Raw genomic sequence first — 53943 nt, forward strand, 5'->3', positions numbered from 1 at the left:
TCTGGTCAATGTTAATAATCCTAATGGGCTTTAATAACACATGAAAGATTATGAATATTTACAGTTTAAAAATAACGTATGTATTCTGACAGCTACGAGTACAGCATTCTGTTCTTTTGCTTATGTCAATTTATTAATTATATTGTCTAGATTTTCTATATATTCACTGATTTTTTTTTCTTGTTCAATTTACTCATTAGTGAGAGAAATATGTTTAAAATTCCCCGCTGTGATATTGTATTTCTCTTTGTAGTTCCATCAATTTTTTTGTGTGTTTGGGGTGCCACTATGCAGTGCATACCCACTGAGATTTTGTGGTGCTGGGAATTGAGCCCAGGGCCTCCTGCATGCCAGGCAAGCACTCTCCCCCTGAGCTACCTCCGTGGCCCTGGTGTGACCTCTTTTCGGTCTACGTCGCTGACATTATGGCCACCCAGCTCTCTTTCTGGTTGCCACTCCCAACACTGTTTATTTTTTCCATCTGACATTCCTGTACCCTTACATTTTAGATGTGTCTTGTAGAAATCATAGTTAAATTTTCGGGGATTCAGCCTGGAAAATGGATTTTAACAGAACCCTTGTGCTACATTTAATGCAAATAGTAACATATTTGGGAAAATACACCATTTTTGTGTGTTCTTTATGTTCTGCCTATTCAATGATTCCCTTTTTATTCGCTCTCCCTTTTTGGCCTAAGTTTGGACAGCCGGGCTAATAATTTTCCTTCCTTGTTGATTTCTCTTCTACTAGTTCAGAACGTTTATACTCTTAAGTTTATTCGTTATCCTAAATAATCCACATACTTCATAGTCTGCAGTAGGTTTATTTAAACTTCTCCAAGACAGGACATTAGAACATTTTAATTCCATTTGTGCATCACCAATATATGACTGTTTTATTTCATACCCAACTGTGGGTTAGCCCCTAGTCATTGTCATTGTGTTGTGACTGCTCAGATTATTACCCATGGAATACGATGGAGGGCGGGTGGAGGGCAAGGCACAGGGAGATTAAGTGGCACTTAGCCACCTTGGTGACAACAGCCACAATGAAGACCATGGGGTCAACATTCTGCCTCTGACCAACTTGGAGACCAAACAAAAAGAGAAAGACAAACCTGGGCCTCGCATTCCCATCTCAGAACACAGGGAGATGTCAGAGAGCCTTTATGGCGAACTTGGAAGAATCCCTTATATTTACCATGATGTCAGCTGAAGGAGGAGCCCAATGGGTCCCACACGCTAAATCAGAAATGAACGTGAGGACAGGGACGTGAAATTATGTCCCATCACCTGGAGGCTGAGGCCGAGGACGCGATGTCGTGGGGGAAGGACTTACGAAGGCTCAGCTGCGGTGCCGTCAAGGGGGACACGTGGGGGGGCAGGGCGGGGTCCACAGAACAGCACTTGCCCTAAACCACCACCAAGGCATGGCAGCATTTCCATGTCCCGACCAAGAAGTGGAAGTGGCTTATTCCACCTGCGAAGTAAAATGTAGAGGAGGCCATTGGTTTGACTCGGCTCCCACACCTGACCCAACAGACCAGACCAAAATGGCTGTCACTTATGTTAAAGTTCCACATCACCAAGCCAAAATCAAATTGTCTATCTGACCTCCTGAGCAATCAGAAGAGACATAATAGCCAAATCCCCAACAGGCCAGTTCTAGCTGGCATGATTAGGAAGTCACTCCTATTTTAACCTTTATGAGTTAAGTAACCTGAAGCAACAAAATCGCTTTTTTCTGTTTCTGCTTTCCTCATCCCTTCTGTGTCTATAAAACCCACCTCCTGTGCAGCTCATTGGATCACTCATTCTATTTTGTAGAATAAAGTGTTGCCCGATTCTAGAAGTGCAAATGGAGCCAATTGAGAATTTTAAATTTGTTAAGATCTTTTAAATTTCTTGCAGCTCTGTTTTGAGACACCTAATCACATGCTTGGAGTGGATGGGTTTGGAAGTCCTCGTGCCTGAAGGAGAAACACTTGTCCCAGTGGACACAATCCTGGTTCCACTGAAGAGGAGGCCGAGAGAGCCTCTGGGCCAGTTGGGGCAAGTCGTTGATGTGATGCTGAACCAAAGGTAGACAGAGGGGTCTCACTACCGGGCGAGGGTGACTGATCCAGTTACTAAGAGGAAATCAGGTTGCTGCTATACCAGGGGATAAAGGAGAATTAGAAGCGGAACCCAGAATAATTCACTGGGAAATCTCTTCACATTCCAAAGAACGGTCAACGGGTCACTGCGGCAAGACAGTAAGGAGGAAGCACTTCTGGCTGGGATCCTCTGGGCGCCCTGACTCTTTCATCTCGCGGTCTCACCTGGAGAGCGCGGTGGTGGTTTAGCTAGGCATGTAACCTGAGTGGCCTCCCCCACTGTGCCAGGAGAGCTTCTGGGGCTGGGCCCTCTGTGTTGGGGACCTGAGCTTGTCCATCTGGACAAAGGACAAGGATGGTGCTGAACGGCAAGGAGGGACGGACCTCTGGTCCGCTAGTCACTCTTCTCTGCTCGGCTCTGTGCTGGCCTCTCAGGACTGTGTCTTGGCCTCCCCTTGCCCTCTGGGATTAGCAGGAGGTGGCACTGGAGCTTGGAGAAAGGGAGGGAAAGAAGGCAGGGTGTTTACTCCTCCTGTTTCCTCCCCGCAGTCCTGGCCACAGCCGCGCTGTCCTGTGTCCACAAGCCAACCAGGTGCCCACCCTCTTCTCCTGCCCCAGGTCCCGTCCTCCCTCCCTGTCCAGGTGATCACAGCTGCCCACCACTGCCTGTCTCAGAGGCCTTTCTGTCCCCTTTATGCCACCTGCACACGGTTTCTAGTCCCTTCTTTGATCTATATGCAGTTAGTCCCTGGCGTTCACTGGTTTCCTGTGGAGATCCTGACTCCAGCGCTAGCACCTCCCTTGGTCCTTGTACCTGAGGCCGTCTCCCTGGAATCCTTTTCCTTCTGTGACTCAAGAATCTTCTTCAGAGGCTCCGTGTGCCTTGTTGCCGGCTTGGTGCCTTTTATCCTCATCGCTTGTTCCAGGAGACTGTTGAAAACTGCAAGTCATTTTTTGTCATCAGAAGGAGCGAATGCGCCTAGGTCTAAGCAGCCTCGAATGCTGTTTGCTTCTCACTTTGTAAATCTCAGCCGGGAAATTCCTCACTAGAGGAATCTCTCGAGATTTAAAGGTTCCCTTAAAAGGTCAAAGTTCTTTCGTTTTTTGTGAAGATCCTCTCAGTACTTTAACCAGTACTTTGAGTTGTTTTCAGCAGAAGGGTTGATTCACCTGGTCCACCACCATCAGAAACGGGCAAGTCCCCCAGCTCATTTTTTTCCCCTAAGATTTTCGCACACACTGGACACGTCACATAATCTCTTGGGTGGAATCTGTCCTTAAATCTTGGATGAGAAATAGGACAATGGAACAATCCAATTGACCTTCAAGATCTCAAAATCATATGAGCTCTCCCGTGTTACATAACAAATCACCCCAGCATTAAGCAGCTTACAACGGCACACATCCACCATCCTATAGTTCCGTGGGTCAGGAATCTGGGCGTAGCTTAGTTTGATCCTCTGCTCACAGTTTTTCTCACCGGTCGGCCAGGGAGGTGCTGACTCAGGGTCCCCCGTCTTCAGATGGTGCTGGGGAATGATGCATTTCCAAGCTCACACATTGGTTTGTGGCAGCATTTGGTGCCTCGTCAGGGACTGGAACGAGAACCTCGGTTCCTCGCTGGCTGTTGGCCAAGGGCTTCCCTCAGCGTCTTGCCACATAGGCATTTCCAAAATGGCAACTCACAATATAACCACTTACTTCATTAATCATTAATATGTGAAAAACCAAGAAGGCCAACGCATTTGCCAGCAAGACAGAAGTCACAGTCCTTTGTAATCCAAGCTTGGAAATAACATCCCTTCCCTTGCCATGTTACATGGTTATAATCCAGTCAGCAAGTCCAGCGTGAACTCAGGGGGAGATTGCCTGAGAGAATGAATGAACAGCAGGAAGTGGAGATCACTGGGAACATTCTGGAAGGCTGACAACACCATGAAAATGATGCCTGTTTCCGTACCTGTCTCAGCTTTCAAGAGCTGCACACCTGTTTCAGCACCTTAGCGGAAGCAAATGAACAGCAAAACTTCCACAGCATGGGTCACATGTGAAATACTTCCACTGCATGCTTCCTCAGGAGATTCACCAAAGAAACCACCTTTTCCATAAGCAACTCTGGCCATCAGTAAGTCCTGTCAGGTGGGGACTGTCATCTGCAGAGTGTACCATCTCCTTTTTGTTCCAGTAGCTCTTTGAACATGGGAGAGTGGCTTTGTCACGCTGCTCAGATGGCCTTGGGGGAAGGCAGTGCCCAAATCTCCCACAGGTCGTGAGCTGAAGAATGATTTTGGTTGAAGGATGATCAGACGTGACCAGACCATCTTTCTGCTAATGACCAGCAATAATTCTGCCTGATGTTGACCTCTACTTCTGGACAAACTGAAGAGAGAAAAAAAACCATCATATGCTTGTAATTTCTAATTCACTCAGAGCCTCTTTCTTGTTCCATCGTCACTGACTGATTTTCCCTTCCATGTTGATCCATGATTCATATATGCTGTGTTGTCAGCTAGGTGGAGGACCCAGAAATAGCTCAGCAACAAGCAGAGTTACAGTTAAAGTAGTAGTCATAAATCAAGTAAAAAGGCATCTCACTGTTTAATGCCCAAACATTTCACACATAGGATGCTGAGGTAGTACCATACAATAATTCTATGTACAGTCTAAATAGTTCAGAATAATTTTTCAAAACATGTTTTCCAGAAGGAACTCTTAAGAATCATAGCTTGTGCAAATTTTGAAAATTCCTCATCTTCCACTTCTGAAAATAGTTGACAGTGGTGTGCGATTTGACAGTTTTTGATTTAAGATTTTAACTTCAATGGACTCAAAACTATAAAGAATTTATGTTTTAAAAGTATTCTTTTAAAAATCTGTTGTTTTGAAGTTTGATTAGGGAGAACAAAATGTGTTTGGGGCACCTTGTTTCTAACACTTTCCTATTACTTTCATGCTCTTTGCATTCATTATGGTGTCTGGATCAAAGATGATTTATCATAGAAGCTGCTGCACATGATTTTAGAGGGTTTTATTTCCACTTCAAGAAATTTAAGCCAACAAAGTCATCCACCTTTTTAAAATTCATCTTCACAAACGTGAAGAACTTTCAAATAATACCTTTTCTTAAAAGATGTATGACCTGGAAGGAATTAAATAACTAAAAAATCAAATACAATTATTAAAGAGTATTTCCTTTAGTAATATGAAAGTTGGAATACCAAACAATTGTACAAAGGCTGCCTAGCAGAAAATGAGGTCTGCGTTTCCATCTTATATATCTTTGTTGTTCTGCTTTGTGTTATCATTTACAGCTTTGCAACCTCTTGTTGGTTCCAAGAGGAGAAAATATTCTTCCTAATTATATTATCTAATTAAAACACCCTTACTATTCATATCAGTATCAATATATATATTGATATATCAATTCACGCCTCTCTCTCTGTCTCTCTCTCTCTTTCTCTACACACACACACACACACACACACACACACCACGGATTTATTTCTGGAGTTGTACAATTATGTGGAAGTTGTCAATAATTGTTCCTGGGTGTCAAAGACATGACGTGGAGAGTGGACGACCCCCTCTGGACTGGAGTACTGTCCATCCAGTTGCTGGGAGTATTGGTGACTGGGAGCCTGCAGTTGAGTCCTCCCTCCCAGAGATTGCCTTCAAAGCAAGGGAGCTACCTTACTGAGCTTCCTTACAGCCCCTTCCTGTCAGCCCACATCCAGTGATGGGTCTTCTGAACGAAAATTAGCAGGAGGACATGAGCCTAAGACAGTCTGTACTTTGAGTTCTCTAACAAACCACAACCTGACTTAGTATGCAAACAAGATAAAAAACAACAGTCTTAGTCCATTTAGTGCTGCCTAAACAGAATACCACAGACTGGGTCATTTATTTTGTTTAAAAAAAAAAAAAAAAAGACTTTGTTTCTCCTAGTTCTGGAGTCTGAAAAGTCCAATAACAGGGTGCCAGCATCTGGCAAGGGCCTTTTTCCATCATCCCATGGAGCAAGGTAAGAAAGACAAGAAAAACTGAACCTGTGATATGAAGGCCTTTTATAATCAGCATAAACTCACCCAGGAGGGTGGATCCCTCATGACCTAAACACCTCCCATCAGGCCCCACCTATCAGCTCTGTTGCATTGGGGATTAACTTTGCAAAACATGGTTTTGTTGGGGACACACTCAACATAGCACTAACTTGGTAGTAATTTTATGACAAATAACCAGGCTTCAAGCAGTCACAGACAGCCAAGTTTCAGGGGATCACAGGCCGACAGCGGATCAGACTGTGCCCAACCAATGAAAATGCTTAATCACACCGTGCCCAAGCAAGGCAGAAACCCAGCTGTAGCCAATCAAGTGATTTCTGTGTTTTGCTTCTGTGTTCAGGCTATGAGATTTCTCTGCTCACACTGCTGGGCAGAGCTCTCTGAACCTCTTCTGGTTCTGAGTGCTGCCCAACTCATGAATCATTCTTTGTTCATATTAACTCTGCTAAGTTTGATGGTCCTAAGGAATTTTGTTTAACGGGTCAATGAGCAGTTAAGGCCTAGTCACAGTGTTCCAATTCAGGATGCTCTGTGGAGCCATCCAGCTCCCCAGGTCCCTGTGAGATTGGTTGAGGCCTTTACTATAAGTGCACATGGTTCAACCTCTCCATGGCTCTCCCGTTTGCTCCCAGACACAAGTGAATTCTGAGGGCTCCCCAATTAATTTGCTGAACTCTAATCTACTTCAGAGTCATTCTCCTGAAGAACCACCTGCAGACTGCTGGCTTTCACAATCATCATTAATTATTACAGCCTCTTACTCCTGTAATTATATAATTACACACACACACACACACACACACACACACACACACTTCAACTGAATGATAACATTTGACCTTGAACACACAAAGATATCCTCTCCCAGTTATATGACAATACTTACATTTGAAAGTGACTCTTAATACCTTGACAGGAGACAGGAACAACATGACTCGTTCTTATCTCTAATGTTATAGTACAATGGAAATGACAGCTTCCATTTAGAGTTCCTTACAGTCGTGGAGGCTGGAAGTTGAAAACCAAGGTTTTGGGAGGGCTACGCTTTTTCTGAAGTCTCCTTCCTTGTCCAGCTTCTGGTGGCTGGTAGGCATCCTTTCTGTCCTCAAGTGACGTGGCAGGTAGACACGTCACTGCAGTCTCTGCCTCCATCCTCACGTGGGCTTCTTTCCAGTATCTCCTCTGTATCCTCAAACATAGTAGACGTCCTCATCCATCCAGAATACATGCCAAGGCTCCCGGTGGATGCCTGAAACCATAGATAGTCCTGAATCCTATGTAGATTCTTTTTCCCTATACAGTTATTATAAAGTTTAACTTGTAAATTAGACACAGCAGGAGATCAACAATAATAAAAAAACAGAACAACTGCAACAATATACTATATTAAAAGTCTTGTGAATGTGGGATTTCTCTCCAAATTAGTAGAAGGTATGGTTCATTGAAAAGAGGAAGGTTGAGGGGAGACCCTCGCCAAATAACCACACCCATCTCCCCAGACCCCTTGACCAGAAGATATAACAGGAATGAGATTCGTCATTCACCAACACAAACATGTTGCCCCTATCTCCAATTCTTACAAGTCAATCAGGGGCAAGTTGCCATTTTGGAAGCATCTGTTGCCTTTGGATCATCTGTGTTTTTATGTTCTGCCAGTCTGAGGATTATCCCACCTGTAAGGATCATTTGTTACTTGAGGATTATCCTGGGCTTGGGCTTGATCCTTCCTAGGAGGAGGATTCTCTGTTACTTTGATGTTCTTCATGACCCAGTGCCTCCCGTTTCATGGTATTAACATGAGCGTCCTAAACTCAGACCTGGTTTGGAACAGGTTCAGGGTTAAGTGTCATCCAGGCTAGCTCTTTCCATTTCAGAAACTTGGGGATGGCCCTTTTCCATCGGAGTGCAGTTCCAACCAGTAACAAGAACGGTGGCAAGTGAGTGTCAAGAGGGTGGCAGCCTCTATGTGTAAGGGCTGTGGGAGTCACGGCCATAGGGTGGCAGAGACTGACGAGGATGCCTGAGTGATGGGAATGAGGAGTCCCTGAGTCCCCAGGGCTGATGGGAATCTCAGAATCTGTGGGAATTGTTACACCTGAGTGTTAGATGCCGAAGGATTTGGAACTGGATATCAGAGAATGATGGCAAAGGTAGTCTCCATGACTTGCCAACCCATGGGAATGGAGGCCTGTGTTTCAGGAAATAATGGGAATTATGTTCTCTTATCCCAGGGACTTCAGCAAGTCCCCGCACAGTCCATGAGCCTCTTGATATTCACCCATTCCCCGATTCATTCACTTAACATTTTCCTGAGCCCCTGCTCTGAGCCACGCCTATGCTGGGTGATATTGAGGACACAGAGATGACTCAGACCTAGATTGTGCCCTTGGTGTATTCCCAGAGACAGACCCAGACACCGAAGTCACAACACAACGGGGTCAGGACAGGGCAAGGTCAGCATGGTTGTACAGTTGCTTTCCTGACCAGTTCACAGGCATCCGAGGTGCAAGCGGAGGGGCAGTAATTCAAGGTGCCAAAGTACAGGGTCTGACAAAGGGTCCTTTGACGTCACATGTGAATTGGCGTGTATGACAAGTCTACACGCACCCAACATCCATCCCTAGGAGTAGCACATTTTCACAGAGGAAGAGCCCTGACCACAAATCATGGTACTTACAGTCACAGAGGCTTGGGTTCAAGTCCCTGGGCTCTGTTACTGACTTTGTGAGTTTGGGCAACTCACTATTCAGAACCTCAAGTCCCTTGTCCTTACAAAGGAATAATAACTATTTCTAATAACCAGGTGGCTGTGTGGAAAACACCTGGTGCCCCAAGTAGTCACTCAATAAAGGGTATGTGTTCTCACATTATTATTCCTATCATTCCAGTATTCCCCCCTTACCACTGGGGGGACACAATGTTCCAAGACCCTCAGTAAATGTCTGAAGCCTTGGATAGAACCAAATGCTCTATTTGTTCTATACATGCATGCCCATGATAAAGTTTAATTTACAAATTAGGCACATTAAGAGCTTAGCAACAACTATAAGAACAATTGTAACAACATATTGTAATAAATCACTGGCATCACTATTCCTGTATTTGGGGATCATTATGAAGTACCAAAAGGATTGTGTAAAACACAACCCTGCAGAATGGCAAGAGTCGATCTGCTAAATCAGTCTGAACCAGCTACTGCAAGGCTGAATGGGCATGTAGCATGCACAGGGCGATACACCTGACCAAGGGATGACCGAGGTCATGGGCAGGATGGTGCAATATTTCATTACACTGCCTGGATTAATGCACAATTTAGAACTTGCGAATTATTTCTGGAATTTTCTGTGTAATGTTTCAAATTGTAGTTCACTGTGGGTACCTTGGACAATGAAACTATAGAGAAGGGGGGGCACTACTGTAGTAATTATAAAAAAAAATTAAAAGACCTAGAGGCATTTATCAAATAGCTGGGTTCAGAGGCTTGAAAACACTGAATGAAATAATTTTTTTAAAAAAACACACAAACCAGAAGATTTGAATAGGCAATATCCATTAGTTTCAACTCCCAATCTCTCAACTGATTGTATGAATTATGGATAAATAAACGGAATACTATAGAGCCATTTAAACAAACAAGGCAGGTCTAATAGCATGGATGTGAGGGAATCTTTGGGGCACAGTGTTTAAAAAAAGCAAGGTGCAGGATAATGTGATCCCATCCTGGACAAGAAAGAGGATGGTGGTATAACGTATTGCATAGGTGTATAGAATTCCTCTGGAAAAACGCACAGGAAATTTATAAGCATACGTTGTTCCCAGAGAAGAGAATTGGGTGGCTGGGGGCAGGGTGGGAGGGAGTCCCAGAACCATGAATCTACCACTGCCTGAATGTCCTCCCTAAATGTGCCCAGCCCCTAACGACCCCTAGGTTCTAAGCTGCCCACAGTGCCTTCTCTCTTCTCCCCGCTTCTTCCTCCTGGTTCCCCACTGGGAACAACTCCACGCCCTCGGCGCCTCACCTCACCCTTCTGCTTCGCCCCCACATCCCGGCAGTGCCCAGTCCCTCGGCTCCTGCCCTACCCCTTCCTCTCTGCCCCGCTGGTCCTACCTCCATCCATCTCTCCCCTTCGGTCCACCCTTGCCACGGCCCCGGAGAGCTCTGACATTCAGACCCGACCCTGTCCCTCCCCTTGCTCACAACCCTCCGCGGCTCCCTGTCACTCTCGCAAGACTAAGTTCCCAGCCTGGCCTTCGACACGCCGAGAAGGGCCCCGCCCACTCACCCCAGCTTCTTCTACGCTCCTTGGCTCCCGGCCCCTACCGCTCTAGTCAGACTTGACTGCTTTGTTGTTCTCCGGAATCACCTTGGTTTCCTGCCTTTGGGCCTTTGCTTAAGCAGTGCCCTCGGCCTGGAACGCCCTTAGTGCTGCCCCTCTCAACAATTCGGGTCTAACTTCTGGTTCTTGGAGGTCACGCCACAACCACGCCTTCTCTGGAGGTCCTCCCGGTGGACCTGCTGCGAGGATTCCTTCCGCCCTGGCTCTCACAGCCTCTGGTCTCGCCCTCGGTCACACCCCATCACCCCGGAATGGGACTGTCTGCGGCTGGGTCTGTCTCCTCCACCACACCGTGAGCTCCCGCTGCAAGGGCAGATTTGGGTCTGATTCACCTTTGAGTCCCCAGTGGGGGGCGGGGGGTACCAAACCTCAGCGAGGGGAGGGAGGCTGGGAGAGCGCAGAGAGGGAGCGGGAACGGCAGACCCAGCCTGGGGAAGGCGTGCGGAGAAAGGGGAGAGAGCGAAGGAGAAAGCCGAGGGAGGGAGAAGGACGGAGCCCCGGCGCAGCAAGGGGAACGCAGAGGGAGGAGACAGGCAGAAAGAAAAAGCAAAGAATTCAACGGGAAGACCCGAAGCCACGGCGCAAAGGATGAAGACGTGCCGGCAGTGCAAGGACAGACGTACCGAGACAGGAGCGAGGACGGAAAGAAAGAATGACACAATGACACGAGCAAAGAGAGGCAGCGAGAGATCGCACAGGGCCAGGAGGGAGGCTGACAAGAAGAGGGAGGAGGCCCGGGAAGGGAAGGAGGAGAGGCGGAGGGGACCGAGGGAAAGCCGCCGAGAGAGAACGGGGACTGGCCAGGGAGGAGGGAGGGAGCGGTGGGCGCGCCGGCCGCCCGCCGCCTCCCGGCCTCTCTTTTGTCCCTTCCCTCCTCCCTGCGTCATGCTCCCCTGGCCCGGCCTCCCCTCCCGCTCCCTCCTCCGCCCCGCTCCTCCTCCCCGGGGCTGGATGGAATTTTTTCCCCTGGACCGGGGCCAGCTCCGGGGCAGGGGGGAAGCCAGGCCGGACTGGGCTGGGCAGCGGGGAGGGGCCGGGCGGGGGCCCCCCGGGGAGGGGGCTGGTCCGAGCCGCGCCGCCAGCGGGGTCCTGGGAGGGGAGCCCCGGACCGCAGAGCCGGGAGGCGCCGGCCGGAGGGAGCGGGGACTGGGAGGAGGATGGCGGCGGGAGGAAGGGGAGAGGCCGCGGGCGGCGGAGGCGGGAGAGGATGGAGAGGACTCGCGGTGGCCGGCCTCCCGCCGGGCCCCGGGCTGGCGGAGGAGACCCCTTCCCCCGACGCGGGAGCCGCGGGAGCCGTGAGTCTGCGGAACCGGAGGGGGATGGGGCTTGGGCCGGACTCCAGGGTCCCCAAGGGAGGAGGCTGCCGGGACTGGATTTCAGGGTTTTCGGGGATGGGGGGCTGGGAATCACTGAAGGAGGGGGCTAGGGATCTGGATTCCGGGGTCCAGAGGCTGCAAAAGCTCGAAACACCTCCTAGATTCAAGAGGGAGGAGAGAGGTGGGCTGGGATAGGTAGGATCGGAGGGTGGAAGGGACTGAGGGCGAGATGCCCGAGACCTCTGGGGAGGTGGAGGAAGATAGTCTGGCGTTGGAGGTGCCTCCGGCAGCGGAACGGTTAACGTCTGGCTGGAGGGAGGGAGGGGGGAGGGGGAGAGGGAGGGATGGGGCTGCGGGGCTTTGAGGGGTCAAGGGTGAGCCGTGCAAGTGGGAGGGGGCTGAGGAGGAGGGGGAGGTTGTCTGGGCTGCCAGACAGGCCCGGGTCAGCGCCGGGGGCAGGGGATGTCTGGCGGAGAAGAGGCCCAGCGTCCAGGCTCCCTTGGGGACCCGGGATTCCAGGCCTCAGCCCCCTCCTCCCTCAGACCTGGGAGTCCACCACCCTGCCCCTTACCCGAATTCCAGAATCCGAATCCCTAGCCAACGTTTCCGCAGGACCCAGGAGTCCGGTCCCCCCACCCCCACCTTCTTCGTTCAGACCTTCGTTCAGTTCACACTATAACCCCCACCCACTTTGGAAACCCGAGTTCAGAACCCCGGTTCCTCCTCCCTAGGAGCGGAACCTGAACCCCTCCTCCTCTAGAACCCGAGTCCAGGTCCCCAGCAAGATCTTTCTATCTTGCAGCCTGGACTGGGGCGGGGGTGTGGGGGTCCTGCCCCGGAACCCAGGAGTCCCCACCTCCTCTTTCGCCCCAGCTGGAGTCCAGCCCTCCAGGGGTTAAGGGGGCGGGGCCATGTGGTTGCTATGGTGCCAGACTGTTTGGGTCTGCTCTCTGACCCTTTGGGGGCTCCCCAGGGTCCGCAAAGAGGGGGAGGGGGACCCAGGCCGGAGGAAGTACAGTGCCGACCCTTTCCCAAAGCAGACCTATGGGCCCAGGGAGCTCCTCTAAGGCCTTGTCCAGTGACCTTGAACGAGTCCTGACCCGTCTCTCCCGGCCTCAGTTTCCCCAAGGAGAAACTGGTTGGGGAGTGGGGGAGATGCTCAGGTCCCAGGAATCTTTAAGATTCTCGCTTCCCGGCTCCCTCACCCCCCTCCTCAGGCCCCAGGCAGCCCCGGGGCATGCTGGGAACCCAGGCCCGGGCTCCGGGCCAGGTTGGTGGGGGGGGGAGCCTCCTCCCTTCCCCTTCCTCCCCACCTTGGCCTGACTCTCGCCCCCGCCGGAGGGTCTGGGAGGCTGGGAAGGAGGGAAGGGGGAAGAGAGCCGGGACCGCAGGCCCGTCTCCGGCCCCCGCCTCCCCCTTCCCTTCTCCGCCCCCTTCCCGCCTCTCCTCCCCCTCCTCAGCAGGTCGCTACCCCAGCCCGGGGCCCCTTCTCGAACCACCCCCACCCCACCCCCAGCTCCAGACCTGGCTCCGAGCTGCGAGGGGGAGGGAGAGAGGGAAGGAGAAAGAGAGGGGAGACAGAAAGAGAGAAGATGGGGGAGGGGAGGGAGGGGAGACCCGGGAGGGAGGGAAGGAGAGAGAGAGACAGACGGAGGAGAGGGAGGTGGGAGAGGGGAGCAGGCGGGAGGAGGCCGGCCGAAAAGAGGGGAGGAAAGGGTGAGAGAGGAGAGGGAAACTGAAATCGTGGGAGAAGGGCGGAGAGGGTCAGGGAGAAGGAGAGACAAAGCCAGGAAGGGAGGGAGGATGAAGGACAGGAGAAGGGGTAGAAAAGGAATGAGAAAGAGGGAGAGAGGGAGGGACAAGGCAGGGGCGGCGAGTGGCAGGACAGGGAGCTCTGCGGAGGAGGGAGACTCAGACGGGAGCCAGGTAAGGTAGGAGCTGAGAAGGCGGGATGGAAAGGGCAGGGGAGACAGGGCAGAGGGACAGGAGCTGACGGGAGTGAGCCAGGGAGGCCCAGAGCTGGGCAGGCAGACTCCAGGTAGAGCCTCTGATGCTGGGAGGGTGGGTGCCGCCTGCCAGGGCCCCCCCCACCTGCAGCAGGCAGACCTGCAAGGGCTCTTCCTCTCCCCAGGCTCAGCCTCCTCCCTGCTCACCTGCAAAATGGGGGTAGAGGTAGCACCTCCTTCCCTGGGCTGGGAGGCGGCAGAGAAGACGGGTTGGGGCTGTGCAGTGTCAGGGGTGGGGGATCATGGCTGTCATCACTGTGAATGCCAAGAGGTCACCAGAAGGGACGAAATGCCCAGGTTGAAGGTTTTATATCTCCAGCCCCGGTGTCTAGGCAACCTGACTGGGAGGGAGGGAGCAGAGGTGGTCAACAGGCTGAATTCCCAGACTGGTGGGGTTCCCACTGGCACCTAGGAAGTCAGGTCTCCTCTCAGTTTGTACCTCCCCTGGGTCTGAGGGAGGAGGCTGGGCCTGGACCCCTGGGTCTGGGAGAGGAGGCTGGGCCTGGACCCCTGGGTCTGAGGGAGGAGGCTGGGCCTGGATCCCTGGGTCTGAGGGAGGAGGCTGGGCCTGGACCCTGGGTCTGAGGGAGGAGGCTGGGCCTGGATCCCTGGGTCTGAGGGAGGAGGCTGGGCCTGGACCCCTGGGTCTGAGGGAGGAGGCTGGGCCTGGACCCCTGGGTCTGAGGGAGGAGGCTGGGCCTGGACCCTGGGTCTGAGGGAGGAGGCTGGGCCTGGACCCCTGGGTCTGAGGGAGGAGGCTGGGCCTGGATCCCTGGGTCTGAGGGAGGAGGCTGGGCCTGGGCTCCTGGGTCTGAGGGAGGAGGCTGGGCCTGGGCTCCTGGGTCTGAGGGAGGAGGCTGGGGCCCTAGACTCCTAGGTTCCTTGGGGAGGAGGGGGCCGGGGGCCCGGACTCCTGGGTCCTGGCACCCACCCGTAGAACCGACCTTGCGGGGCCTTCGCCACACACAAGCTCGTGTCTGTGGGTCTGTGTCGGGGGCTCACCATCACGGCTGGGACCTCCCCGGCCCTCCCCACCCTCCCTGTCCCTCCTGGCCCACATCTGTCCATCTGCCCGGTCTGTCCACTGGCGCCCCCCGGGCTGAGGTAGGAGGTTGTATAGTTGAGGAGGACACCCACGGAGATCACTATACGGCCTCCTAGCTTTCCCCAGGCTGCGCCCTGCACGGGACGGGGCGGCAGGGACCCCGGCCTGTATGCTGCCCTGGGGACCTTGGAAGGAGCTGGGCCGACTGCTCTGTCCATGTCGCTGCCCCTGCCTTCACCCTTCCCTCAGAGTCTCTCTCCCCTCAGGAGGCCTGCTTGGCTGCCTGTCTGACTTGCACTCACCGCCTGGTCCCTGGAGGTGTCCGCAGCTCTCTCTGCAGGTTGTCTCTGGCTCTCACTCATTACCTCTGCCTGCCTCTGCTCTTTCGTCTTTTCCTGTCTTCTGACACTCAGTGTCCCTATATCTATCTCCATCTTTCCCCCACCCCCACCCTAGGGCCTGTTGGGGGCCACCACACTCCATATTGCCGGCCTCTGGGTCCCTGAGACCCTTTAACCTGTGAGGACGTCCAGGGTCACAGGTGAGGTTCTTGGGAGCCTGGCGTCTGGCCCAGCTACAACCTAGGGACGGCAGGCTGACCCCTGGCACCCTCCTGGCATCCTGACATTTGACCACCAACTGAAGCCCAACCTCTGGCCCCAGGCCACCACCCCTCCCCCACTGCAGTGACCTCACAAAGGTCGCCAGCTTCTCCCCAGGCCTTGAGACCCTCCTCGATGGCTCTGATGGCCCTGCTGTCCCTGGTGAGCACTGTCCCGTCTGCCCTGCTGGCCCTGCTGGTGTCCAGGGCATCCACCTGGGCCTGCCTCCTCTGCTTCACAACCTATGCTGAGCGCTTCCGCCTCTGCCAGATGTGGACCAGGGCACAGGGCCCCCGGAGGGTCGAGCAGTGCCAAGACGCCTTCACCGCTGCCTTCGAGGGCCTCTCCAACATGCAGATCAGTAAGGACACCGTCCTGCCTGGGCCGGGGCCCTGAGCAAGGAGTGAGGCCTGGAGCAGCTCAGGGAGAGGGAGAGACAGAGACGCAGGAGGGGAAGATGCCTGCCGAAGATGGCGGGCGCCGGGCTGGGGCAGGAGAAGGGAGAGAAGTCAGAGCCAGGAGGTCGCAGACTGGGGTAGAGGCAGAGACAGGGACGGGGGGCAGGGACGGGTAGAGGCGGAAGGTTCACGCCGGCGCCTGGCCTTGCTCACCCTCAGACTACGAGGAGCGAAGCCGCCTGCAAGACGCCTTCACCCAGATGACCCTCTCCCTCCAGGAGGCGGCGATGGCCCAGGGTGAGTGCCTTGTGAGGGCAGGAGGGACCCCTGGAGTCGGGCAGGGGTCTGGGAGGGGCGAGGCCGTGAACCCAAGTGACGTAGGTTATTCTTTGGGCAAAGGGAAAAGTGCAAACGCAACCCAGGCCACAGACGGTGACAAGGAACCCAAGGTGGGTAGAAAGCCCCCGGCGTGAGGCCCGGCAGTGTCCCCCTGGCCTGGCCTCTGCTTACCCGCCAGTGGGCCAGTCTCCTGCCTCCCAGGGTAGCCCTGGAAACAGGACACACAGACGTGTAGTCCTGACAGCTCGCCCAGCACGTCCACAATGGTGGTGGGTGAGGCTGACCGTGGGCAGGAAAACAGGTGGGGCAGCGGCGCAGGTCAGTGGGGTGATGGCCGTGCAGAACCAGCACACCGGCCAGCCTTGGGGTGTGTGCAGCGTGTGTGCCGCTCCCGAGCAGTGAGCAGAGCCCCGGGCAGAGGGACGTGGGGCCGAGCAGACAGGGTTTAGCAGCAGCCACACCAGGTCGCCCGCCCACATGGCCACGTTGCCCAAAGGTGCCGGAGTGGTACTGGGTGGGGTCGCAGTGCTGGGAGGCCACAGCGCCTGCCTCTGAGGCCCGCGACCCCAGGACTGGGCTCTAGCTCTAAAGTGGTGCCTTTTGTTCCCACCAAGCTTTACGTCAAGGAAGCCCCAAAAGAGGTTCCCATCCAGGCGGAGGCATGGGGGACCGGCATGGAGAGGCTCTGCTGTGGATCCCCCACCCCAAAGGGAGGCTGAGGAGCGGAGGAGGGGGAGCGGGATCCCCGGGAACACCCTTTCTCTCCACGGGGGTTTTGCGAAGGCCGGGCATGAGGGCAGCTCGGGTGTGGAAGGCCTCCCTAGGGCCATGTGTGGGGCAGAGCTAGAGGGGAGAGAGGGGAGGCTGGGGTGAGGGTCTGGGCCAGAGGGGCGGAGGCCTGAGCAGAAGGAGGGCTCAGAGTGGGGCCCGAGGGACGGGCGGGTCTGAAGGGCTGTTTGGGAAGGGGAAGGACAGTGCCTGGGGTTCAGCTCTATGCCTAGTGGGCTGCGGGCCATTCCTGAGATGAGGGGCATGAGAACATGAGCTGGAGTGGACGCAGAGATGGGCTGAGCTAGGAAGGACATGATGACCAGGGTGCAGGGGACATCCAGGAGGCAGCAAGATACCCAGATGCCAGGTTCAGCAGAAGAGTCAGGAGACAAAGACTCTGCCCTGGGGGAGCTGGGGAGCCATGGAGGGCCATGGAGCAGGGTGGACTGCGGTGTGGCCAGGCCCTCTGGGGCCCTGCGGAGGAGAGACCAGAGGGAGAGGCCAGCTGCGGGGAGAAGCGGGTGCGGTACGTCACCTGATGATTATCAACTGTGCCAGGAACGCCTCTGGAGACACAGCTGGGCCCGAAACTGCACACCACCTGCCCTCGAGTTGCTTACTACTGAGGGTCAGGGCACAGACAGTCAATAAAATAATGTCAGTTGGTGATCTGTGCTGTGGAGGAAATCAGAGAAGGGATGCAGTTATCATGTAAGATAGGTTGGTCAGAGTGGGTGCAGATGAGAGGACCCAATTGTTCAAAGACGGGGACAAGGAGAATAGTCTTAGGAGGAGAAAAGTGCAGTGCAAAGGCCCTGGGGCCAGTGGGGCTAGAGTGCAGATGAGTTCAGAGAGGTGGCAAGAAACTTGGTGGTATCAGTCCATGCAGACCAGTGGTCCTCCAGCCCTAGTATATATACATCAGAATCTCTTGGGAGTCGTTACAGTGCAGATTGCTTGACTTTCCCTCTGTTTCTGACCAACTGGTCTGAGGTAGGACCCCCAAATAGACATTTTTGTCGAGTCCGCAGGTGGTGCTGATGCTGGCTTGGACACTGTAGGGCCCTGGAACAACCCTCTCTTCTGCTTTTGAGATGGGGGAGTGACTGGAGGTGCTACTCAGAGACACAGGAGTCCCTCTGGCAGGCATGTGGACACCAGTGAGATATCGCCGCTGGTGACCTGCCAGTGACAGTGGTCCAGTGGCAGAGACGAGGACTGAGCCTCGTGGGGTGGGGCAAGAGGAAGGACAGGGAGGGTCTGACCCTGCACCAGGCCACCCTGCGCATGTGTGTGGAGGGGTGTTTATACTAATTACCGTCCCAAAGTATCTCCTTATACCGGCTCCAGGAGGTGCAGCGTTATAGCCCCTTCCGGATGGGGAAGTTGGGGCTCAACTGGCCGGGAAGGACAAACCTAGGTTTTTGGAGATGGACAGGACCAGATGCATGCGGTTGAGGGGACTGGGAAGACGCGTGGATGACTGGGCAGTCATCCCAGGGAGGACGGGAGAGATGGATGGGCCCACCCAGTGCTACCTCTTGGTGGTCATGGGGCAACGACCTGTGTGTATAAACCACGGAGTGGATAGTGTGGCGGGGTTGGCATCCCTAACCTCCCAAATCTGAAGCCCGACATGCTCCAAAATCTGAGACTTTTTGAGCACCAACTTGACTGCACATGTGACCTCATGTGACAGGTGGCAGTCAGAACGCAGGTGCACTCAACGCGCCGTATTGCCTAACCTGGGACCACTTCCCGAACTTCTTCAGGCCTCGGTTTCCCCATCTCAGATTTGGAGATGGTAAAAATAATAGCCTGCCTCCCGTCACTCTCACTAGGAACACTCTGAAGCACAGCCTCCGAGAGCTCATAGACACCATCCTCTGCGGGTGGTGCCGTGGGAGCATTGAGGTGTCCTGTGGCATTTAATCAGCCCCCTCCCTGCCCTGTAAGGCAGATACTGTCCCCATTTTATGAAGGAGGAGACTTGGGGTCAGGAAGTGAAGTCGCCTGACCAAGGCTGCACGGCGAGTCCACCAGGTGTGAGGTGGGTGCGCTCACAGACGTGCCAGGGCGCAAACCCAGATGCGCACCACAGACGGGGGCGCCTCACGCTCTGCCACTCATAACAACCCCCGCACCCTCCTCCTGGCCTGCTTGATGCAGCCTGTCCTGTCCTGTGTGGAACACGGCTCAATCCCCCCAGCACGCCACCCCACCTGCCTCCACGGCTCCTGGGGGGTCCCCCTCTCACTCACCCTGTGAGTCACTTGGTTTGTCCCGTGGATGGCTCACGATGACTCCTCCAGTGTCCTGGTCTCTTGCGAGTGCCCCGCGCTGACCATATCCTCTTGGTCATCCTGCCGCCTCAGAGCACACTCTTGCTCTGTGGCCAAGGAGAGACCTCTAAGTCCTCGACTCCTCATTTGGAAGCCACTTCTCGGCTTCAGTGGTCCCTCTCCGAGGGCATCATTGCTTCAGCCACTCTCTTGCCAAAATCCTTGGTTCCCTCCCTTCATTGAGTCACAGAGGAACCTTTCCGCCCTCCCCACAATGGCTTAAGCAAACTGGAAGTTTATTTTTCCCACATAAAATCAGTCTAGATGAAGCACTTAGGGCAAGCTCCAGTTTCTTGGGGACCTCAGTTCCTTCCGGCTTTCTACTCTGCCATTGCCCTTGTTCTCATGGCCCTGTGTGGCTGCTAGAGCTCTAGTCATCAAAACTGATTTTCAGGTAGCAGAATGGAGGAAGAGGAAGGAATCGGCAGGGTGACATTACCTCCCTTTTAAGGCTGTGACTCACATATGACACTGCCACTTCTATCTCAATGGCCACAACTTGGTCACATGACCACAGTCTTTTAGCCAGGTGGGGAAGGGAGTGCTTTCCCAGGTAAAACACAGCAATCTGCTATTAAAGAGAAATTTTAGGTATTTGGAGGCGACCACCAATGCTTACGCTCTAGTTTGCCAGGGCTGCTGAATTGAAGCACCACAGACAGACGAGCTGCTTAAACAACAGAAATTTATTTTTTCACAGTTTTGGAGGCTAGAAGTTCAAGATCAAGGTGTTCAGTGTGGACATGGTTTGGCTGTCTTCTCCTTGAGTCTCTGGTCTTCCCTCCTGAGGTCTCTGCATCCCCATTCCCTCCTCCTACAAGGACCCCACTCATTCTGGACTCGGACCCACCCTAATGGCCTCACTTGACCTCTTTGAACTCCCCAAACACAGCCCCACCTGAGGCACTGGGGACTAGGACCTCAGCAAGTGACTCTGGAGAGAGGAGGCACACTCTATCCTATGACATCCTGCCACGTTTCTGATTTCCAAAACCACCACCCCCACCAGGAGATCAGTCCAGCCACCCAGGTACCCTGCAGAGCCCCAGTGGAAAAAGCCACAAAGCCCACAGCCTGGCAGCCAGGGCAGTGGTCAAAACCTGAACACCAGGAACAGAGGAAATGAAGTCAAAAGAGGAGGAGTGGACACCAACAGGGGCCGGCTGTGGAGACGCGGCAGGGACGGGCCTCCCTACGGGAGGAGCCGCTGAGCTCCAGATACTGCTGCCTCATGGAAATGGGGCCTCTGCGTTGCAGCCTTTCCAAAAATTTTTAAAGTAATGCCAAATATTTTATGTGACTTTTCCAAATTTTATATCTTGGCAACCAGTTCATTTTTTAAAAAACACTTTCCAGGCCAAATATAACACATCGGAGGGATGGATCTGGGCCATAGGCCACTGCTTGTGGTCTCCAGTTCCAGCTGGATTCTGGAGTTCCTTGTACACATATTTATTGAGCTCTTTCTAAGACTCAGGGCCCCTCATCCCTTGGGTTCTGAGGACACAGCACTAAACAAGGGCATATTTACTTAAGAGACATATTTAAATGATCAGCATATATATATATATGTATATGCATATATGTGTGTGTATATATATGTAATTGCAAACTGGTGAGAGCAATCCATGAAATGAATGGGGTGCTGTGAGATAAAAACAGGGAACCCAAGTATACTATAGACTTGTGATAATGGAAAAAACCTTATAGAAGTGACACTTGAGGTGTAAGAAATGGAGAATGAGTAGTAGGAAAGATGTACTGGAATCAGAAGCCAGCTTGTGCAAAGGCCCTGAGGTGTTAGAAATGTGGCTCTTTTCCTGTGAAGGGAAAGAGGAGGAAGGAACTTGGCTATACCACCTAGGACCTAGTAGACCTGGGTACGGAATTTGTCATTATCCTCCCTTTTCTCCCAACAAGGTAAATGCAAATGCTTCAGGGGAGGCTTTCTTTCAGAGACAGAGAGAGAAAGAGAGAGAGACAGAGAGAAGCAGGGAGAGAGGGAGTCGAGAGACTTGCCAGGCTTCACAGTAGACAGATGAAGGAGGCAAGAAGACAGAGGATGTGATAGTAACAGAGATGAGTGCAAAAAGGTCACAGCATGACAGCGAGTCCTGTTGAGTGGGTCAGCCAAGGAAAAGGCAGTTTCTAGGAAGGCCCCTCTACCCTCCAGGGTCCTTTGAGGACGCCTTTCCTGCTGCTGCGGAAGAAATGAGGCAGGTCATTTCACAGCTTAAAGAAGGTAAAACATTCCAACCCTCCTCCCCTGTCCCGGATACGCGCAATTAGAAATCCCCACTCCCCAGAGCCCCAACCACGCAGTTCAGTCTCCTGGCGGCCTCTGAGCTGAGCCCATGGTAGATAGCTGTCCATCCTGCCTGGACCACTCCGCATCTGGCCCCACCCCTTCGACAGCAGGGGTCCTGTCCAGCTCCATCCATCTTAGCACAGTCCTGACCCAGACTTGCCTAGGCCTCCATCTGGATCTCAGTGTCTGCCCCCCCCCCCCACACACACACTCTGAAAGATGCTCTCCCCAGTTGGATTCTAGGCTGGCCTTACCTCTTTAATTGGGCCTCCTAATAATTAGGTCTTGACTTCTTCAAGGATCGCCAAGGATCCAGTCCTGCCCACTCTGTGAAATACAAAAGTGATATCCCCTCACTCCTCCAGGCACAGGTGTAGACCCCCCCTATCCCGAACAGGCCTGACCTCTTCGCGGGGCTCCGAGGACCTGGGCCCGCCCTTAGGTGGAGCTTTCTAACCTCGTCTCGCCCAGAGGACTGAGCTCTGCGGACCCGGACCCGCCCCTGGGTGGAGCATTGCAGACCTAGCCTAGAGCCTTGCAGACAGGCCTGGCTCCGGCCCTCGGGGGAAGGTGCCAGGCCTGGTAACATCCTCTAGGGGTGCTTTAGATTGGGGCCCTCCCGGGATTTCTCTTGGGTAGTAATGCTTCCCCCTCTCTCCGCAGTTCATCCCTGCGTCCCTCCCTGCGGTAAGGTCTTAATTACAAATAGGATCGCGGGGCAAAGGGGCGGTCGGGGCGAAATCTGGGATTTAAGGTGGCAGGTAATGGGTGGGCTTCAGATCCTAAGGAAGCCAATAAGAACCCTGGAGAAAAGTCTAAAAAGCTCGTGGAAGACGGGTCCTAGGGCCCCAAGTAAACCAACAGGAGGTTTAGAGGGCGGCCAGGAGTGCGAGGCACCTAACCAATGACGCTAGAAAGGCGGGTCGAGCTTCCATCTGGCCCTTGGGACCTAACAGACCCATAGCTGACCAAAGGAACAGCAGATGGAACCCAGATCCCGCGTCCTCGCCCCACAGGGGTCCAGGAGGTCGCCCGGCGTTTCCTTTGCCACAAGTGCTTCTCCACCCTCTGCGACCTCCCGCTGGACTGTCCAGGTGAGGACTGTCCAGGTGAGGGGCGGGGCCTGAAGGATCAGAACCACTAACTGGAGAAAAAGGACTGGCGCGAGAAAGGGGCGGGAACCCGCGGAGGCGGCCCGCGGGAGCGTCCCCCTTGGTCCTCAGTCCAGGACGTGACGGTGAATCGGGGGGACCAGGCTATGTTCACTTGTGTCGTGAACTTCCAGCTGCCACCGGAGGAGATCACCTATTCCTGGAAGTTCGCTGCGGGAGGTGTGAGTCAGGGCGGGACCCCCTTTAGGGTTTAGGGAGCGTCTGGCGGGGGGCGCGCCTGGAGATGCGCGGCGAGCCGCGGCGGGGCGCAACGGGGCCCGGGCGGGGGCTGCGGCGGCGCCGGGGCTGCGCGAGTGAGGCCCGGCTCAGGGGCGCCGGCCCCGCAGATGCGCACTCGGGACGTGGCCTACTTCAAAGACGTGCCCCAGGCCCGCGGGTACCTGGCGCGGATCCGGCCGGTGCAGCCCAAGCACAGCGGCACCTTCTCCTGCGTGATCAAGCACGACCAGCGCCCCCTGGCGCGGCTCTACTTCTTCCTTAACGGTGCGGGGGGCGCGGGGGCGCGGGGGCGGGGCGGGGGCGGGGCTCTGTCCGGTAACGCGCGCGCCCCGCAGTGACGGGCCCGCCCCCGCGCGACGAGACGGAGCTCCAAGTCGCGTTCCGGGAAGTGTTGCGCTGGGCGCCGCGGGACGCGGAAATGATCGAGCCCTGGAGGCCCACCCTGGGCGAGCTGCTGACCAGGCCCGAGGCTCTGACGCCGGTCAACCTCTGCCTGCTCGCCGCCGTCGCGGCCCTGGCAGCGGCGATGATGACCATGCTGACATGGTGAGTCCCAGCGTCCAGCTGCCCCTCCCCCAGACCCAGACCTAGGACTCAAGACTCCAGCCTTCCTCCCTCAGACTCAAGGAGGTCCAGGTCCTAGCTACTGGCGACCCCCGCCCCAACCCTGTCCTGCCAGAAGCCCAGGTCCCAGACCTTTCTTCAGACCCTGAACTCTAGACCCCAGTGCCTTCTCCTTAAGACTCAGGGGTCCAGACCCCAATCCTCCTCCCCCAAACCTTGGAGTCCAGTTCCCAGTTCCTTTCTTCAGACCCAGGGGTCCAGACCCCAGCCCTCGTCCTCACACCTGGGAGTCAGACCCTGTTCACCTTTGAGATCCAGAAATCAAGGCTTCAGGACCACTGTTTCTCTTACCATTTCCTCCTCCAATACATGTATCTCCTTGTGCCCCCAGGATGTTCTTTCGATGGTACCTCAGTGGCAACTAACAAAGCTATCTCTTCCTTATCCTATTTCCATTCCTAAAATAAAGAATATATTTCAGATTCTGGATTCTGTTATCTTTGTGTGGGCACAATTAACTCAGAAGTAGGAGCAGCATACCCCCAGCATGCTCAGGTGTCTGGCCCCGGTGGTGGCTGTCGAAGGCACAGCTGTCACAGTGCAAGGCCCTGGGCGAGGCAAGCTTTTGGTGCCAGCCTCAGCCCCTCCCAATGTCTGTCAATCTCCCTGACATCTCCCTGCAGAAGACAGAGTCCTAAATGTCTCCCTGACAGTCGTTGTCTCCCCACATCCTTCTAGCAGCTAAATACCCACAAGCCTCAGTGTGGGGTTTAATTCTGCTTCCACTTTGAACTCATTTCCAAGCCTTGGCTTTTTTAACTTCACCCTCACGAGCTGCTCTTTGGTGAGTCCCCACATCTCCGGATCGCCATAGCAGCCTCTGCACAGGCCTCCCTGCCTCTGCTTGACCTCATTCCACTTGGAAATTGGAATAATATTTTACTGTGTTTCAAATTGGGTCACTTCTCTGCTCCAAATCCTTCAGTGGCTCCCCGTTGCCATTGGACAAACTGCAATTCCTTGCCAAAGCCTCCAAGGCATCACAGGTTCTTGCCCTTGCTGACCTTGCTGGCCTTGTCCCCCACTGAAGATCCAGGGGGAGGCACCACTCCTCTGCCCTGCAGTTCCTCTGCCCCTTTCTCCTTCCTCTTTGTACTTCTGCACCTTCTCTGAAGTACTCCCTGCCCCGCTGACCCTTTGACATGCCCTCGTGCACAGGGCTCATCTGAGTGTGCTGCTAATGCTGCTCTTCACTTGGATTTGTCTTCCCTGCTTGGGAAGGACGCTGCTGGGCTTGTACTTATTCTTGTTCGATGATGTATGCCCCTTCATCGACTCCTTCAGTGCACACACATTGACCACTTACTGTTGCCAAGTATTTTCAAGGCATTCTAGAACTGGCAATGAAGAAATCAGAAGAGAAAAAATCCGTGCTCTCACTGAACTTAGATTCTAGTGGATGGTAAAAGAAAATTATTTCTTGGGACACTTCTGACACCAAATATAAGGTTTTCCCTCTTTTACCAGCTAATTCCCCAACTCTCTGGACACCAGTTGAGTACTGTATAGTGTGATTCAGTTCTGAAACCAGCTACCTAGAGTTAGTGTCAAGCTCTGCAGGTTTTAAGGGATCAAGCCCAGGAGACTGCCCTCACTCAGACACCAATTGCTTCTGTCCAACTTGGCTGCAAAGTTGGGGGATCCTAAAACCTTCCCTCCACCCCCAATTTGGTACTTTGCTAGCGTAGCTCATGTAATTCAGGGAAACATTTGCTTATGTTTACCAGATCATTATAAAGGATATTTTAAAGGGAGCATTCATAGCCAGAAGGGGGACATAGGGTGAGAGCTGATTGGGTCCCTGTGGAGTTGTGGTGCACCATCCTCCTGACGTGGGTGTGTTTGCCAACCCCGAAGCTCTGTGAACCTCCTCTGTTAGGGGTTTTCTGGAGGCTTCCTGATGTTAGCATGGTCAGTTATCAGTTATCCCTCAACCCCTCTCCTCTCCTCAAGGATGGCAGGTGGGGGCTGAAAGATCCAAGTGCCTCGTTGCAGTTGGTTTAGTCTTGTTGGTGACAAGCCCTATCCAGGAACCCACCAAGACAGGAGAACAAAAGATGCTCACCAGGAAAGTCCAAGGGATTTAGCCACTGTATGCCAGGAACTGAGGGTAGCACCTCATATATATTTCTTACTATGTCAGAGATAAATAAGAAGCAAGAAATGGAGCAGAATAAAATATCCATCAAGTCATGACAGTACAGGAGGGAGAAGGCGAGGTGTGGGGTGGGGGTGGCTGTGGAACTTTGGAGAAGGCCTGTCTGAGAAGGTGGTGTCTGAGTGAGACCTGAAGGGGATGAGGGTGGTGTGAGCCACCCCATATTTGTTTTAAGGGTGGTCGAGGCAAGAACAGCGGGGGCAGGAGCCCTGAGGGAGGTGCCAGGAGTGCCAGCATGTGTGGGCATAAGGAGGTGGGTGTGGCCGGAGCAGGGCTGCAGAAAGAGAGTACCCCACAAGGTCAGGGAAGCGCCAGGAAGGGGGCCAGGTGTGCCAGGCACTGGCACTGCAAGGTCTGTGGGTTTTCCTCTGAGAGTCTTGGCACTGTTTGAGCCAAGGGAGGTCAGGATGTGATGTGCAAGAGTTGGGGTCAGGGTTTGGCAAGGGTCACTGTCAGGCACTGCAGTAATCCAGGCAAAAATGAAGCTCGGGGACAGGGGAAGGTGAGGAGCAGCAGCTACAGTGTGTTCGGGAGGCAGAACCAGCGGGATTCACTGATGGATCAGAATGTTGGGTGTGAGAGAGGAGGGTCAAGGTCAGTGCAGCACTGTCCAGCAGAACCGTCTGCATTAATGCAAATGTTCTGGAACTGTACTGTCCCCATGCAGCACCAGCCACCTGTGGCTACGAGCTACTTGAAAGGTCAGCCAGGGGGCTGGCTTTATAACCTTAGGTAGCTTTAATTAGTTTCAACAGTCCCCACTCCAGGACAGCAGAAGTCATAGAGACTCGTGTCCAGTTTTTCCTAACCATGGATCACACTCCATCCGCTTGGCTGGGGACTTGTTGGGCAGGAGGTGTCACACATTTCCGCTCTTGCAAACCTGGCAAAGTGCACAGAACTCAGTAGGCACTTGGTAAATGTGCCTGTGACTGAATCGATGAATGAGTGAAAAGAGTGTTATATAGTCCCACATCATGGTGGCTTCCGTCATGGACAGGACAACAGTACGTTTTTGGCCTGGGCAGCTGGAATAATGCAGTTGTTTCCTGAGATGGGGGCACTGTTGGAAGAGCAGGTTTTGTGGCTGTTGTGGGAGGAGACATTGGCGCTGGGTATGAGATGCCTCTTGGGTAAAAAGGGGAAATGTCTATGAGACAGTTGGACATACAAGCCAGGAATTTAGGGGCAAGGTCTCATCTGAAAATAAAAATCTGGGAGTCCCATTTCCAGGCACAGAGCTTGAAGGAGGTGCTCCCAATGTCCATCAGCTGATGAGTGGAGAGACAAGGCCTGAGATAGTCATACAATGGAAGATTGTTTGGCAATGGACAGGAAAGAATCAGAGATGCCTGCAATGGCGTGGATACACCTGGACAACATGCGGAATGGAAGAAAGCCACAGAGCTCATACTCCATGATTCCATTTGTAAGAGATACTCACAATAGGAAAATCTATCCACAGGAAGCAGAGGAGCACCTGTCCAGGTCTTGGAGGGAAAGGGAGTTGAGGAATGAGAAGCGATGCAGTGGGGGTGGGGCTCCTTTTTGGGGGTGATGGAATGCTCTAAAATTAGATTCTGGTTGCTATAGTTTGGATCTTAAATGTCCCCAAAGGCCCATGTGCTAAAGGCTTGGTTGTCAGCCTGTGGTGCTGTTGGGAAGCAGTGCAGCCTTTAGAAGGTAGACCAGGTGGAAGAAGGTAGGTCATGGGGGCATGCTCTTGAAGGGAACATGGAGACCCCAGCACTTACTTACTCTCTGTCTCTCTCTCTCTCTTTCTCTCTCCTCTCTCTCCTTCCTTTCTTTTCTTTTCTTTTTTCTTTTCTTTCTTTTCTTTTCTTTGTACTGGGTGTTGAACCTGGGGCACTTTACCACTGAGCTACATCCTGAGTCCTTTGCATTTTTATTTTGAGACCATTCTCACTAAGTTGCTGAAACGTGCTCTCCTCCTGCCTCAGCCTCTGGAGTGGCTAGGATTACAGACGTGGCCTCTGTGCCTGGCCCTCCTGCCATTCTTTGCTTCTTGACCTCATGGAGGTGAACAGACACCCTCCCACTATGATTCCAATGCCACATAGGCCAGAGGCAGCAGAACCAAGCGACCAACCACGGACTGAAACCATAAGCAAAACCAAACCTGTCCTTGCTTTAAGTCAATCATCCTGCAGGTACTTGTCACAGCGATAGAAAGCTGCACCAATCTTTAAACTTACCAAAAACGCTGGCTTGTACACTTGGAAAGGGTGAACTTTGTAGAGGGGAAAATGGAAAAAAATACAGTCAACTCTCTTGAGTTTTGGGGAACAGAAGCAGTTCAAGGGGATGTTGAAGTCTAGAGACAATCTTTAAAATGGGAGAATAAAAGCATGTTTTGATGCTAATGGGGAAGACCTCAACGGGAGGGAAGGACTGATGGGATCAGGTGGTCACCTGCTGGAATGAGATGTCTGAGGAGCGTGGGGGCTGGCCTGGGCTAGCCACACTGACAGTTTACCCTCAGCGGTAGGTGGAGGCGGTGTGTGTGGGCAGAGATCCAAGTGAGAGGTCAGATGTGGAGTGGGCATCCTGAAAGTTCTCCTCTTGGAATCTGTTCCTGAGGAGTGAGGCCAGGGAGGCAGTGCTGGGAGTTCAGGAGAGCAGGGTGGCTTAGCCCTCAGTGTTCAGGAGTAAGGGGATGAGAGGGGTTGCAGCAGCCACCGACGATAAATGGTGCTCTGCAAGCATCCGTGAATGATTCAAGCACCTTAAACCTCACAACAACGCTGATCCCAAGACCTACATCCCTGTTTTCCACACACAGGGATCCCAGGTTCCAGGAAGGAGAGGTGCCTGTCCAGGTTTGACAGTCGGCACCCTGCACTCAGCCCAGGGACCCTCCCAACTCTCCTCATGCACAGCCCCACGTTCTGAAAAAAAAAAAAAAAAGTGGGAGTGGACACTCAAAGGAAAATAAATAAAATTCTTTATTACATCCTAATCACAGTACAAATAGAGATTAAATAAGAGCAGGGAGAAAGTGGGGTCCTTTCCCCCCATCCTAAAAACCCACACCCTGATCAATAAATACCCCTACCCAAGACCCAATATGGTCTCAGCCCCAATATAGTCCTGACTGTAGGGCCTTGCATGACCCCCTCTTTTCACAGAGGTGGTAAACCGCGGCCCAGAGAATCCTCCAGGGAGTTGGGGCCCGCAGGTCTCCCCGGGTCTCCCCTGAGGGCCCTGGCGCTGCAGCAGCGAGGCGGACTCACACCTGGACGCGGTAGCCCCCGCTCCGCCGCCGGCAGAGCCTCCGCACGCCCACCCAGTACAGCGTCAGCATCACCACCCAGTAGCCCAGGTAGGCGCCGGCGCCGGCCGCCAGATGGTAGGCCTCCGCGACCCGGGAGGGGCTGCACCAGTCGGCCCTGGCCTCCTGGGCCACGCTGCGCACCAGGCCCCCGAGCAGCAGCAGGGCCCAGAGGGCCAGCGGCAGCAGAGGGACGTAGTTGGCGGCCAGCTTCCGGCGACCCGAGGTGCCCCAGCCACTCTGGTTCATGGTGACGAGCGCCAGGAACTTGGCCGGCAGCAGGCCGCACATGTAGAGCGGCGCGTAGAGCGAGAGCAGCACCATGCGCAGGCAGCCGCGCAGCCAGGCCGCGAAGGCCGCCTTGGCCAGCGCCACGCCCTGCACGCACAGCAGCACCCAGAGCAGCGCCCACGGGCGCCCGGCGTAGAAGAGCCGCAGCACGGTGGCCGCCACGAAGAAGGGGAAGAGGCCGGACACCACCGCCTCGTAGGTCATCCACGCGTGGTGCCGGTGCCACCACAGCGCGTTGTACAGCCACTCGCGGAAGTAGGACTTGGACCAGCGCGTCTGCTGGCTCAGCCAGCGCAGGAAGGAAGAGGGCGTCTCCGAGTAGCAGCGGGACCGCGAGGTGTACCTGGGCCGTGCGACAAAGGGGGGCCTCAGCGCAGCTCCCTGGGGCCCGGGCAGGATTCCGGAGCCAGCAGGACCTCCGCTGGGCCAAGTTTCTTAACCTCTATGGGCCTCAGCTTTCTCAAGTGTAAAACAGGGTCAAGAAGGGTTCCGTTCTAATAAGGACATTGTGCAGACAGTCTGAGGAGGACATGCCAAGCACTTAGGAGCAGTCTATAATACTTGCTCAATAAACGCTAGCTGCTTCTGTTTTTACTGTGACTAATACCATCACTATTGGCATTACTAATATGATTGCAGTTACACCATTACTAATACCATCGCTAATATGTTACTAATGCAATTGTGCTCACTGTTATTGGCAGACCCTACAGTGAGGAACAAGACGGGCGTGGTCGCTACCTAGGGTAGTCCACGAGTTAGACATTCTCAAGGGAAGCGTCAGGTCTCCTTCCTGTGACTCCCGCAGACATCATTAATAGTCCCTGCGTAGTTTCCCGCCAAGCTCGGATGGGCTGGATAGAATCCTGTCTGGAAATCCACTGGGCGGCCACCAGTGGTCAGTTCATTAGGCAGGTCAAACTGTCCTCTCAACAAGGGCCTTACTTGACGATGTCCAGTCCCCCTCTCCTGTGTCACCTGGCATCGTCAACGGCAGGCATGTTTCTGCCCTTGAGGACGCTGTTAGGACATGCTGGCCTTCTGCTCATAACCCCAGGGATCCCTCACCTTAGTCCACCATGGAACCCCCTGCGTTCTCCTCCTGCTCTCCCCGTGAGGCCCTCATCCTCACACTGGCTCACTGTTCCAGCCTCACCACTCAGTCTCAATTCCAATCTTCATTCCTCAGGCACCCCATTTCTTTTTCCTTTTATTTTATTTTATTTTATTTTATTTTATTTTATTTATTTTATTTTATTTTATTTTATTTTATTTTATTTTATTTTATTTTATTTTATTTTGTACTGGGGATTGAATGCAGGGCTGCTTTACCACTGAGCTACCTCCCCAGTCCTTTCCATTTCTTATTTTGAGACAGGGTCTTGCTAAATTGCTGTGACTATCCTCAAATATGCTATCCTCTCGTCTCAGCCTCTGGAATCTCTGGGATTACAGGCCTGCCGTTCACCACTGCTTCCGGCTCAGGCTCTGCTCTTTGACACTTGATTACCTTCCCTAGAAGGTCCCCTTCCCAGGCTTCACTTCCACAGTATATGTTGTCAACATGCTATACATTCTATGGATTTATCTCACTTATTGTCCGTCTCCTCAATCACTAGAAGCATGAATTTGTGTCCTTGCATCCACTACTGTGTCCCCAGAGCTTAAACCATTGTAGGTGCTTCGTGAACACTTGCCCCGTGCCTGCCTTCAGCAGCGTGCCAGCAGCTCCCCTGGTAGGCCCACGTCTCTCCAGGGCCTTCCCTAGGGCTGGCTTGAGGATAGCACTCCCCTGAACACCACTGGATCTAGCTTCAAAGTCACTGCACAACTTCTGAAGGCTTCACTTCTGAATGACACTCTGTCCAGGCACTCTGCCCATCTCCAACTCAACTCCTCCCACTGGCTCCCCAACCAGAGCACCTGATGGGCTCACCCGGCACCTGCCTGCCTCACCTCGCTCCACATTGGTGTGAAGGGGGTTGTCACGGTCTCCATGTTAGATCCTGCCCACTCCCTCTCACCTAGCTTCTTCCAGATGGAATCCCTACCCACCCCTGCTTCACTTGGTAGAGTTTATTAGGTCACATGGCTCAATGCAAATGTCACTCATTATCCCTTAGGGTACCTTCCTCTCCCACTAATATCTCACTAGGTCAAGTGACAGGCTCCATGCAATGCCCCTCTGCCCCGTGAGGAATCTTCCCCTCCCCTCCAGTGTCTCACCAGGTAGAACCCACGAGAGTTTGGAGAGTTCCCAACACACACGCGCGCGCACACACACACACACACACACACACACACACTGTGATCCTTCACACCCCACCACCTGGTCCCCTCAGCTTACTTGGTAGCATAGCCCATGCTGAGCATCCGGTTGGTGAGATGCCGGTCATCCCCAAAAGTGCAGTGAGTGCCCAGGAACTTCTGGTTGTACCAGGCCTCCAGGAATTGCTGCAGGAGGTTGTTTCTGTACAAGCCTAGGAGGGGGCAAGGCATTCCAGGGCATCAGCCTTGGCCACTTCCAGTGCCATCCCCAACCCCATCTCCAGTCCAGCCCCATCTGCCACCTCTCTATTGGCATCTCAGTTCCTCCTCTCTCCAAGCACAGAGCCGGTCCCAGTCCGTCCACAATGCCATCACTATTCCAGGTGGCCTGCCACTAGACCACGCCCACTTGACTGTCAACCCACCCAATCTCATCTCAAATGCCATAGCCATTGTCAGCCCCACCCCAAAACCCATCTGCGACCTCAAACTGGGCCCAGCCCTGTCCCTAACACCAGCCCCATGTCACCTCTCCCTAAATCCTTCTCCAGCCCCAGCCTCAATTTCCACCTACATCCTTTCCCCAACCCCACACCAGAGCCAGCCCGGCCCCCTCACTGCTGACTCCACTCTTACCCCATCCCCAATTCTCACCCCAACCCCACCTTTCTCCCCAACTTCAATCACTCCTCCACCCTCTCTGGCTCCCCTCCCCCTCCCCCACGCACAACCCTCACAGGCCCAGGAAGCTCACCGAGGGGACCACTGATGCAGGACACGCAGTGGAAGTAGCTCTGACAAGCACGCTCCACGTTGAAGGCTACCCAGTACCGCAGGCTGCTCAGGAAACTGACCCACGAGTCCAGAGGGTTGAGGATTCGCACGTCCCCCCCAACAGCCCCTACCCGGGGGTCCTCATCCAGCACCCGCACCAACTCCAGCAGTGCCAGGGGGTCCAGCCTGGTGTCTGAGTCACAGACCTGTGAAGCAGAAGAGGCCAGGATCAGACCAGACCTCTAACAGGGCTGGTGACTGGAGCGAGAGTGCCAAGGGTGGGGGAGTGCAGCTGGGGCACTCTGCAAGCCAATTGCATGTAATGTTGAGTCTTCAAGGTCTAACCACATTTTAGACATACTCCATGATGCCTTGGTATTTGGGAGAGACCTGTGACTTGCTTCTGATCAACAGGATCTGGCAAGAGGAATTGGATATAACTCCTATTACTTCATTATTCTATATGGGAAAGGTGGCTGGGTTTTGCAATGTAATTAAGAACCCAAATCCACTGACTGTAAGTTAATCAAAAGGAAACCATTCTTGGTGGGCCTGATTCAATCAGACGAAGCCTTTACAAAAGGGCTATAAGTCAGAGACGCTCTCTTGCTGACCTTAAAGAAGCAAGATACCATGAATTCCACAGCAGTAAAAAAAAAAAAAAAAAAAAAAAAAAAAAAAAAGATAAAATAAATTCTGCCAACAAACACATGAGCTTAAAAGAAGACCCCCCAAGCCTTAGATAAAACCCCACTCTAGCTGACACCTCAATTGCAGCCTGGTGGTGATACACTGAACAGAGAACCCAGTTAGTCTGTGCTCAGATTTCTGACTCATAGTCACTATGAGGTAATAAGTTATAGTAACAACTTAGAGATAATTGTTTTGAGTTGCCAAATTTATAATTTGTTATGCAGCATTGGAAATCTAATGTAACACATTAATGAGAAAATTTCTACAAATTCATTTCTACATTGAGTAGATAGATGGATGAACCAAAGTATCTCCACACTAGGATGAAGGAAGATGGAGGAAGGGAAGGAACCAATCTCTACATTTAATGGATAAATGAGTGAATAGATGAGCAAAGCCTTCCATATTGGGTGAACAGATGGATGCATGAATGAATGAGTGAAAGAATTTCTATACTGAAGGAAGGAATTAATATTATATTAAATGAATGGATAGATGACTGGATGAGTGAATGAATGAATGAAGAATCTCCGCTTGCAATGCGTGCCTGAAGAAAGAACTTTCTCCATTGAATGGAGAAAGGTGTGGGTAATCTCCATATTGAATGGGTAGATAGATGCATGTTGGAAGAGTAAAGGAAAGAATTTCTTCATTGACAGGATGAAAATATTATATTTAACAGATGAATGAACGTCTATATTAAATGAAAGACTAGATGCATGGATGAATGAATAAAGCAAAGATTATCTGCCTGGAATAGGTATGTGGATGGAGAAATGAAGGAATGACTTCATCTGTATAATGAATGGGTAAACGAATGCATGACCTCTATATTGGTTAGATGAACGAATGGATGAATGAATTTCTTTATGAAATAAACGGAGAGATGAATGGATGAGTGAATGAATGAATCAAAGAGTTTCTGCTTGGAACGGACACATGAATGAAGACAGGAAGAAAGAAATGTCTGTCTATATAGAACCAATAAATGAAGGCATGATCTCCGTACAAGATGAATGAATAGACGCATGTATGTATGAGTGAAAGAAAATCTCTCCATTGAATGGATGAATGAATAAAGAAGAGGTTCGTCTGAATCTCTGTCTCGAAGGAACGACCCCAGGGAAGTGGGGGCGTCAGGGTCACGGGTGGGCACGGTCCACTCACCTGCACATAGTCCACCGAGTCGCCGAGCGCCTTGAAGGCCGTGTACATGACCTCGCGCTTGCCGCCCCAGCGCTGCGCCACGCACACGCACCTGCGCGTCCTCACCAGCGCCTCCACCGCCAGCCGCCCAGGATCTTCGGCCTCCACCTCCCGGTAGGCGCCGGTACCCACAGCGCCCGCAGCCGCAGGTTCCCAGGGCTGGTGGTAATTGCCGTCCCACACATAGGTGGCGGGGTCCTCGTCAGCGAAGACCTCCCGGAACATGTCGACCATGTAGAGGTCCTCGGCGCGGTTGCCATCCACCACCATGAGCACGCGCAGCCGCGCGCGCGGGTACAGCAGGGCGCGGGCGGACGTCAGACACTGGCGCAGGTACGCCGGGTCCTCCTGGTAAGCCGAGATGGTCAGCGCCACGCTGCGGGCGGTGGCTGCGTCCAGGGGTCCCCGTGCTGCCGCGCGCCGCGCTGCAGCCGCCACCCGCCGGTGCTCCAGGTACGCAAAGAGACTCTGCGCCACCAGGTGCGCGGAGAGGAAGGCCCCGTAGAGACCGAAGGCCAGGAGGCCATAGCGATCCGAGGCTAGCGGCACACCGGCGGCGTAGGCCCAGGTCATGAGGCCCAGGATGAGCAGGGCGAAGGCGATGGTCAGCACGCGCCGGGCCAGGCCTGAGCAGCGGCGCGCTGCCGCGTTGGGCTTGGGCACATCCTGCTGGGAGCCAAGAGGGAAAGGAGCAGACTGAGTCCTGAGGGCTTCCTTTGAGAAGACCCCCTAGTTATTCCCCAAACTGAAAGATAACATACCCTTTCTGTGAAGATCCTCCTAAGCACTACAGAGATGCTTTCATTAATGAACAGCAATGTGACAACAGTCGTCTATGCTTAATGCCTGATTTTCTCCCTTCTATTACGAGTTATTTTTCGCAGTTTGACAACTAAATCCTTAAGGATTATATGCAATGGAGCATGGCAGGGTTTCTCCTTCTTTCCTTTTAATTTTTTGTTCTGTCTGTGTTTTACTTGTCTGGTTGAGACAGGTTCTGAATATGTAGCTCAGGCTGATCTCCAACTCGTGGCCTCAAGCGTTCCTACTGCCTCAGCCTCCCAAGTAGCTGAGATTACAGGCAAGTCACTGCCCCTGCGCCGTGTTTTCCTTAGTGGCACATAAAATTAAGATCCGTCTCACAACCACAGGGTTCTTAGAGTTGAAGTAGCAATAGTAATAACTGTACTAAAGAGTAATACATAATGGCAGGTACCACACACTGCCCGCCAAAGCCTTTTATATGAGCCTACTTATTTTAATCCTCACACCAGCCCTGTGAGGTTTATACTATTATCAACCTCATTTTACGGAGGAGCAACTGAGTCACACAGAGGTGCCACAACCTGCCCAGGTCACACCTGCAAAAAGTAGACTCTGGGATTTGAACCCTGGGGATCCAGGCGCCAAACCACATCCTCATCGACTGGATTTATCCCTCTGGAGAGCCCTGGGGGACAACATTAGCGACCACCATACAGAGGGCAAAACTGAGGAGAACTAGGCAGGAGGAGAGACTTGTGCAGGTGAATAGCCCACAGGGGAAAATCTTCTGACTTCTCAGAGGCCTGGTGGGTTCTCCTTTTCCACTCCAGCTCCCTGGCAGGACCAGATGCCAGTAAGTGTTGCTGGAAGGTGGGAGGTCTGTCTCCACTTTCTCCTCTGTAAATACTCCTCTGGGTATTTAGTCCCTTCCACGTGCCAGGCACTACTCTACAACAACACCATGGGGCAGGCATTGTGACTCTCCCATTACAGATGAGGACACTGAGATCCAGAGTGACGAATTCTGTACCCACAGATACTGAGGTGGTAAGTAGAGTTATGCACAAACTGAGGCGGTTGGCTATAGTGCCCCCTCTATGCCCAGCTACCTCTTAAGCTACCACATCCTGCCTCCTTGGTGATTGTGAGTTAAATGAGTCATTACCATGCAGATCTCTGAGGTCTGAAACTGGGGTCACTGGTCACCTGCAGCTATGAGCACTTGAAATGCAGCTAATCAGACTGAGGTACTAAATTTTTTATTTAAATTAATTTACAATTTAAGACCTATTAGTTATTAGAAAGCTTTAAATATTTTTTGAAAAAGTAGGGTCCATGAAGTTCTTTTTTCAGTGGCAAAGTTTACAAAATCTAAATCCAGATCAAGTACTTACCATAAAAATGTAGCATCTGAGTAGAATGTTCTATGAAAGTGTAAGTCTGAGCAAAAGAAAGCAAAATATCTCATTAATATTTTTGTGTTGATTACATCCTGAGATGATCACACTTTTTATACATAGTGTAGGCTGGTATGCTAAGGTCTGCTACAGCCTACCAAGTAATAGGCAGCTTTTCACATCTTCAGGTGGTGGAAAAAAGGCAAGAGGAAAATAATATTTTGTGATAATGGAAATTATATGAAATTCAGACTTCAGTGTTCTTAAACTAAATTCTTTTGGCATACAGCTTCAACCGCTCTATGAATTGTCTGTGGCTAATTTCACGCTACAACATCAATGTTGAGTAGGTTCAACAGAGAACATCTGGCCCCCAAATCCTCAAATACTTACTATGTGATCTTTCATAAAAATTCACAGACCTCTGACTCATTGGGTTAATAAAATATATTACCAAAATTAATTTCATCTTGTTTTTACTTTTCCCAGAAGATTGTATACACACACAGGTCACTCATTTGATGTTTTAATAAGATAGCATGAGGTAGAGTTTTTATGTGATTTTTTTAATGTGATTTCTTTCTTTTTCTTTTCTTTTTTTTTTTTTTTTTGAGACAGGATCTGGCTTTGTTGCCCAGGCTGGTCTTGAACTCCTGGCTCACATGATCTTCCTACCTCAACCTTCTGTGTGGCTGGGACTACAGGCACACAGCATCTGGCTTGAGAAAGAGATTTAAATTGTTCCATAACAGTTATTTTTTGTTCTAGAATCCTCCTTCTATCACTTCTTGGCCTTTTGGCTAAGATCAAGTGTAGAATCCTCCTTCTCTGTCTTTTGCCTCAAAGCTGCCCTCGCCTGTGCTCCTGGGGGTCGCTTGCTTTGTGCTGGGGTCTGCAGCTTGTCGGTCTGGCAAGTCAGACAAACATAAATGAGCACCACCCCACACCTGCACTCAGCCATGACGGGTGATTCAGAGACTGAAAACACAGCTGGCTACCACACCACCCCAGACACCCTCTCTCAGGCAGAACCAGTGAGCCTAGCCCACCAACTGCCATGCAGGTGAGCCCGATGGCACAGGGACACAAGGGGACGCATGCCCTTCATCAGGAAGGAGCAACCTGAAGGGACACCCACCAGTGGGTCTGGGGTGAAGGGATGGGCCAGGAGGGCTTCAGAAGAAAGAGTCGTTAACAGTTGAGAAGGAACCATGTGAAACCGACATCTTTCCAGGTCAAGAGGCGGAGATCAGTGATTTCATGTGGTTCCACTTCAACATATGTGGAACACATGAAACCCAAATCCAAATTCAGGTTACGGGCAAACACAGCTCACTCTTTTCCCTCAGTCCCTTTTCTTGCTCACCATCTGACCGCCTCTCCCCGTGCAGGGAGCACACGCCACACGGACTTATAGCAAGATAAGCAGGTAGGAACACAGGTGCTTGGCACCTCACCCACGTGGGCGTGGAACGTCGACCCACGCGGCAGAACACGGGAGAGGAAAACCGCATGCTCAGCTGCAGGTGCTCACTGTCGCACGCATGGGGACTCACATGAAATCACACACACACACACACACACACACACACACACACACTCGTGCCGTCAGCACACGCGGTCCCCGGCAACACATGTTCACACACACGGCAGTATTCCCCAGCCTGACTGGGGTCACCCCACGCACCTGTCTCATGGCGGTGGGTCCGCTAGACTCCTCTTCGGCTTGTTCTCAGTCTCTCTGAGGCCGCAGAGCTGGAGGGGGGTCATTTGAAGACTAGCAGGGGCGGGGGCGGGCTCGGGGCTGACGTCAGGTCCAGGCGGGCCAGGGGCTCTGAGGTCACGGCCGTCAGTCGCGGGCTCCACCCGCTTCCCAGCAACCAGCCTCCCTTCCCAGCCCGCATCCCAGCCTCCTCACCCGCCGCGCTCTGCCAACCCCTCCTCCGTCCCCTTTTCTCTGTCTCATCTCCCTTGCATGCGGGGACTTCCCCTCATCTCCGCCTTGCCCCCAGTCCTGCATCTCTTCCCATCTGGCTCTTTCTCCCGATCCCTGTTTCTCATCTCTCTCCCAGTCGGGCTCCCTTTTCTGCATTTCTCCTGAGCTCTTTCTTTCTGTCCCCTTCTCCCCAGGTCTCTTCCTGCCTCTTGTCTCTGTCCCCAGTCACCGCACACTCTGCCCCTTCCCAAGGCCCTATCCCAGGTTGGTTCCCCAGGGACATGTCTTAGCAACTGGCAGAAGGAATGAAACGCACCCCAGCATGTCTGTGGGTGTGGCTCGGAGGTTCGGAGGCCCGCCGCCTGGAACTGGCCTGGAGTGAGCGTCTGCTGTTGGGAGCCTGACTGGTGTGGGTCTCTGTGAGCTTGTGCGTGTGAGTGTGCCTCTGCACACGTGTGTGCCAGCGTCTGGACAAGGGCTGGGAGCTGGAACTCACCTCTCCAGGGACTCAAATAACTCAGAGCTGCTGCTCAGCTTCCGGGCTGTCAGGACCCTGACCTGACAGGGAAAATGAGTCAGAGGAAGGGCCGAAAAGAGATGGAGATCTGGGGTATCTGAGCTTTAGCCTCTCAGGGTCAGAAGACAGTGACAAATGTCACTGTTCCCCTGTCCTTGCCATGATTAAACAAAACAAAACAAAAACAGACAAAAAAACCCTACCTAATGCCATTTCCCCCCATTTCGGTACTAGGGATTGAATCCAGGGGTGCTTAACCACCAAGCCACATCCTCGGCCCTTTTTATTTTTTATTTAGAGACAGGGTCTCGCCGAGTTGCTTAGGGCCTCACTATGTTGCTGAGCCTGGCTTTGAACTTGAGAGCCTCCTGCCTCAGCCTCCTGTGTCACTGCGATTACAGGTGTGGCCACACGCCCAGACTGTATAATGCTATCTTTTTCAATGTCCCTTTCACTATGAACTGATAACGTCTGACTTCCTACATCAGTAGCTGTCTTTCTCTGTGCCTCCTGTGTCTGTACCTCTGGTCATCTTTGTACACTTCTCTCTCTCCCTTCCTGTCTTTGTCCTCTCCATTCCAATTCTCTGCCTCTGTTTCCCAGTCTGTCTGCCCTTCTGGGTCTCTGACTCTGTATGTTCCTGCTTCTCTTCTCTCTCATTCTCTGTTCATTTCTACCTGCTTCTCCTTGGGCTTGTGTATGTCTTTCTGTCGCTCTAGATTTCTGACTCTTAATCTTCCTAACTTTAGAAATCTGACTTTCTGAGTGTCTCTTCCTGACTTTCCCACTCTGTGTGTGTGAGGTTGTGTCTGTCTGTCTGACTCTAGGTATCTAGGTGTCTATCTATCTGTCTGTCTGTGTACCTACCTGTCTATCCATCTACCTACCTACCTGTCTCTCTCCTCTCAGTCTCTCCATGCCCACCTCTCTTCCTGAGGTCCTCATCAGCGCTTCCTTGTGTCTCTGTGTCTGACGCTCATTCACTTTTTCTCCTGACTTTTCCTATCTCAGGCATCCTTTCTTCCACTGTTCCATCTCTTCCAGCCTGAACTTGACCTTCCCCTGGCAGGGCCAAGTCCTCATACCCTGGGTTTCCCGCTTCAGGCAGGGGGAGAAGGGCAGCTCCAGCCAGCAGGGAGAGGGCCCCATGGATGCAGGAACCAGGGCACCACCCACCCACCAGGGCGGGCCTGGCTGTGCGTGACGCTATTGCCTGGAGCGAGGCAGCCTGGTGTCTGGCTGTGTCAGGATGATAGATCCTCTGGTAGAGGTGAGCCCAGAGCAAGGGGGAGTGGATTTCTCACCAGTGGGAGGGGACAGCCCAGGCTCCACCCAGAAGCTGGGCATTCAGCTGCCTGGTCCTTACCCCACCCTGCCGGGTGGAGCAGCTGTATAAAACCAGATGTTTCTAAAACCAGAGTGTGCATGACAGTGAAGGACCAGGACTTTAAGTTCTAGTGGTTGCCTCCTCCAGGACCCAGGAGTCCAGACTCAGTCCCTCCTCCCTCAGAGCCAGAGGCCCAGACCCCAGCCCTTCCCCTTTGCACCCAGATGTCTAGTCTCCTAGAAGTCCTCTTAGGGAGAGATGACCAAGGCTGAAAGCAGCCAAGGGAAGAGCTGAAAGACAAGGGCAGGAGGCGCTGGGGCATTCCTGCAGGAGGAGGAATCTCCAGCACGCCTCACGAGCAGTTGTCTCTCCCAGAACCCTTCTTGCCAAGGGTGACTGATTTCCCTGGGTCCTTCCCAAGATGTCTGTCATCATAGAAAACCTCAGGATGTGGTTTACAGAACATCAGGACAGAAGGAGTGAAGGATTGGGGAGATAAGGCAAAAACGGAGAAGAGGCAGAGGAAAAACATTTATGGTAGGGACGTCTCTTAAGATGCTGGTGGAAGGCCTCTGGGCCGGGCGATGCCTGGGCACACAGAGATGACTCAGGGGGGGCCCTGCCCTAGAGGAGATGCCAATCTGGTGGAGGAGACAGCTGTGTAAACACAGGACCACACCAGTGCAGGAATGTAGCATCCCAGCCAGAGAGTCAGAGGGCTTCCTGCAGGAAGGGGTCCTGGCTACTAAGGATCAGCCACAGAAAGGCGGGTGGAAGGTGGAGCTGGTAAAGGGCATCAAGGGTAAGAAACAGCGTGGCCAGTCCACAAAACACTGGCAGACTGACATTGTGGAAGCATGGCAGGTGGTATAGGGAGTTTGGGGTTGAGGTGCACAACTCTCCACCCATGCAGGGTTTTTAAATTTGCTTACTTTTTAATTGACAAATTAAGAATGTTGTTATGCTTTGGATGTGAGGCATCTCTCCAAAGCTCCTGTGTTAATGCAGGAATATTCGGAGGTGAACTGATTGGATCATCAGAGCTGTAAGCGGATCAACCCATCCTGGTTTGAATGGACTGGCTGGGTGGTAAGTGTTGGCAGGTGGGATGTGGAAGGAGGAGGGGAGTCACTGGGCTGTGCACAGGAAGGGGGTGCCTTCCCTTTGACCCTTTCTCCTGGCTCTCTCTGATTCCTGGCCATCAGAGTGGGCAACCCTCCTCCACCATGCCCTTCCACCATGATGTTCTGCCTCACCTTAGGCCCAGAGCAGTGGGGTTGAAAACCCATGCACTGAGCCTCTGAAACCATGAGCCAAAATAAACTTTTCCTCCTCTCAGTTGTTCTTGTTGGGTATTTTGGTCACAGTAACATGAAACTGGCTAACACAATTATGTGTATATTTCCAGTGTGCAGCGTGATTCTCTGGTATATGCCTACATTGTGGAATGGTTAAATCAAGCTGTTAACCATGTGCAAACATGCGGGCTTCTGGATGCCAGACTCAGAGGCTGGGTTTTGGTCCTGGGAGTACTGGGGAGCCACAGGAGGACTGGGAACAGGAGAGAGGCAGAGTCAGTCCTGGGCGGGCCCATCTGAGGGACAAACTGGGCAGAGAGTTCAGGGTTCTTGGCCAGAGTGACTTGGTGTGTGGCAGTGTTGTGTCAGAGATCCCAGGACCTTCTCTGGGCTAGAGAAAAATCTGTGTCCAAGCTCGGATGGAGTTGAAGCCAGGGGCTGGTGGGGCTCCTGAGGCATTGTGCATGAGGATGAGTAAGGGTGTGGGGGCAGACCCCGAGGCAAGGACCACAGAGACTGGGAGGTGGGGGACAGACAACAGCCACCGAGCCCTTCATCTGAGCTGCTGAGATGCATAAGCTAATTGTAAGGAGGACCCATTTCAGGAGGTACGAGTCCTTACAATTACCATAGGCGTCTCTTTTCCAAGGTTCCCCTTTCCAAGGTTTCAGTTACCACTGGTCAGCCATGGTCTGAAAATACTAAATGAAAAATTCCAGAAATAAATAATTCATAAGTTTTAAATTACTTGCTGTTCTTAGAATTGTGATGAGATCTAACACTATCCTACTCTGTCCTGCCCAGATGGGACTCTTCCCGTTATCCAGTGTATCCACATTGTATATGTTACCCACCTGTTGGTCACTGAGTAGCTGTCTGGGTTATTGGATCAACTATTGCTGTATCATTGTGCTTGTGTTCAAGTCCCCCTTATTTTACTTAAAAATGATCCTGATCACTTGACTTTCTGGCTAAGATCAAGGACCTCAAAGTGCACAGGTAGCATTGCTGGCAAATTGGGTATACTAAAGAGAAGCTATCAAGTGCGGTATTAAAGTAAAAGGGTGAATGTTCTCGACTGGGGTTTTGCAACATAAGCCCCAAGGATGAGGGGGAATGCTGTACCTGTCTCCTGGGGAACTAAGGAGGGCTAGGGACCTCTGAAAGTAACTTGGAGAAGTTCGTGTTTTATTAAATGCATGAGTCCAGACAGATGATTTCTTTACTAGGTGCCTGAGTTGGAAAGGGATGCTTCTGGAGATCTGGTTGCTGAGGGAGCAGGACGGGGAGAGGGAGGCTGTTTTACCTGACCACCTGTTTAATGTGCAAGCCTGCCCAGCTCTGGATTTCCGACCCCCAGAATCCCCCTCTGCCTTCCCTCCCCGCCCACATAGCATGGGTCACCTTCCCACGTGATGTATGAGCTGTTCATTTAGCATCTTTTTGTACAACGTGTGTCTCCCTTGCTGGAGTACAAGCTCCACACAGGCTCTGGGCTTTCCCTGTTTTATTTCTGACTCTGTCCTTGGAGCCTAGACCAGTGCCTGGTGCCTGGAAGATGTTCAGTAAATAGGTATCGAATGAATGAGTGAGCTTGTCCTAGAAAGTCAGAATGAGGGATCGGGGAAGGAGAAGAAAAGGAAGGCTTACGTCTGTCTCTAAATGTCTGACGCTGTTTCCCTTTTTTATTCTGTAACTCTCTCAGTGCCTCTCCCTGAATTTCACACGTGTGTGTGTGTGTGTGTGTGGCGGGTGTGTGTGTGTGTGTGTGTGTTTTTCTGTTTCTAAGTCTTCTTTCTCCTGCTCCATCTCCCCTGGCCTGCTCTGGAGATTTCCCCTGGCACAGCCAAGTCCTCACACCCTGGATTTCTCTGGAGAGGTGGGGGAGAGAGAAGGGAGGAGGGAGGACAGTTAGGGAGGACAGTTAGGGAGGAAGTGGGAGGAGGAAGAGGGGAGAAGGAGCGAGGGGGACAGATGTGGTGAAGGAGAGGGTCCACGACTGGGATGCCCCGCCCACCCCACAGCTCTGCGGCCACCACTCAGAGTGGCGGAGAGTGGGGTGAGGAGCGCCCTGCGAGTGAGGTCTTAAGCAAGGAGTCCACAGGATCGGCAGAGATCCCGGATCTGGCAGCAGACGGTCTTGGACTTCCAGGGACTCGGAGGACTTGGACTGTGAGACTCTCAGTGGACCCAGGCCAGGCTGCAGTTAGACCAGGCTGACCCTCCCACTCACCCGTATTCTGGGAAGCACCTCAGCCTCCGAGATTCCGAGGAAACCACAGGGAGGGAGGGAGGCCAGCGATAATGACTTACATCCACCTTGTTCCCCAGCCAGCAGGAGCTGTAGGATCTGAGGGAGGGGAAGTCCTCCAGGCGGAGGGCCCTGCCCAGCCAGTGGAGGACGTCCTCCCATCCCATCCCCACGTCCCCCTTTCCCAGGAGGAACACAGACAGAAAGCAGAAAGAGAAAGGATTGCTGCTTGTTTGGCAGCTGTCCCTTCACTCCCAGGGAAGCAAGAAAGGAAAAGTTTTGTTTTCCAGAAAGGAAAACTGAGGCTAGAAAGAGTAGTTTCCTGATCAGAATAATGCAGCATGGGGGAGACAGGGCGAGCTAATGGAAATCAGGTGTCAGGGACTAGGTTTGTGTTTACTGAACAGGTCACCGCAGGAGGAGGGCCGGAGTCTGGACCCTGAGGGAGGAGGCTGGGTCTGGACCCCTGGGTCTGAGGGAGGAGGCTGGGCCCGGACCCCTGGGTCTGAGGGAGGAGGCTGGGTCTGGACCCCTGAGCCTGAGGGAGGAGGTTGGGCCTGGACCCCTGGGTCTGAGGGAGGAGGCTGGGCCTGGACCCTGGGTCTGAGGGAGGAGGCTGGGCCTGGACCCCTGGGCCTGAGGGAGGAGGCTGGGCCTGGACCCCTGGGTCTGAGGGAGGAGGGCTGGGCCTGGACCCCTGGGTCTGAGGGAGGAGGCTGGGCCTGGACCCTGGGCCTGAGGGAGGAGGCTGGGCCTGGACCCCTGGGTCTAAGGGAGGAGGCTGGGTCTGGACCCCTGGGTCTGAGGGAGGAGGCTGGGCCTGGACCCTGGGTCTGAGGGAGGAGGCTGGGTCTGGACCCCTGGGTCTGAGGGAGGAGGCTGGGCCTGGACCCTGGGTCTGAGGGAGGAGGCTGGGCCTGGACCCTGGGTCTGAGGGAGGAGGGCTGGGGCCTGGACCCCTGGGTCTGAGGGAGGAGGCTGGGCCTGGACCCCTGGGTCTGAGGGAGGAGGCTGGGCCTGGACCCTGGGTCTGAGGGAGGAGGCTGGGCCTGGACCCTGGGTCTGAGGGAGGAGGGCTGGGGCCTGGACCCCTGGGTCTGAGGGAGGAGGCTGGGCCTGGACCCCTGGGTCTGAGGGAGGAGGCTGGGCCTGGACCCCTGGGTCTAGGGGAGGAGGCTGGGTCTGGACCCCAGGGTCTGAGGGAGGAGGGCTGGGGCCTGGACCCTGGGCCTGAGGGAGGAGGGCTGGGGCCTGGTCCTGTATGTGCTGAGGAGGAGGTTTGGACCCCAAGACTCTTAATTTCTGAGGGTTACTTGTGTACACTTGGGTTTTGCTCTGTTCTCCTCCAGCCCCCAAGCCCCAATGTTCCCTTGTCCACTTGGGATCCTTGGTCACCTCCCTCACAGCCAGGACAAAAGCACCCGTGTGGGCGGAACACAGCAATGTTATCCAGAAAATGGCTCAAGGATGGTGTGCAGGTGGTGGCCCGGCCGCCTGGCCCTCTGGGCCCCGGGAGGAGTGGGTGCTCACGACTCTTGACACCAACTGTGCGGGGCCTTGCTCCCACCAACACTAGTTCTCCAACTTTCTAGGCCAAAACTGAGGGTCTCAGGGTTCAAGTCACTTCTAACACTAGTGACCTGGAGTCACCACAGAAGCCAGGGCGAGGGCTCAGTCCCTAAGGCTGTCCCCGCTCAGATGTCCACAGTCTGGCTGTCAGGCTTCTCCCCACCCCTCCTCACTCAGGGGCTGGCTGTAACTGCCCAGGGAACTCAGGAGAACACTCTGCTTACATTCAGCATGTCATTACAAAGGCTACCGAAGAACAGCCAGACCCCGAGGGCCACGGGGCCACGTCCACGGAGAGGCCCGGGGTGGGAACTTTGCTCCTGCTCCAGGCACGTGGACGCATTTGCCACCTGGATGCTCTCTGAACCTTGTCACTTAGGGACTTATGGAGCTTCCCCTACCTAAGCATGGTTGATTAAGTCGTCGGTCACTGGTGACTAATCCAATGTCCAGCCTTGTTTCAGAGGTTGGAAAAAGTTCCAACTGCTTAATCACACGGTTGGTTCCTCTGGCATCCACCCCACATCCTCCAAGAGCCACTTCAGGAACATAAATTCAGGTATGGTTGAAAGTTTCAGGCTCCTTAGGAATCACAAAAGACGCTCTTCTCTCCCCTACCACTCAGGAAATCATAAGACATTCAGGGTCGTGTGCCAGGAACCGAGGCCAGAAACCGAGTGTCTATTTCTTGTGGTTCTAGTCCATTCTGGCAACTATAACAAAACACCATTGCCTGGGTGACTGAAAACCACAAACGTTGGCTCAGAGTTCTGGAGGCAGGAAGTCCCGGATGGAGGCTCAGGCAGATCTGGAGTCTGTTGGGGACTCCCTGTGTCTTCACATGTGAGGCTGGAGGCTCAGGCAGATCTGAAGTCTGTCATGCTCTCAGCTTCTCCATCTCTGGAATGATGAGCAGAATCAACTTCTAGTCTTGATAAATTTCCTGGCCTCATGTATTCTGTTATAGCAACAAAAACCAGATTCGAACAGGATCTCGCTGGGGCCAGTCACGAGGGCACCCATCTTCTAACTCCGCCCCGGTGCTGGTTGGGATTTCAACAAGTTCTAGGGAGATGCAAACACTTCTTATGTTAAAGAAACTATTTTCTGGGCAGGAGCCATTTCATTCCTCTCTTTTCTCATCTGTAAAATGGGACTATCTCAAGTAGGACCTCACAGGGCAGCAGTTAGGATCACAGAGGATATGAAGGGAGCTTACCATTCCTGAGCCAGGAGCAGCTGAGGGGCTCTGATGGACTCAGGTGGCCACAGGGGCATCCTTCGCCCTCCCTCCCTGGCAACCCCAGCCCTCATCTGAGGAGTCGGCCAGTCTGGGGCTGGGAGCAGCCTGTACTCTGAAGTCATATGGGTTCCAAAGCTGGTGGCCTTGGGCAAGCCACCTCCTGGTCCTGAGGCTCCTCACCTTAGCCGTCTCAGGACAGGAGAACCCATGCCCACGTTGGTGTGAGTGGGAAGAACCATTGGGCATCCTCTGAACCCGGGGGCTTGACTTTCTGGTCCCCTGAGTGTGCGGTGAGGAGGTTCCGCTAGCCGGGCTAAGAGAGGAGCGCGAGGCGGAAGCGTGGAAGGGCGTCCTGAGAAGCAGACAGTAGCATAGAGGGTGGGCCCCTGAGGGCGCCTCCAGATGGAGGGCACCAGACCTCCAGAGGTCTGGAGGCCCTGCTGTGGTCAGCGCTTCAGGCACTCGCAGCCCAGAGCCTCAAAACCACAATGAAGTCATTCCCAGCGAGAAGGGGGAAGATCGGGGAGGGAGAGATAGGGCTGCTTCCGTTTTCCGTCTGCTGTTGGGGTTAAAAAATGCCCCCACTTTGGACTTCAAACCAGGACACCTGGGGGGGCAGCGAGCCCAGGGAAGGGCTGACTCTGGAGCTCCCCCTAGAGCAGGCTCCTGCCCCAGGCCACCCGGGGTCTTCTACCCCTTGCTGCCACTTGTCAGTGCAGGAAAGTTAAACCCCTAGCGTAGAAGAGGCTGCAGGCAGACCCACGCCTGGAGCTAGACCAGCCTTGTCCCAGCCTCCATTGGCTCCTCAGGCTGCTTCCGCAGTCCACCTGCCCTTCCTCTGAGCGGCCTGGGCCCCCACCTCCTCGCCCTTTGAGGGAGGGTACACAAATTCTAAGTCCTAGAGATTCCCCGGTGTATGCATTGATAAATGCCCATGTCTCCGGTTAATCTGTCAACTCTCTGTTTATCACCCAAATGAAGAGTGAGAGAGAGAGAGAAAGACAGCAAGACAGAGAGACAGAGAGACAGAGAGACTCTCACTCCGTACTGACCCCAGCAATTGTGATAGTTCTCACGTGAGATCCATGGTGGACAATGCCCCTGGGATCCCTGGGTGATTTCCTTTTTCCAGACATTGAAGGATGGAGAGACAAGGAGGCTGACCAGAAGCACACAGCCAGAAGCATCTCCTGGTCATATGCCTAAGAATTCTGCAAACTGACCTGTGGACCCCCAAGCTCCAGGCACGGGGCCCCGTGTGATGAGCTCTCAGACCCTTCCGTGGGTGACTTGATACTCCCAGGAGACATCTGTGCAGACGACCAGCGCGGCTGGTTGTTCCTCCCGCTCGCTCCCGCGCTCACCAGCGTTCCTGGTCGCCGCGGCCTCCTCCAGAACAGAGCCCGACTCGGCAGCAAGCAGGAAGGAGCTTCCTCCCAACACCACCTCCAGCACCTGAATTTGGGAAGGTGACGTATTCTTCTGGAGCCTCAGTTTCCCTCCTCTGACACTTGGAGCTAGGATCTGATGAGGGGAAACCTGAATCCCAGGTCGTAGGTTGACTGAGAGCCCCCAAAACGTATCTGCAGGCCCGACCCCCAGAGCCTTGAGCACTGGCCTGATGTCATGAAGTTAAGGACTTTGGCCCAAGGATGGAGGTGGACCCTCAGTGTGGGGACATTCTCCAGAGGCAGCGGAGAAGGGGGTGGAAGATGGGCAGAGACCGAGCAGCTGTCAGCTGAGCGTGTTGGATTTCTAGGACTTCCATAGTAACGAGTGCCCCGCTGGGGAGCGCACACGACAGGATTGTGCTGTCTCACAGTTCTGGAAGCTCCAGGTACAAGACAGAAGTCAGCAGGGTTGGCTCCTTCCGAACCCTGAGGGAGAACGGGCTCCGGGCCTCCCTCGCGGCCTCTGGCCTGCCTCTGGCACGCCTTGGCCTGTAGAAGTTCTCTGAATCTTTGCCTCTTTTATCACAGGGTGTTTTTCCTGCATGTGCCTCTGTGCCTAAATTTCCCCTTTTCACGAGGACACCAGTCATATTGGATTGCAGGTCCACCCTAGTCCAACATGACCTCATCTTAACTTAAATAATCACATCTGCAATGATCCAATATCCAAATGAGGATGCACATGAGGTTCTGGGGGTTGGAACTTCAACGTGGGAATGGGGGTTCGGTGGGGGCCCGACTGGAGCCATAATACTGAGGAACACCAAGTGTTGCCAACAGCTGCCAGAAGCTAGGAGAGGGGTGTGGACCAGAGTCTCCCTCAGAGCCTCCAAAAGGAACCAGCTCTGTTGACATCTCGATTTCAGACTTCTGGACTCCAGAACTGTGATGTAATTCATTTCTGTGGTTTTCAGCCACTCGGTTTCTGGTAATGAGTTATAGCAGGCCTAGAGTACCCCAGCCCAGCACTGGACACACTTAAGCAAGTGATAAGCCAACTGGCGACCTTTGCCCTAGATAAGTTCACAAGGTCCTTCTTCCTCTAAGGTGACTGGGACCAGAATGGGTCACTAGGATGGTTTCCTCTTCCCCAGTCTCAGGTCCAAGGATTTCAGAATAAAGTCTGCTCAAGAGTTCTCCAATCTACTGATTGCTAAAGAGAGATGCAACTAGGAAGAAAGGCCAGGTGCCAGGTCTGTGGTCTGGATCTCAGAGGACGGAGAGAGCAGCGGGTGAGCAGAGCAGATTCCAGCAGATGGAAATAGCCATGATGTTGATGGCAGCCGTGATTCACACCAAGGTCTGGGCTGCCCATTGCATATTAATGAACCCCACCCAAAAGATGCCCCTCAGATGGCCACTAGAGTGCCCCTGTTAAAGAAAGAACAGAGAAGGAAGTGACATGTGTGAGGTCACGCAAGCAGTGCCGCAGCTGGGACTTAAACACGTTCTTACAGAATCCAACACGTGTGTGTGTGGTTTACACCATGTGCTGCCGAAAAACTATTAGCAACTTGCTCTCTGGGGAATATCTATTTCTATATGCAGGTACCCACTAAGTCTTGCCGATTTTAAAGGATGTGGTACATCATTTATGAATAGCATTGTACATTCTCTATTGTACATTGTACATTCCAGACAGCTATGACTTCAGGATGACATTTCTTGCAAATAAGAAAAACTCTTCCTTGCAAAATCCAGTTCCAGTTTTTCCAATTCTGTCACCAAAAATGAGACCACAAATACATGCTTGGAATGATCCACTCAAGAGATAGATGGGGTCGTGTCATTGATGATGAGTGTCGTTCCGACGTGAACATTGGTTGCTGTTTCTGTTGAAGTTAGAGAGTCAGATGAAGGTGGAGAAGGATGGCAATGAGTGTTGGGACTGTGTCCACCAAAATATAGCAACACAGTCAGGAAGTGATGAATTTTAAGAATCCATTGCCTTTGTTTTTAATATTGTGAATTTTTTATTGTAAGTTTTTATAATTTAACTTGTAAAAGTAGCTCATAAAATTTCTGAACTTTTAACAATTGTCGGTTTGTGAGCTGCTACGCACCATCTCGTTACATCAGCGTAGGGGAGAGAAATGTGGTGTCTCCACCGTCAGAATCCCAGCAATCCAGGCCCTTGGCTACGCAGAGGTCTGGTAGCTATGGCGTCCCTGGCCTGTGGGATTGATATTGACCATAGAGGCACTTTGTCAAGGGTGCCATCTCTGCCTTAGGCACTGACCAGATGCATTGGGTCACTCAGAACCTAGACATTTCTGTGCCCTGTGCTGGTATCTCCCAAGCCTCCCTCTCTGTGTCCAGGTGCATGCATGGGGGTGGGCTGGGGAGGGGTCAGAAGTGATTTCCACTGTCCACAGGGAGCCCTGTGCCTTCCCACCCACCTCATCTGCTCAGCCACAGCAAAGTCTGAAATTCACCCTTCGTCACCTTCATGTCAAGAAAGTGCTCTCTCCCTCTCCTTCCCTCCTTTCTCCCCTCTTTTCTCCCTCCATTCCTTTTCCCCTCTCTCTTTTCTGTCTTTCTCTTTCAGTAAAAATCTTGTCAAAACATAACCTACACCCAGAACCTGGCACCTGTCATAAATGCACCCTTAGGAGGTGTTCCTGCTGCTAACACAGCCCTGACACGAGAGCCCCTGGACCTCCGGGGTCACGGCCCAGGGTAAGCAGAGCGCCACCTCTAACCCTCATGAGCAGCTGCCCTGGGTTCAAGCTCGCATAGAAGGAACCACACAGCGGGGGCTTCGTTTGTGCCCGGCACCCTTCTCTCAGTGGTGAGACCCACTGATGGTTGTGCATGGAGCTTTGATTTGCTGCTTCTCGTTCCTGTAGAGCAGTGGACTCTGGTTCTGTGCAGTGTGCAGACAACCTTGTCTGGAGGGTGTTGAGATGCTCATTTTACAAATGAAAAGTCAACAGCTAAAGGGCTGGAGCCCCGGGGCCCCAGGGCCCCGGCGCTTGGGATTCCTCAGCACTCTGAGCGCCAGGTTCCCCTCTTTTGGAGATCTCTTTTCCCCAGGCTGCGGCTTCTGCCCTGGGGTGTCTCTGAGTTCCGGTCATTTGGTCATTTGGAAATCCTTTAGGGATTTCCAAACAGAGTTGGGGAACAAGCAGGGGAAGTTCACTTCTTGAGTAAGAGGAGCTGGGGTTCCTCCTGATTTCTGAACAGCCATGAACATGGGCACAGCAGGAAGATGGTGGGGGTCGGCTTCCAGACTTGGTGGTTTCTTTTATATGTCAATGTGACTGGGTCACGGGCAACAAAATGTCTGGTTACACATTACTCGGGGTGTTTCTGTGAGATTTTTTCTTTAACTAGATGAACATTTGTGTGGTGGGCTGAGTAGAGCAGCCTGTCACCTCTGATGTGTGTGAGCCTCACCCAACAGAAAGGAGGCCCAATGGGAAAGGCTGGCCTCCCGAATCCTTCTGCCCGACCGCCTTCCGACTGAGACCGTGACTTCTTCTTAATCTGAATCTCAGCTCTTCCTGGGTCTCCAGCCTGCTGGCCTTTAGGCAGGGCCTGTGGCACCAACGCCACTACTCCTCAGGCCTGGGGACTCCGGCTGGAGCTAAACACCAGTTCTCCTGGTTTCTAGCCCCAACTGTGGATCTCGGGACTTGTCAGCCCCTGGAGCTGTGTGAGCCAATTCTCACGATAAGTCTCTTTCTATGTTCTGTGTATGTACATCCAACTGTCCTTTCTCTCTGGAGAGCCCTGACTGATGCAGGAGATGAGCCAGGAATGTCTTCTGTGGTCTGTAGCCCACACCTGGAGCTGGGCCAGCGAGGCGGGCCGGGCGAGTCTGGCCACTGAAGACCTGTGCCAGGCAGTGACTGTGAGGGTGGAGAGAAGGGGACGGCAGGCCAGGTACATTCACGGGTGTTGGGACAGGATATGGGGCCTGATAGACTGTGGGATGTGTCAGAGAAGGAGGCATGGAAGAGGAATCCCACAGTTCAGGATGTAGCCGTGACCAAGTTGGGGGTGGGAGACTGAAAGAGTGTTGATCCAGTTTTATATTTGCAGCATCTTATGACGTTTTGACATTTGAGGGGCCTTCCAGATCCAGGGAGAGATTCCCTCTCCCAGGGCTAGCTGATTCCTGGAGATAACCACCAAAAGGACGCCTCTCATGTGAAAGCCAACCACGAGGTGGGAGATGATTTTGGATTATCCCCGCGGCTCCAGTGTCATGAGTGAAGGGGCGGCCAGGGAGTCTGCGCGTGAGAGAGAGCTGAAGGGTCACTGCTGGATTTGAAGATGTAGAAGGGGGCCTAAGGTCATGGGAAAATGGCCAGCCTCGAGGAGCTGGAAAGGGGAAGGAAATGGACTCTGCTAGAAGCTCTGGTAGGAAACTAACTCTTCTTTAATTCTTATTATTTTTTTGGTGGGAGGAGTACTGGGGATTGAATTCAGGGGCACTTGACTACCGAGCCACATCCCCAGCCCGATTTTGTATTTTATTTAGAGACAGAGTCTCACTGAGTTGCTTGGGGGCCTCCCTAAGTTTCTGAGGCTGGGTGTGAACTCGAGATCCTCCTGCCTCAGCCTCCCAAGTCGTTGGGGTTACAGGCGTGTGCCACCACATCTGGCTGCCCTTGTTCTTTATGCCACATCATGGGCCATTCTCTCTTGCTTTTTGTTTTCTGGTTCACACAGGACCAGGCGACTCCCCAGCAGGTCTCGTGGAGGGTGATGCCTACCCACCAAGCTATGCCTCTTCCCCATTCCCTTGAGCACGGTTAGCCTCAGCCACAGGCACCAGCTGTATCCATTTTGCCAAGTATTGTAGGCATCTTAGGAATGAATCATTATTTGCAATTTACAAATCCCCCTCAGTGTGGATTAAGCTGGCAATTTGTGTTGGAAGAACACAGGGGAATTTAAGGGCAGCCACCCGTAGACAGCGCATCTCACTTAGAGGCCCTGGATGCTGTCCAGCGGCCTCTCTCTGCCCCGGCAATCCGAGACTCAAATGGATTTCTACTTCTCTCTGTGAGTCTTTCTAGCAAATTATGGAAAGTGAGGTTGTCTGGGGAACCCTCTGAGCTTGTCATTGGTGTCACAAGTGAGGACATTCTTGGGCAAGGACCGGGTCCTCTAACCTGGTACAACATCCTGTTCCTGGTCTCAATTTCCCCACAAGTCAAGAGAGGAAGAAGTCAGATGACTGCCAGGGGTTGGTGACCTAGGATACTGGCTGTGTGAGTTCCTGGATAACTGTAAAGAGGGACAGGAGCAAAAGATTTAATTCAACCACCATTTATTAAAGCGTTTTGTGTGCAGGGGGATCAGACAATGCCCTGCAGATGCTCAGGATCAGAGGAGAGACTCTGTGAGTGCCCAGAGGCTGGGATGCAAGGCTAGGGAAGCGCCCGGGGTTGCTCAGGAAAGGCCTTCGCGGGAGTTCAGAGAAGGGGTCGACTGCTGAGGGCCACACTGTGTGGTCAAAACCAGGGGCGTCCCCTTTGGAACTGGAATGAAATCAGCCCTCGCTCCCCCGCCTCCCTTCCTTCCCCCGTCTCTTCCTCTTGTGCTCTTTCACATGTTTAAAGTCATGCTGACGGGTGTTTAAACGACCCCTCCTCCTCTCAGGAAGGATGCTGTCACTGATGATTGGCTTGGGTTAGGACAACAGAGGGGACAGGAAGGCAGAGTCCAGGGTGTGAGGGGCAGATAGCTCTCAATTGTGGGGGGAAAAAAAGGCAGACACCTTGAGGTGAGGAGCTGGGAGGGAGGATGGAGGCAGACACCTTGAGGTGAGGAGCTGGGAGGGAGGATGGAGGCAGACACCTTGAGGTGAGGAGCTGGGAGGGAGGATGGAGGCAGACACCTTGAGGTGAGGAGCTGG

The 53943-nt window shown here is 53.2% G+C and overlaps 2 protein-coding genes and 1 long non-coding RNA gene across 9 annotated transcripts; 1 reads left to right on the top strand and 2 right to left on the bottom strand.

The window, feature by feature from the left end:
- Positions 1-796: 796 nt before the first annotated feature.
- LOC124966692 (uncharacterized) lies at positions 797-12080 on the bottom strand. Of its 3 annotated transcripts, XR_007105397.1 has the most exons (4): positions 11117-12080; positions 10440-10796; positions 7043-7405; positions 797-4474 (listed from the first exon to the last, which is right to left on the bottom strand). It is a non-coding gene; the product is annotated as an uncharacterized LOC124966692 (long non-coding RNA). The 3 variants fall into 3 exon arrangements; XR_007105395.1 differs by having other exon boundaries at positions 10440-12075; XR_007105396.1 differs by having other exon boundaries at positions 10521-12074.
- On the top strand, positions 11219-24063 carry Spaca6 (sperm acrosome associated 6). 4 transcript variants are annotated; one of them, XM_047528256.1, is made up of 12 exons: positions 11711-11788; positions 15127-15200; positions 15317-15624; positions 15733-15823; positions 16080-16157; positions 21486-21554; positions 22284-22307; positions 22637-22714; positions 22844-22953; positions 23119-23275; positions 23347-23557; positions 23967-24063. In XM_047528256.1, exons 3-12 carry the CDS (start codon positions 15598-15600, stop codon positions 23998-24000), a joined length of 879 nt encoding a protein of 292 aa, XP_047384212.1. In that variant the 5' UTR covers positions 11711-11788; positions 15127-15200; positions 15317-15597; the 3' UTR covers positions 24001-24063. The 4 variants fall into 4 exon arrangements, with proteins under 4 accessions (XP_047384209.1, XP_047384212.1, XP_047384211.1 ...); XM_047528254.1 differs by having other exon boundaries at positions 11726-11788; positions 15317-15823; XM_047528253.1 differs by lacking the exons at positions 15127-15200; positions 15317-15624 and having other exon boundaries at positions 11219-11788.
- Positions 24064-28741: 4678 nt separating this feature from the next.
- Positions 28742-38241, bottom strand: Has1 (hyaluronan synthase 1). 2 transcript variants are annotated; one of them, XM_047528898.1, is made up of 5 exons: positions 38167-38241; positions 34279-34983; positions 32399-32624; positions 31724-31856; positions 28742-29719 (listed from the first exon to the last, which is right to left on the bottom strand). In XM_047528898.1, exons 1-5 carry the CDS (start codon positions 38173-38175, stop codon positions 29044-29046), a joined length of 1749 nt encoding a protein of 582 aa, XP_047384854.1. In that variant the 5' UTR covers positions 38176-38241; the 3' UTR covers positions 28742-29043. The 2 variants fall into 2 exon arrangements, with proteins under 2 accessions (XP_047384854.1, XP_047384853.1); XM_047528897.1 differs by having other exon boundaries at positions 34279-34986; positions 38167-38201.
- Between the last annotated feature and the right edge of the window lie 15702 nt (positions 38242-53943).

Source organism: Sciurus carolinensis, chromosome 16, assembly GCF_902686445.1.
Source record: "Sciurus carolinensis chromosome 16, mSciCar1.2, whole genome shotgun sequence".
Lineage (NCBI taxonomy): Eukaryota > Metazoa > Chordata > Mammalia > Rodentia > Sciuridae > Sciurus > Sciurus carolinensis.

What these genes read in the sequence shown, in the direction of transcription:
- Spaca6 (XM_047528253.1), top strand. Translation starts at nt 11,651, where the DNA reads ATGGCGGCGGGAGGAAGGGGAGAGGCCGCGGGCGGCGGAGGCGGGAGA. An exon ending in ACGCGGGAGCCGCGGGAGCC is followed by an intron (nt 11,789 to 15,732) that starts GTGAGTCTGCGG and finishes CGCCTCTGCCAG; the next exon opens with ATGTGGACCAGGGCACAGGG. An exon ending in TCCCTGCGTCCCTCCCTGCG is followed by an intron (nt 22,308 to 22,636) that starts GTAAGGTCTTAA and finishes CTCGCCCCACAG; the next exon opens with GGGTCCAGGAGGTCGCCCGG.
- Has1 (XM_047528897.1), bottom strand. An exon ending in ACTCGGTGGACTATGTGCAG is followed by an intron (nt 32,625 to 34,278) that starts GTGAGTGGACCG and finishes TCTGCTTCACAG; the next exon opens with GTCTGTGACTCAGACACCAG. An exon ending in CTGCATCAGTGGTCCCCTCG is followed by an intron (nt 31,857 to 32,398) that starts GTGAGCTTCCTG and finishes GCCCCCTCCTAG; the next exon opens with GCTTGTACAGAAACAACCTC.